At 45.4% G+C, this 62,070-nt stretch overlaps 15 non-coding genes and 1 pseudogene across 15 annotated transcripts; all 16 read left to right on the forward strand.

Annotated features, from left to right (window-relative positions):
• Window positions 1–22,376: 22,376 nt before the first annotated feature.
• Window positions 22,377–22,540, forward strand: LOC134950878 (U1 spliceosomal RNA). Its single transcript, XR_010183719.1, has one exon. It is a non-coding gene; the product is annotated as a U1 spliceosomal RNA (small nuclear RNA).
• Window positions 22,541–22,692: 152 nt separating this feature from the next.
• On the forward strand, window positions 22,693–22,855 carry LOC134952275 (U1 spliceosomal RNA). The gene has a single exon (XR_010184835.1). It is a non-coding gene; the product is annotated as a U1 spliceosomal RNA (small nuclear RNA).
• Window positions 22,856–23,525: 670 nt separating this feature from the next.
• Window positions 23,526–23,689, forward strand: LOC134951870 (U1 spliceosomal RNA). Its single transcript, XR_010184529.1, has one exon. It is a non-coding gene; the product is annotated as a U1 spliceosomal RNA (small nuclear RNA).
• A 152-nt stretch (window positions 23,690–23,841) lies between these two features.
• Window positions 23,842–24,004, forward strand: LOC134952354 (U1 spliceosomal RNA). The gene has a single exon (XR_010184898.1). It is a non-coding gene; the product is annotated as a U1 spliceosomal RNA (small nuclear RNA).
• A 673-nt stretch (window positions 24,005–24,677) lies between these two features.
• On the forward strand, window positions 24,678–24,841 carry LOC134951713 (U1 spliceosomal RNA). Its single transcript, XR_010184402.1, has one exon. It is a non-coding gene; the product is annotated as a U1 spliceosomal RNA (small nuclear RNA).
• Window positions 24,842–24,993: 152 nt separating this feature from the next.
• On the forward strand, window positions 24,994–25,156 carry LOC134952633 (U1 spliceosomal RNA). The gene has a single exon (XR_010185116.1). It is a non-coding gene; the product is annotated as a U1 spliceosomal RNA (small nuclear RNA).
• Window positions 25,157–25,827: 671 nt separating this feature from the next.
• Window positions 25,828–25,991, forward strand: LOC134951524 (U1 spliceosomal RNA). The gene has a single exon (XR_010184248.1). It is a non-coding gene; the product is annotated as a U1 spliceosomal RNA (small nuclear RNA).
• A 152-nt stretch (window positions 25,992–26,143) lies between these two features.
• LOC134952708 (U1 spliceosomal RNA) lies at window positions 26,144–26,285 on the forward strand (annotated as a pseudogene).
• Window positions 26,286–26,976: 691 nt separating this feature from the next.
• On the forward strand, window positions 26,977–27,140 carry LOC134950794 (U1 spliceosomal RNA). Its single transcript, XR_010183651.1, has one exon. It is a non-coding gene; the product is annotated as a U1 spliceosomal RNA (small nuclear RNA).
• A 152-nt stretch (window positions 27,141–27,292) lies between these two features.
• On the forward strand, window positions 27,293–27,455 carry LOC134952833 (U1 spliceosomal RNA). The gene has a single exon (XR_010185225.1). It is a non-coding gene; the product is annotated as a U1 spliceosomal RNA (small nuclear RNA).
• Window positions 27,456–34,850: 7,395 nt separating this feature from the next.
• LOC134951784 (U1 spliceosomal RNA) lies at window positions 34,851–35,014 on the forward strand. The gene has a single exon (XR_010184460.1). It is a non-coding gene; the product is annotated as a U1 spliceosomal RNA (small nuclear RNA).
• Window positions 35,015–35,155: 141 nt separating this feature from the next.
• LOC134953010 (U1 spliceosomal RNA) lies at window positions 35,156–35,318 on the forward strand. Its single transcript, XR_010185359.1, has one exon. It is a non-coding gene; the product is annotated as a U1 spliceosomal RNA (small nuclear RNA).
• Window positions 35,319–35,989: 671 nt separating this feature from the next.
• On the forward strand, window positions 35,990–36,153 carry LOC134951246 (U1 spliceosomal RNA). Its single transcript, XR_010184022.1, has one exon. It is a non-coding gene; the product is annotated as a U1 spliceosomal RNA (small nuclear RNA).
• A 152-nt stretch (window positions 36,154–36,305) lies between these two features.
• LOC134953550 (U1 spliceosomal RNA) lies at window positions 36,306–36,468 on the forward strand. Its single transcript, XR_010185630.1, has one exon. It is a non-coding gene; the product is annotated as a U1 spliceosomal RNA (small nuclear RNA).
• A 10,045-nt stretch (window positions 36,469–46,513) lies between these two features.
• On the forward strand, window positions 46,514–46,677 carry LOC134950321 (U1 spliceosomal RNA). Its single transcript, XR_010183260.1, has one exon. It is a non-coding gene; the product is annotated as a U1 spliceosomal RNA (small nuclear RNA).
• Window positions 46,678–46,829: 152 nt separating this feature from the next.
• On the forward strand, window positions 46,830–46,992 carry LOC134952852 (U1 spliceosomal RNA). Its single transcript, XR_010185238.1, has one exon. It is a non-coding gene; the product is annotated as a U1 spliceosomal RNA (small nuclear RNA).
• Window positions 46,993–62,070: the final 15,078 nt, after the last annotated feature.

Here is a 62,070-nt window from a genome sequence, read left to right on the forward strand (position 1 = left end):
TCAGGCATACCCAAAGCAAGCTCATGCTTCCAGACCTGCCAAGCCCAGACTGAAGCAAGCCTGGGCTGCCCGTCAGCCTGCTTCCAAAACGGACAAGCCTGCCGCATGACGGGGCGGGCCTCCCTCTGGGGGATCCCAGGGTGGGGGGCCCGACTTCTAGATTTGGCATAGAAAGGTATAATTCTAAGATAGAGAATTCTATTTGGAGCTCACCTTGTACTTTGTGAAGAAATAATCAGCATTGTGGCTGAGCAGATACATGTAGTGTGTGGCTGCAAACTGCATGGATCTGCTGCGTTGCAATGCTGATACTTTTTTTTTTTCAAAGTACCAATAGCTTCATATAATGTTCACAATTTTTATGCAGGATCAAATAGCTCAATGGGTAGGGTGTTTGATTAGAATTCAACAGGTTATAGGTTTGAATCCTGGGTATTGTAGTTTGAGATGTGTTATTTAATAAAGCATGTTATTCTGACTGCCGGCATCCTATCACCTGGGATATCATACTAAATAAATGGAGTTGATCAATTTTTTTTTTTTTTTTTTATTAAACTAGGGACAATTTCCAGATACTTTTATTTATAACTGAGATTGCCCCCTGGAACTTCACATCAGTTGACAACTATGCATGAGTGGGCAGTGCTTGCCCTGGATCTGCCCACCCATTTGTGTGCCATCATAAAAGAAAGCATAACTGACAGTTATCCTGGGCGTACACTACACAATTATCTGTCAGGCTATCTATCCAGTCTGGATAGATGGAATAAAAATCTGGTAATGTATAGGAGCAAATGTCGATTAACCATTTGCTCCCAAACACTAGAAAAGTGGTCAAAAATGGTCATTACACAAATTGGTTAAACCCAAAATTTAACCAATTTGTTTAGGGGACCATTTTTGTCCATTTTCTAGTGTTTGAGAGTAAATCGTTGATGGTCATTTGCTCACATAGATAACCGGATTTCTATTCCAATCAGCCAGTGTTGGAGAGATGGTCTGCCAGATTACATAATGCATACCAGAGCCATAACTAGACTTTTCAGTGCCCTGTGACAGAGAATTATATGCCCCCCCCCCACTATTTTTGCAATATGGACAAAAGGCGCATGCCTCGTGGGGAAGGGGCATAACAAGATTGGTCTCAGAGAAAGCACATGAGATATGAAGATATATCTAGTATACTTGACACTCAATGGTTTGTGGTATTGCCGGGGGGCCCTCCTTAAATGCATATACAGTCACACATGGCTTGCTTGTGCAAATGGCATATCAGCAGTCAGCACTAACTGGTGACATGCCATTTGTACAAGTAAGCCATGTGTGACTAATATATAAACACACTTTATTAAATAACACCTCAAACTACCATACCCAGGATTCAAACCTATAACCTGTTGAATTCTAATCAAACACCCTACCCATTGAGCTACTTGATCCTGCATAAAAATTGTGAACATTATATGAAGCTATTGGTACTTTGCAAAAAAAATATTATTAGCATTGCAACTCAGCAGATCAATGCAGTGTGCAGCCACACACTCCATATATCTGCTCAGCCACAATGCTGATTATTTCTTCACAAAGTACAAGGTGAGCTCCAAATAGAATTCTCTAGCTTAGATTATACCTTTCTATGCAAGGGTAAATAGCTCAATTGTTTGACTGCAATGCCACAGGAAATGGTTTGGATCCAAGACAGTGTGACTGAATAATAAAGAAACCTTAAGATGAGTTCATGAATGTTGTAAAAGTATTAGTGAGAGAAGGGGTCAGGAGCATGCTAGGCTGCAAAAAATAAGGTAGGCTGCAAGTGAAAGTAATGATCTCCTATATATTTTCCCAGATCTGTCACTCTGTGTGGCTAACTCTGGGGGAAGTCACATCAATGGGCGGAGACGGCATCTGCAGGACGATACACCAGTGCCAGCAGCAGACCGTAACAAAGTGACAGATTAGGGAGAATATATAGGAGGTAGGGAGGTGGCCATGGTACATGGCTGACCAAGGGACACTAGCTCATGTACCCCTTTACCACTGAGGCTAGCCACCAAGGATGGACCTGTCACCAGTGCACATGCAATAACCTCTTCTGCTGCCCTCTTTGCAACTCAGATTGCCCAGTGCTCCCCTTCGCTAACAGTCCACAAAGTTTCCCCATCTCACGATCTGCCTCCTCACCGCCACTTTCATCTCTACAGCACACGCGCATATCATACAAGATCCCATCATGCGTACGTAGGTCTGAAATGCCAGAGGGAGGTTGGGGGGAGATTGGCATGCGCCAGCAACACCACACAGCTCACTGTGACCACAGTGGAGAGGCGCTGCAACAGGACAATACACCAACCTCGGAGCAAGGAACTGCGTCGGTCAGGAGGAGAACTATTTCAATAGCATAAAAAGGTTAGTGCGTCCCACCCTATGGACACCAGACTCATCAAGTCACTGTTGCCAGAGTCTCATACAATGACTCTGAACCTCTAAGCACACTATTTGACTGTCCACACCCTGCTGTGCCTATTACCCATCTCCTCCACCACCCTCAACACTGACCCACACATCATTCACCCACAAAGATACAATAAAGGTAGTTTGGATAAATTAGCTAAATGAAATGGATTTAACCAATTTATCTAAAATGACCATTTTTGGATGTTTTCCAGTGTTTGTGAGCAAATGGTCAATTGTCATTTGCTGCCACATATTAGCATAATTTTGTTTCAACTAGAAAAAAAAAAATTGGACAGATAATCTAAGTATGGATCCAGTTTAAAGGTCCGTATTCACGGCCCGATTTTGGGGAGATGTGTGCTGAGCGAACTGCTCAGCACACATATCTCCCCCCGCTCAGCACAGCGTGATGTGTGCTGAGCGTACGGGGGGTGGGGGGGCGCTCATTTCACCCCCTGTGTAGGGCATTCTGTGTGTATCCAGCTTAACAGGTGTGAGCATCATACAACTACTGACTTGCGAGTAACTATACAGCAGCTCCATACCTTGTGACTTGAAGAAACACCAGTTAACCCCGGGAATGCTGCAGTCAAAGCAACAATTCCTCTTCTTACATTCCGCTGCACTTATTGTGGGGTAGCCGCAATCCCTTCTGCTGTACGGTTCCACATTACATTGTTTCTTGTCACTTCCTGTTGATGCAGTAAGGAAACATCCAGGAATTACAGCAGCTTAGTTTTTTTTTTTTTTTTTAACTGGTGCAATTTAGCTAAAACAGCTAACAGGAAATTTCCACTTAAATGGTATTTTCTAATCTTATCTGACCATGACTAAGAATAAAGGATACACAAGATAAACTCTTATAGCTATGGACCTTATCCATGTTTAAGCTCCATCAAATCTGTAATCAATAGCACTACATGCTCCCACTCTACCACTGTACTGTATACTCTACCTGTGTTTTTAAGGTAAAAACACCATTTAACCACAGTGACACTTGAATTAAAGCAGCAGCCTCTATAATAGCATTCTTTAGCATTAATCCCAGGAAATCTGCAATCTTCACGCTCTTTGATAGCCACGCTACATTGCTGTTTACTTGGATGGAGCAGAGAGCACAACATCAGGACATAGGAAATATTACAATGCATGATAAGAAAGGTGTGAGCTCTACAGCAAGGCCTCTAACCCTTTGCCAGTGCCAAATACATAGGGCTTAACTCAGATCTGATCACAGCAGCAAATTTATTAGCTAAAACCATGTACACTGCAGGGGGGGGGGGGGGTGTATAATATGTGCAGAGAGAGTTAGATTTTGGTGCGGTGTGTTCAAACTGAAATCTAAATTGCAGTGTAAAAACAAAACAGCCAGTATTTACCCTGCACACAAACAATATAACCCACCTAAATCTCTCTGCAAATGTTATATCTGCCCCCCCCCCCCCCCCCCCCATCCCTGCAGTGCACATGGTTTTGCCCACTAGCTAACAAATTTGCTGCATCTGGGAATTACAGCATCTTAATATTTCTTTTTACAGAAGGTTCAGCAAATTAAATTATTTAGTGAAATACTGTAATCATAACAGTTACAGGGATATTGTAGGTAGATTTATTGTCAGTGGATAAATGTAAAAATTAAACCCTTAGGCATAGTTCCCAAATGCTGTCATTGCAATCCAGATTTTAAGGATATCATGCTTGAGCACAGGTGACTTAATTAGAACTTCGGTCAATGTGAATTAACCATTGGACTCAACCATGGTTATCCTTAAAACCCAGGGGTCTATTTAAGATCGATCTTAATTGATGTTGGGCTTCCAGGTTGGAAAAAAAACACACATTTACTAACATTTTAAAATTTATATAAAAAATCATCTGTTCGTAAATGCAGTGCACATGGTTTTGCCCAACTGCTAACAAAAATCCTGCTGCGATCAACTCAGAATTACCCCCCATGGCCCTCATTCCGAGTTGTTCGCTCGCAAGCTGCTTTTAGCAGCATTGCACACGCTAAACCGCCGCCTACTGGGAGTGAATCTTAGCATCTTAAAATTGCGAACGAAAGATTTGCAATATTGCGATAAGACATCTCTGTGCAGTTTCTGAGTAGCTCGAGACTTACTCTGCCAGTGCGATCAGTTCAGTGCTTGTCGTTCCTGGTTTGACGTCACAAACACACCCAGCGTTCGCCCAGACACTCCTCCGTTTCTCCAGCCATTACCGCGTTTTTCCCAGAAACGGTAGCATTTTTTCCCACACGCCCCTAAAACGGTCTGTTTCCGCCCAGAAACACCCACTTCCTGTCAATCACATTACGTTTACCAGAACGATGAAAAAACCGTGAGTAATATTCCTAACTGCATAGCAAATTTACTTGGCGCAGTCGCAGTGCGAACATTGCACATGCGCATTAAGCGGAAAATCGCTGCGATGCGAAGAAAATTACCGAGCGAACAACTCGGAATGACCACCTATGTGCACTGCAGGGAAGGCAGATTTAACATGTGCAGAGAGAGTTAGATTTGGGTGTGGTGTGTTCAATCTGCAATCTAATTTGCAGTGTAAAAATAAAGCAGTCAGTATTTACCCTGCACAGAAACAAAATAACTCACCCAAATCTAACTCTTTCTGCACATGTTATATCTGCCTCCCCTGCAGTACACATGGTTTTGCCCAACTGCAAACAAAATTCCTGCTGTGATCAACTTGGAATTACCCCCATCGAATTACCCCCATTTTCATACTGCTCGTGTATATAAGACATAGTTTGGATCGTAATACGCGTTACAACCGCAAAAACTATGAAGAGGATGGGGGCATATACGCAGGGTCCATCCTGTGCGTGTGCCTACATTTTCTCCGGGTGCCCCGGAGAAAATGCGAATGCCTCTGCCTCTCAATCAGTAGAGGGCGTACCTTCGCAGGTATATCGCGATCATGAGCCATGTCTCCCATTTTTGTCATTATAGGTGCTCTGTGAGCTGCTGGCCATGCCCCAGCCCCTCTGTCTCCCGTGAATAGACATTGAGGCTTATTCAGACCAGATCACTTCAATTTATTTTCACCCAGCGGGCAATCAGGTCTGCACTGCACATGCGTATGCGCCACAATGCGTAAGTGCGACGGTCCGGAGATCACAAGAAGATTGACAAGAAGAGGGTGTTTGTGTGGGTGGCAACTGAATGTTTCTAGGGAGTGTCCGGAAAAACACTGGAGGGACCCGGCGTTTTGTGGGAGGATTTGTGACGTCACCTCAATGGCTGAGTAAGTGCTGAGCTGTGCAGCTCTTGTGCACATGTGATCACACACCTGCACAGCAAATTTTCCCTTCCGCTGTAGGCGGCAACTACCTGATTACAGGGATGCAAAAAACACACCCTAGCGATCAGGTCTGAATTACCCACAATGTGCATATTTGCAGAGCAACAAGCTACAGGGAGCCTTCCACCCCCCCCCCCCTTCCCCATGACTATGGGACACTGCGGCCCCCACAGGGGGGGGGGGGGGGGGGTGTTTGGGTTAGCTGGACATTCCCAAAAAAAGTGACTGTCCTGCAAAAATTGGTATAGTTGGGAGGTATGTTCAAATACATTTATTGTTTTGCATGCAGGGTAAATACTGGCTTCTTTGACATTTAGCCACAAATGCTGCACAGCTGAATTACAGTATTACACTGCAATTAACAGTTATGCTAGGACATTCCCCCTCCCAAATCTACCTCTCTCTGCATGTTACATCTGTCCCACAGTGGCGTGCGGTGAGGTCAGTGGCTAGTGAGGCACTACAGCCATAATTTCCGCCGAATCCTGCCGATGACCCTTAGCCAATGCCCGCTACTGCCTCTGAGCCGATACCCGCTGCCACCGCCAATGGCTTACAAACTCTCCCACAATCAACTGACCCAGCCCTCCACCACTAATTTCTATCTCAGTCCGATGCCGCCAATGCCCGCTGCCTGCCTGCTCATTGTTCTTGTTATATATTATACATTTTTAAAGAAAAAAAAATGAGTGTTTGGGACTGGGAAGGGTGAGGGAGGAGGACATGAATGCAATTTTGTTGTCCAGGGCTTCCATTAACTTAAAGGAGAAGGGTCTGAATGGGTTACAAAAAAATGTGTGAGGTCCCCCCTCCTTAGTATAACCAGCCTCGGGCTCTTTGAACCGGTCCTGGTTATTTAAATACTGGGGGAAAAATTGGACAGGGGTTCCCCGTATTTAGACAACCAGCACCGGGCTCTTAGAACGGTCCAGGTTCCAAAAATACGTGGGACAAAAGATGTAGGGGTCCCCCATATTTTTAAAACCAGCACCGGGCTCCACTAGCCAGAGAGATAATGCCACAGCCGGGGGACACTTTTATGTAGGTCCCTGCGGCCCTGGCATTACCCCTCCAACTAGTCACCCCTGGCCGGGGTTCCCTGGAGGAGTGGGGACCCCTTAAATCAAGAGGTTCCTCCCCTCGAGGCACCCAAGGGCCAGAGGTGAAGCCCGAGGCTGTCCCCAGCACCCCTGGGTGGTGGGTGCCGGGCTGATAGCCATGTGTGTAAAAAAAGAATATTTTTGTTGTTGTTGTGGAACTACAAGGCCCAGCAAGCCTCCCCCGCTTGCTGGTACTTGGAGAACCTCAAGTACCAGCAGGCGGGGAAATAACGGGCTTGCTGGTACCTGTAGTTCTACAACAACAAAAAATACCCAAATAAAAACACAAACACACACAGCGTGACAGTAAAATTATTGAGACAGGCTGTAGCATGTGGGTGCATGTAACCCTATAAAAGTGATGGATTGGGTGACTATTACAATACCCACTGTTGCTGTCTGAAAAATTATGGATTTATAGATTGCTCTGCCGAGACATGTTTTTTTCTAAAATGCACCACAGGTATGGATGGATAGTATACTTGACGACACAGAGGTAGGTAGAGCAGTGGCCTACTGTACCGTACTGCTATATATTATATTATTTATTATTATTATTATCCTTTATTTATATGGCGCCACAAGGGTTCCGCAGTGCCCAATTACAGAGTACATAAACAAATAATCAAACAGGAAAACAGCAACTTACAGTTGACGACAATATAGGACAAGTACAGGGTAAATAAACATAGCTACATCAGCAGATGACACTGGAATAAGTATCAGGTGGCAGAAGACTGCTGGATTTGGTGCAGCTGAAGATTATTAAAGTAAGAAAAGAGTAAGCACATGAGGGAAGAGGGCCCTGCTCGTGAGAGCTTACATTCTAAAAGGGAGGGGTAGACAGACAGGGGTGAGACAGATGGGGTACATAGAGAGCGTGGAACAGAGGTTTAGGATGAGATTTGGCTGGGTTTGGTGAAGAAGTGGGTCTTGAGAGCCCATTTGAAGTTTTGTAGAGAGGTGGAGAGTCTGAGGGGGAGAGGTAGGGAATTCCAGAGAAGTGGTGCAGCACGTGAAAAATCTTGGAGGTAGGAGTGGGAGGAAGTAATCCGTAGGCAGGAGTCGGTGTGCATTAGCAGAGCGAAGAGGACGGGTGGGAGTGTAAAGCGAGATAAGATCAGAGATGTAGATGGGAGAGGAGTGGGTGAGGGCTTTGTAAGCAAGTGTGAGAAGCTTGAAATGGATTCTGAAAGGGAAGGGGAGCCAGTGAAGGACTAGTAAGAGAGGAGAGGTGGACGTAGTGCGTTTGGTGAGGAAAATGAGTCAGGAAGCAGCATTGAGGATAGATTGGAGTGGAGAGAGGTATTTGTCAGGAATGCCAGTCAGGAAGAGATTACAGCAGTCCAGTCTGGAGATGACCAGTGAGTGGATAAGAGTCTTAGTAGCATCCTGGGTCAGAAAGGGTCTGATCCTGGAAATATTTTTTAGATGAAAACGGCAGGTTTGTGAGAGGTGCTGAATGTGTGGTTTGAAGGAGAGGGAGGAGTCAAGGATTACTCCAAGACAGCGCACTTGGGGGGTAGAGGAGATAGTAGTGCCATCAATAGATAATGAGATTGTAGGAGGTGAGGTTATGCGGGAGGGAGGGAAGATGATCAGCTCAGTCTTAGACATGTTAAGTTTAAGAAAGAGCTGGGACATCCAGGAAGAGATAGCAGAGAGACAGTTGGAGATACGAGTGAGGAGAGTAGGGGAGAGGTCTGGAGAGGAAAGATAGATTTGAGTGTCATCAGCATAGAGATGATATTGGAAACCAAAAGAACTAATGAGCTTACTTAGTGAGGACGTATAGAGAGAGAAGAGAAGAGGACCAAGGACAGAACCTTGGGGTACCCCTACAGTTAGTGGAAGTGAGGGGGAGGTGGAGTCATGAGAGGAGACAGAGAATGAACGGTCAGAAAGGTAGGACGACAACCAAGAGAGGGCTGTGTTACGCAGACCAATGGAGTGAAGGATTTGCAGTAGGAGAGGATGGTCCACAGTGTCAAAAGCAGCAGAGAGATCAAGTAGAATAAGTAGAGAGTAGTGTCCCTTAGATTTAGCAGCATGGAGGTCATTGCATACTTTTGTAAGGGCAGTTTCAGTGGAGTGGAGAGGACGGAAGCCAGACTGGAATGGGTCAAGCAGTGAGTGTGAGGAAAGAAAGGAAGTAAGGCGGTTGTAGACAATACGCTCAAGGAGTTTGGAGGCAAAAGGGAGGAGAGAGATGGGTCGGTAGTTGGAGAGAGTGTTTGGATCAAGGGTAGGTTTTTTAAGAATAGGAGAGATGAGAGCGTGCTTGAAGGCAGAGGGGACAGTGCCTGATGAGAGGGAGAGATTGAGAAGGTGGGAAAGATGGGAAAAAGCAGAAGAAGAGAGGTGGCAAAGGAGGCGGGAGGGGATTGGGTCAAGTGGGGAGGTGGTGAGGGGACAGGAACGAATGAGGGCCATGACTTCCTCTCCAGATGCATGAGAGAAAGATGACAGAGTTGGTGCGAGGGATGGGGAGGGTTGGTAAGGGTTGGGAGAAGGCTGGTTACTGATAGTCTGGTGTGATGTGATGTCCTGACGTATGGAGTCAATTTTGGATGTGAAGTAAGTGGCAAAGTCAAGAGCAGAGAGTGAGGAAGTGAGACGAGGTGGAGGTGGGCAGAGGAGTGAGTTAAGAGTGGCAAAGAGGCGCCGGGGGTTGGAAGACTGGGAGGAGATGAGGTTCTTGAAGTATGACTGTTTAGCAAGAGAAAGGGCAGCACTGAAGGATGAGAGCATAAGTTTGAAATGGAGGAAGTCTGCCTTAGAGCGTGATTTCCTCCAGTGTCGCTCAGCCGTACGTGAGCATTTTTGCAGATATCTGGTGCATTTGGTGTGCCAGGGTTGAGGTGTTAATTTGTGAGGGTGAATAGTGGTTGGTGGAGCAACAGAGTCAAGAGCAGAAGTAAGGGAAGCATTGTATGTGGAAGTGGCTTGTTCAGGGCATGAGAGAGAGAGAATAGGAGAGAGAAGTGAGTCAAACAGGGAGGAAAGGAATGTGGTGTCAATAGCTTCAATGTTACGCTTAGTGATGGTAGCCTTAGGAGGTAGAGATGGGGAAGTCGAGAGAGATAGGTTGAAGGAGAGCAGGTGGTGGTCAGAGAGGGGAAATGGGGAGTTGGAAAAATCAGAAATATCACAGCGGTGAATGAAGACCAGATCCAGTGAGCTCCCATTCACATGGGAGGGTGAGGAGGTCCACTGGGAGAGACCAAGTGAAGAGGTGAGGTTAAGGAGTTTAGAGGCAGGGGATTGTGTGGGGATGTCAATAGGGATGTTGAAATCGCCTAGGATAATGGTGGGAATGTCAAAAGAGAGGAAGTGAGGAAGCCAGGAAGCAAAGTTGTCGATTAATTTGGAAGCAGTGCCAGGGGGGCGGTAAATGACAGCTACTCTAAGATGGACTGGTTGGAAGAGGCATATGGCGTGGACCTCAAATGTAGAGAATATAAGGGATGGTTCTGGTGGTATGAGTTGGTAGGAGTAACTAGAAGGTAAAAGGACCCCAACACCACCCCCATGGCGACCAACAGGTCGGGGTGTGTGTGTGAATGTAAGGCCCCCAGCAGAGAGAGCAGCAGCAGAAGTAGTGTCAGAGGGCGTAATCCAAGTTTCAGTAATGGCTAGTAGGTGTAGGGAGTTGGAAATGAAAAGGTCATGAGTGGGGACCAGTTTGTTATAAACAGATCTGGCATTCCAGAGAGCACAGGATAGGGGGTATGAGTTTGTGGGAGAGATGTGAATTAGATTTTCAGGGTTGCTGTAGCGATGAGGTGGGATTAAGTTTGAGGGCAGGGATGATGAGAGAGTAGTGATGGTACGGGTGCCTGAGCTAGGAGGGGAAACTGCAGGAGGTGGGCAGGGAGGGAGGTCAGTGTGATGTGGATGGGGGTGTGGGGAGGTGACAGGGAAGGGAGAGAGGGAGCAGGGCTGAGTTGTGGGGTAGCAGGACCATGGGGCAGAGGTGAATGAAAGTGGGGTAACAGGAAAGGTGGGGGAAGGAAACAGAGGGATGGAGGGGAGACAGAGGAGGGGAGAGAGGAGGAGGTGGAGGAGACTAGGGGGGAAGGCTAAAGATACATTATTAGGTAGACACTGAGTGATGTGGGGAGTATAAGAAAACATTGACATAGTGTTAAGTAGGTAAATAGGTTGAGGGAAAGTGGAAGTAGGAGAGGAGACTGTAAGGCAATCCGAGCAGAAGAATTGCAGAAATGCAGGTGAGAAAAGCAGTGTAGGCTCAAGGGGTGTAGATTTAGTATGAAATGAGTCAAAAGCGTAGATAAAGTGGGTGCAGAAAAGTATTTGGAGTGTAAGAAATGAAAGGATTGTGAGAGGTTTAAGAAGCAATGGTAATTATGTTAGATGTTTTAAGTGTTTGCAGGTAAAATTGCATTGGTGCAGCTGTGCTTAAAAAACAAAATTACAATAATACAGATACAGGCATTTGTAGGTGAAATGGATGGTTTATGAAATGTCCAAGTAAGGTAGTTCTGTGCTATGTAATCAGATGCAACAATCAGGAGGTGAGTGATCTGAGGAGTAAGTGACTCACATTTGTTATTAGTTCTTCAGTTTTCTTTGTTTTGTTAGATTGGTGTGCTTCTGTTTTCCTTCTTTTTCACTTCGATTGAACGCTGATTGAACACTGCTGTTATGTGTCAATTTTATCACGCTTTGATAAAAATGCACGCTTAGATCAATAAATGCACAGCCAAATGGCTTTGCACAGCCTACACCATTGGACTTAAGTAGAAGACTATTACAAGTGAAACCAATAATTGAAATCTGTAACCACACCCCACCCCCTCAAATGCCAGGCAATAAATTACCTTAAAAACAACAACCAGGCATTCCACAAAGATTAAACTGGGTCTATATCATTCAAAACTTTAAAAAAGTACTTCAAAATCACATACTATGCAATAATGTTTCAATTTGCATTACCCAGCAGAATTAGCTTTGCATATATAGATATAGTGCAGCAGAATATATTGGTGGTTGTAGTCAATTGTAATTACCTGTAGGTGACAAGAAGAGAAGAAACGTCAATTCACAATCGATATCAGCTGAAGATAAATTAATGCTGATTGAACACTGCTGTTATGTGTCAATTTTATCACGCTTTGATAAAAATGCACGCTTAGATCAATAAATGCACAGCCAAACGGCTTTGCACAGCCTACACCATTGGACTTAAGTAGAAGACTATTACAAGTGAAACCAATAATTGAAATCTGTAACCACACCCCACCCCCTCAAATGCCAGGCAATAAATTACCTTAAAAACAACAACCAGGCATTCCACAAAGATTAAACTGGGTCTATATCATTCAAAACTTTAAAAAAGTACTTCAAAATCACATACTATGCAATAATGTTTCAATTTGCATTACCCAGCAGAATTAGCTTTGCATATATAGATATAGTGCAGCAGAATATATTGGTGGTTGTAGTCAATTGTAATTACTCAGCAGAATTAGCTTTGCATATATAGATATAGTGCAGCAGAATATATTGGTGGTTGTAGTCAATTGTAATTACCCAGCAGAATTAGCTTTGCAAATATAGATATAGTGCAGCAGAATATATTGGTGGTTGTAGTCAGTTGTAATTACCCAGCAGAATTAGCTTTGCATATATATAGTGCAGCAGAATATATTGGTGGTTGTAGTCAATTGTAATTACCCAGCAGCAGCTCTACTGCACTCAACATCACCAGTGCTCACAATATATATAATGCTATATACTATGCCATAGTGGTGCTTACTATATAACACCTCCTACTGCGTTCCCCCTGGCAATGAGCATGACACCCAGAGAGTGAAACCCCTGGCAATGAGCATGACACCCAGCACGTGAAACTCTTGGCATTGAGCAGTTTTTGTAAAAGTAATTAGAAGCTTTACTGTAGGGCATAGTGTATCACAGATATTGTGGTGAGTGACATAATATGTTCCAAAGGGCATTAATGTGTGGGGCTTAACATGGTGGAAATTACTGTACTTTTTTCCCTGTGGTGGCCGAGGTCTGTTGGTGCAGGGTCAAGAACTGGGGTGTAAGGTAGTCTTTGCCTGCAAGGCTACGCCCATTTTATGGAGACCATACCCATTTTTGCGAGGTCACGCCCCCCCATCCCGTCCGGAGCGCTCACGCAAATATAGTTTTTTTTATATATATATATATATGGGGGAGGGGCACAATTTTTAATGCCAATGGTGGCGGGGGGCACGCATTTGAAGCCAAATTGTTTAGAAACACCCCTGCAAGAAAATATCTGCAAATCCAATGTTACCATAAGTGTGGCATATACCTGCGCTTGCTCGCGGGGTGAGAACATCTCCCTAATTGAATTCAGCGATATGAATAGAGGTTGTGCAGCAGCCACAGAAAGGGTTAATCTCTGCAACTTGTCACTAAATTACATTGTTGCAATTTTAGCTGGGAGCTGCAATAATTACTCTAATATATAACACAGCCAACACTTCTATATTCACATAATATACTGCATGGTGAATATAGAAGTGGTGCTTACTAAACAGCACCTCCTACTGCATTCCACATCACCGCTGGTCACACTCATATCAGGCCCATAATGCTGTATCCTCTCTTCTGACATTCCCACCATTATCCTAGGCGATTTCAACATCCCTATTGACATCCCCACACAATCCCCTGCCTCTAAACTCCTTAACCTCACCTCTTCACTTGGTCTCTCCCAGTGGACCTCCTCACCCTCCCATGTGAATGGGAGCTCACTGGATCTGGTCTTCACTCACCGCTGTGATATTTCTGATTTTTCCAACTCCCCATTTCCCCTCTCTGATCACCACCTGCTCTCCTTCAACCTATCTCTCTCGACTTCCCCATCTCTACCTCCTAAGGCTACCATCACTAAGCGTAACATTGAAGCTATTGACACCACATTCCTTTCCTCCCTGTTTGACTCACTTCTCTCTCCTATTCTCTCTCTCTCATGCCCTGAACAAGCCACTTCCACATACAATGCTTCCCTTACTTCTGCTCTTGACTCTGTTGCTCCACCAACCACTATTCACCCTCACAAATTAACACCTCAACCCTGGCACACCAAATGCACCAGATATCTGCAAAAATGCTCACGTACGGCTGAGCGACTCTGGAGGAAATCACGCTCTAAGGCAGACTTCCTCCATTTCAAACTTATGCTCTCATCCTTCAGTGCTGCCCTTTCTCTTGCTAAACAGTCATACTTCAAGAACCTCATCTCCTCCCAGTCTTCCAACCCCCGGCGCCTCATTGCCACTCTCAACTCACTCCTCTGCCCACCTCCACCTCGTCTCCCTTCCTCACTCTCTGCTCTTGACTTTGCCACTTACTTCACATCCAAAATTGACTCCATACGTCAGGACATCACATCACACCAGACTATCAGTAACCAGCCTTCTCCCAACCCTTACGAACCCTCCCCATCCCTCGCACCAACTCTGTCATCTTTCTCCCATGCATCTGGAGAGGAAGTCATGGCCCTCATTCGTTCCTGTCCCCTCACCACCTCCCCACTTGACCCAATCCCCTCCCGCCTCCTTTGCAACCTCTCTTCTTCTGCTTTTTCCCATCTTTCCCACCTTCTCAATCTCTCCCTCTCATCAGGCACTGTCCCCTCTGCCTTCAAGCACGCTCTCATCTCTCCTATTCTTAAAAAACCTACCCTTGATCCAAACACTCTCTCCAACTACCGACCCATCTCTCTCCTCCCTTTTGCCTCCAAACTCCTTGAGCGTATTGTCTACAACCGCCTTACTTCCTTTCTTTCCTCACACTCACTGCTTGACCCATTCCAGTCTGGCTTCCGTCCTCTCCACTCCACTGAAACTGCCCTTACAAAAGTATGCAATGACCTCCATGCTGCTAAATCTAAGGGACACTACTCTCTACTTATTCTACTTGATCTCTCTGCTGCTTTTGACACTGTGGACCATCCTCTCCTACTGCAAATCCTTCACTCCATTGGTCTGCGTAACACAGCCCTCTCTTGGTTGTCGTCCTACCTTTCTGACCGTTCATTCTCTGTCTCCTCTCATGACTCCACCTCCCCCTCACTTCCACTAACTGTAGGGGTACCCCAAGGTTCTGTCCTTGGTCCTCTTCTCTTCTCTCTCTATACGTCCTCACTAAGTAAGCTCATTAGTTCTTTTGGTTTCCAATATCATCTCTATGCTGATGACACTCAAATCTATCTTTCCTCTCCAGACCTCTCCCCTACTCTCCTCACTCGTATCTCCAACTGTCTCTCTGCTATCTCTTCCTGGATGTCCCAGCTCTTTCTTAAACTTAACATGTCTAAGACCGAGCTGATCATCTTCCCTCCCTCCCGCATAACCTCACCTCTTACAATCTCATTATCTATTGATGGCACTACTATCTCCTCTACCCCCCAAGTGCGCTGTCTTGGAGTAATCCTTGACTCCTCCCTCTCCTTCAAACCACACATTCAGCACCTCTCACAAACCTGCCGTTTTCATCTAAAAAATATTTCCAGGATCAGACCCTTTCTGACCCAGGATGCTACTAAGACTCTTATCCACTCACTGGTCATCTCCAGACTGGACTGCTGTAATCTCTTCCTGACTGGCATTCCTGACAAATACCTCTCTCCACTCCAATCTATCTTCAATGCTGCTTCCCGGCTCATTTTCCTCACCAAACGCACTACGTCCACCTCTCCTCTCTTACTAGTCCTTCACTGGCTCCCCTTCCCTTTCAGAATCCATTTCAAGCTTCTCACACTTGCTTACAAAGCCCTCACCCACTCCTCTCCCATCTACATCTCTGATCTTATCTCGCTTTACACTCCCACCCGTCCTCTTCGCTCTGCTAATGCACACCGACTCCTGCCTACGGATTACTTCCTCCCACTCCTACCTCCAAGATTTTCCACGTGCTGCACCACTTCTCTGGAATTCCCTACCTCTCCCCCGCAGACTCTCCACCTCTCTACAAAACTTCAAACGGGCTCTCAAGACCCAATTCTTCACCAAACCCAGCCAAATCTCATCCTAAACCTCTGTTCCACGCTCTCTATGTACCCCATCTGTCTCACCCCTGTCTGTCTACCCCTCCCTTTTAGAATGTAAGCTCTCACGAGCAGGGCCCTCTTCCCTCATGTGCTTACTCTTTTCTTACTTTAATAATCTTCAGCTGCACCAAATCCAGCAGTCTTCTGCCACCTGATACTTATTCCAGTGTCATCTGCTGATGTAGCTATGTTTATTTACCCTGTACTTGTCCTATATTGTCGTCAACTGTAAGTTGCTGTTTTCCTGTTTGATTATTTGTTTATGTACTCTGTAATTGGGCACTGCGGAACCCTTGTGGCGCCATATAAATAAAGGATAATAATAATAATAAATAATATAATATATAGCAGTACGGTACAGTAGGCCACTGCTCTACCTACCTCTGTGTCGTCAAGTATACTATCCATCCATACCTGTGGTGCATTTTAGAAAAAAACATGTCTCGGCAGAGCAATCTATAAATCCATAATTTTTCAGACAGCAACAGTGGGTATTGTAATAGTCACCCAATCCATCACTTTTATAGGGTTACATGCACCCACATGCTACAGCCTGTCTCAATAATTTTACTGTCACGCTGTGTGTGTTTGTGTTTTTATTTGGATTAAAAGACTGCTTTTTCAATCCAATATCTGAAAACAATCAATGTTTATCTTTGATGGCAATAGAAGTGGTATGATATTTGCTGCTTTTGAAAGGCAATATCTGATATGTCCCCTATCTGGGAACCATATATTAAATGGCTTTTCAGAAAAGGAAGATGGTAGAAGAGCTTTCAGTACTTGTTGGACCGATGCACATTTCCTATTCTAGCCTCCAAAAACAGATTCAGTTGCATTTTCCAGTGTGTTTTAAATGCGCCTTTGCAAATGTCTTACATCGACAAACTTATTTAGTACTTTTTTGCAAATAGGGTTACATTGTTGCAACATTGTGTTCCCTAATTGCTTGATTTTTTAAATGCAACAATTGATAAAGACACCTGATAACTGCTCTGTGGAGTCTTATTTTGCGTCTACTTCTTATCTACATTTAATTCCCTACCTCTAATCAAGGCATTTTTAAATGCTGGGGGCTGCCAGGACGTGAGGCCTACCTAGACTTTAGATCTGAATTTGAATGTACTTGTGAACTAACTTAATTTCCTTCTTCTAAATTCATTCCTAAATTCACTACTTACATGAATCCTGTAGTTGGGCATTTTGGGACTTCGATTGTGGGCATTGTTTTGTGTCCAGACCAGCAGCAGGTGGTGTGCATTTGCTGGAAAGGCATCGAAGACCTCCGATATGCTGCATCTCCTGATGTGTGTCTACCTCAAGTGTCTGTCAGCAAATGCCTGCTAGACACCCCATTCCAAGCTGATTGTGACATCACGGTACATGCATCATAGAACAGGCATGCTAGAACATGGGTCTTCAACCTGCGACCCTCCAGCTGCTGTGGAACTACACATCCCAGCATGCCCTGCCTCAGTTTTAGCATACCTTAATAGCAAAACTGTGGCAGGGCATGCTGGGATGTGTAGTTTCACAGCAGCTGGAGGGCCACAGGATGAAGACCCATGTGCTAGAGCCAAGCCGCAGGTACATTGAATGCTAGCAAGCTGAATGTTTAAATCCTTTTTGTTCCGCAGCATTCCAATGCGGAAGATTCCATGGAACCAGAGATCCTTCCATTGAGAAGGACATGCTGCCTGGATGACTACACTGTGCAAATTAAATCACGGAGCCAGTTGGTTTGTGGGTGGCTCTGGTGACTGGGTGGTTGGGTGGGTGGTGTGTCGGAGGTGGAGCACATGCAAATGATTGTGTATCATCCAGCTAGTGAGAGAGAAAACTCATGCAGGAGTGTGCCTGCCTGTCAGTGGGTTATGCACCTTGCCAGACGTCAAATCTACATAGAGCAGCTGGAGGGGACAAGAGCAGGTTTGCAAAATATAGATAGAAGAGCATATATGCTGGCACATTCTCCATGATTGTGTCAGCTTATGTTTTGGTGCACTGCACTTTCCTCCAATAAGTTTTAGCCATTTTTTTTAAGCTCAAGTGTAGTTGCTTCTCGGCCTTTTGGCTGTGATCTTGTATCGTGGTTGAAGGGTCTGCTGGAGGGAGGGATTGTTTTCTTCATTGGCGAAAGACCAAAGATATTCCAGGATGGAAGGCTTGGGAACACTATCCGTTTTTCAGTTGTGGAAGAGCACAGAGGTCGGATTGGACTACATTCTATAGTAAAGGATACCTTTCTATTTATTGCCCCTCCCCTTATATGTGTCTGTGTTAAAATAAAGCTTCGGTCTTGTGATTCCCTCACCCTCTTACACTCCACACACATAGCCTTATTAACTGTTGTATTATTGTATAGTTTAAATGTATAGTGCAGTTCATGATTTATAGTGTAGGCTGGCCTGTGCTGTAGTTCTTGAACTGTACTATACCGACAGCATTTGTATTGTGTTTTGGCTGTGCTGCAACACAGTACTTATGTGTGTAATGTTTATGTATGTTTTTTTGCTTCTTTATGTCAATAAAGACTGCTTTTTCAATCCAATATCTGAAAACAATCAATGTTTATCTTTGATGGCAATAGAAGTGGTATGATATTTGCTGCTTTTGAAAGGCAATATCTGATATGTCCCCTATCTGGGAACCATATATTAAATGGCTTTTCAGAAAAGGATGATGGTAGAAGAGCTTTCAGTACTTGTTGGACCGATGCACATTTCCTATTCTAGCCTCCAAAAACAGATTCAGTTGCATTTTCCAGTGTGTTTTAAATGCGCCTTTGCAAATGTCTTACATCGACAAACTTATTTAGTACTATTTTGCAAATAGGGTTACATTGTTGCAACATTGTGTTCCCTAATTGCTTGATTTTTTAAATGCAACAATTGATAAAGACACCTGATAACTGCTCTGTGGAGTCTTATTTTGCGTCTACTTCTTATCTACATTTAATTCCCTACCTCTAATCAAGGCATTTTTAAATGCTGGGGGCTGCCAGGACGTGAGGCCTACCTAGACTTTAGATCTGAATTTGAATGTACTTGTGAACTAACTTAATTTCCTACTTCTAAATTCATTCCTAAATTCACTACTTACATGAATCCTGTAGTTGGGCATTTTGGGACTTCGATTGTGGGCATTGTTTTGTGTCTAGACCAGCAGCAGGTGGTGTGCATTTGCTGGAAAGGCATCGAAGACCTCCGATATGCTGCATCTCCTGATGTGTGTCTACCTCAAGTGGCTGTCAGCAAATGCCTGCTAGATACCCCATTCCAAGCTGATTGTGACATCACGGAACATGCATCATAGAACAGGCATGCTAGAACATGGGTCTTCAACCTGCGACCCTCCAGCTGCTGTGGAACTACACATCCCAGCATGCCCTGCCTCAGTTTTAGCATACCTTAATAGCAAAACTGTAGCAGGGCATGCTGGGATGTGTAGTTTCACAGCAGCTGGAGGGCCACAGGATGAAGACCCATGTGCTAGAGCCAAGCCGCAGGTACATTGAATGCTAGCAAGATGAATGTTTAAATCCTTTTTGTTCCGCAGCATTCCAATGCGGAAGATTCCATGGAACCAGAGATTATTCCATTGAGAAGGACATGCTGCCTGGATGACTGCACTGTGCAAATTAAGTCACGGAGCCAGTTGGCTTGTGGGTGGCTCTGGTGACTGGGTGGTTGGGTGGGCGGTGTGTCGGAGGTGGAGCACATGCAAATGAATGTGTATCATCCAGCTAGTGAGAGGGAAAACTCATGCAGGAGTGTGCCTGCTTGTCAGTGGGTTATGCACCTTGCCAGACGTCAAATCTACATGGAGCAGCTGGAGGGGACAAGAGCAGGTTTGCAAAATATAGATAGAAGAGCATATATGCTGGCGCATTCTCCATGATTGTGTCAGCTTATGTTTTGGTGCACTGCACTTTCCTCCACTAAGTTTTAGCTATTTTGGTTAAACGCAAGTGTAGTTGCTTCTCGCCCTTTTGGCTGTGATCTTGTATCGTGGTTGAAGAGTCTGCTGGAGGGATTGTTTTCTTCATTGGCGAGAGACTGAAGATATTCCAGGATGGAAGGCTTGGAAACACTATCCGTTTTTAAGTTGTGGAAGAGTTGAAAGACCGGATTGAATTACATTCTATAGTAAAGGATATCTTTGTATTTATTAATCCTCCCTTTATATGTGTCTGTCTTTCAATAAAGCTTCGGGCTTGTGATTCCCTCACCCTCTTACACTCCACACCCATAGCCTTATTAACTGTTGTATTATTGTATTGTTTAAATGTATAGTGCAGTTCATGATTTATAGTGTAGGCTGGCCTGTGCTGTAGTTCTTGAACTGTACTATACCGACAGCATTTGTATTGTGTTTTATCTGTGCTGCAACACAGTACTTATGTGTGTAATGTTTATGTATGTTTTTTTGCTTCTTTATGTCAATAAAGACTGCTTTTTCAATCCAATATCTGAAAACAATCAATGTTTATCTTTGATGGCAATAGAAGTGGTATGATATTTGCTGCTTTTGAAAGGCAATATCTGATATGTCCCCTATCTGGAAACCATATATTAAATGGCTTTTCAGAAAAGGGAGATGGTAGAAGAGCTTTCAGTACTTGTAGGACCGATGCACATTTCCTATTCTAGCCTCCAAAAACAGATTCAGTTGCATTTTCCAGCGTGTTTTGGATGCGCCTTTGCAAATGTCTTACATCGACAAACTTATTTAGTACTATTTTGCAAATAGGGTTACATTGTTGCAACATTGTGTTCCCTAATTGCTTGATTTTTTAAATGCAACAATTGATAAAGACACCTGATAACTGCTCTGTGGAGTCTTATTTTGTGTCTACTTTTTATCTACATTTAATTCTCTACCTCTAATCAAGGCATTTTTAAGTGCTGGGGGCTGCCAGGACGTGAGGCCTACCTAGACTTTAGATCTGAATTTGAATGTACTTGTGAACTAACTTAATTTCCTACTTCTAAATTCATTCCTAAATTCACTACTTACATGAATCCTGTAGTTGGGCATTTTGGGACTTCGATTGTGGGCATTGTTTTGTGTCCAGACCAGCAGCAGGTGGTGTGCATTTGCTGGAAAGGCATCGAAGACCTCCGATATGCTGCATCTCCCTCAAGTGGCTGTCGGCAAATGCCTGCTAGACACCCCATTTCAAGCTGATTGTGACATCACGGTACATGCATCATAGAACAGGCATGCTAGAACATGGGTCTTCAACCTGCGACCCTCCAGCTGCTGTGGAACTACACATCCCAGCATGCCCTGCCTCAGTTTTAACATACCTTAATAGCAAAACTGTGGCAGGGCATGCTGGGATGTGTAGTTTCACAGCAGCTGGAGGGCCACAGGATGAAGACCCATGTGCTAAAGCCAAGCCGCAGGTACATTGAATGCTAGCAAGCTGAATATTTAAATACTTTTTATTCCGCAGCATTCCAATGTGGAAGATTCCATGGAACCAGAGATCCTTCCATTGAGAAGGACATGCTGCCTGGATGACTACACTGTGCAAATTAAATCACGGAGCCAGTTGGCTTGTGGGTGGCTCTGGTCACTGGGTGGTTGGGTGGGTGGTGTGTCGGAGGTGGAGCACATGCAAATGATTGTGTATCATCCAGCTAGTGAGAGAGAAAACTCATGCAGGAGTGTGCCTGCTTGTCAGTGGGTTATGCACCTTTCCAGACGTCAAATCTACATGGAGCAGCTGGAGAGGACAAGAGCAGGTTTGCAAAATATAGACAGAAGAGCTCTCCAGCCTAGTTTGCTGTCTGTTTCCACTTCTCTTTTCTTGAGCCGCTCCCTTCTATGCCCTAGCGCACTATCCTGACTTCTCCCATCTGCTTACTTTGTGCCTTCCAACGCACAATGCGAACTACAGGTAGTGCTGCAGGGCCCACACCCTTTTACTTGCCATACAGAGCAGCTCTGGAGCTGTTACAGTGCCCAGCTTCTGCAAGAAATCAGCTTGAATGCTTCAGGGGCTGGGGCATAGCCAACATGAGCCCCACACCGAAGGAGGGTGGAGGTGTTTAATGCGAACTAGGGGTCATCCAAGCACCGCAAAAGGCCGCCATGCCCTGCACGCCCCTTTTCTCTTTTCATATGCAGACGAGGGTTGAAGCCAACTTTGACCCACTGCTTGGATGACATCACCATATGCAAATCCATCTGCTGCAGGCCTTCCCCCAGGAATGCTTGCACTAGTTGTTGCATTTGGTTTGTTGTTTGGGGGTGCTTCAGTATTAGGCAGCCTTCTGCCCTCCCATGTTCATCTGAAAATATGTGTTCTCCCTGCAGTTGTTGTCCCCAGATGAGAGTTCCCTTGTGCTGCCTCAGTTGAATCTTCTTTACTTGACAGAGATGTGCCTGAGCAGCGGCCCTCCCCAGCCCTATCCTAAATCATACTTATTTTGCATAGGAGATACCATGGTCATGAAGATTGTTCTCCCAGGGTGAGGTTCATTCATTGCATTCTGGGTATGCTGACCCCTGTGATTTCCCCAAATGTGGGAAACTTGACTGCATTATTTGTGGTAGTGGGGGACTGTGTCTGTGCTTTCCTCTGGTCAGCTCTGGTAAAAGTCAGATTTCTTTGTCTCAGATCTTCCTCTAGCCTTGTTCTTCTTTCGAGAGTTCCCTTGTGCTGACTCAGTTGGATCTCCTTCACTTGACAGAGAAGTGCCCGAGCAGCGACCCTACCCAGCTCTAGCCCAACTCCTACTTACCTGCCAGGTGAGATACTATGATCATGAAGGTGCTTCTCCCAGGGCAAGGCTCACCCATTGCACTCTGGGTGTGCTGCTCTTGCGATTTCCCCAAATGTGGGAAACTTGACTGCATAATTTGTGTTTCCCCTGGTCGGCTCTCGTATAATTCAGATCTCTTTGTCTCAGGTCTCTCTCCAGCCTAGTTTGCTGTCTGTTTCCACTTCTCTTTTCTTGAGCCGCTCCCTTCTATGCCCTTGCGCACTATTATGACCTCTCCTGTTCGCTTACTTTGTGCCTTCCAACGTCAATGCAAACTACAGGTAGTGCTGCAGGGCCCACACCCTTTTACATGCTTTACAGAGCAGCTCTGGAGCTGTTACAGTGCCCAGCTGCTGCAAGAAATCAGCTTGAATGCTTCAGGGGCTGGGGCATAGCCAACATGAGCCCCACACCGAAGGAGGGTGGAGGTGTTTAATGTGAATTAGGGGTCATCCAAGCGCCGCAAAAGGCCGCCATGCCCTGCACATCCCTTTTTTCTTTTCATATGCAGACGAGGGTTGAAGCCAACTTTGACCCACTGCTTGGATGACATCACCATATGCAAATCCATCTGCTGCAGGCCTTTCCCCAGGAATGCTTGCACTAGTTGTTGCATTTGGTTTGTTGTTTGGGGGTGCTTCAGTATTAGGCAGCCTTCTGCCCTCCCATGTTCATCTGAAAATATGTGTTCTCCCTGCAGTTGTTGTCCCCAGATGAGAGTTCCCTTGTGCTGCCTCAGTTGAATCTCCTTTACTTGACAGAGATGTGCCTGAGCAGCGGCCCTCCCCAGCCCTATCCCAAATCATACTTATTTTGCATAGGAGATATCATGGTAATGAAGACTGTTATCCCAGGGTGAGGTTCATTCATTGCATTCTGGGTATGCTGACCCCTGTGATTTCCCCAAATGTGGGAAACTCGACTTCATTATTTGTGGTAGTGGGGGACTGTGTTTGTGCTTTCCTCTGGTCAGCTCTGGTAAAAGTCAGATTTATTTGTCTCAGATCTTCCTCTAGCCTTGTTCTTCTTTCGAGAGTTCCCTTGTGCTGACTCAGTTGGATCTCCTTCACTTGACAGAGAAGTGCCCGAGCAGCGACCCTACCCAGCTCTAGCCCAACTCCTACTTACCTGCCAGGTGAGATACTATGATCATGAAGGTGCTTCTCCCAGGGCAAGGCTCACCCATTGCACTCTGGGTGTGCTGCTCTTGCGATTTCCCCAAATGTGGGAAACTTGACTGCATAATTTGTGTTTCCACTGGTCGGCTTTCATATAATTCAGATCTCTTTGTCTCAGGTCTTTCTCCAGCCTAGTTTGCAGTCTGTTTTCACTTCTTTTTTTTAAGCCCCTCCCTTCTATACCCTTGTGCACTATCCTGACTTCTCCTCCTGTCTGCTTACTTTGTGCCTTCCAATGCACAATGCAAACTACAGGTAGTGCTGCAGGGCCCACAAACTTTTACTTGCATTACAGAGCAGCTCTGGAGCTGTTACAGTGCCAAGTTGCTGCAAGAAATCAGCTTGAATGCTTCAGGGGCTGGGGCATTGCCAACATGAGCCCCACACCGAAGGAGGGTGGGGGTGTTTAATGCGAACTAAGGGTCATCCAAGCGCCGCAAAAGGCCGCCATTCCCTGCATACCCCTTTTCTCTTTTCATATGCAGATGAGGGTTCCAGCCAACTTTGGCCCACTGCTTGGATGACATCACTGTATGCAAATCCGTCTTCTGCAGACCTTCCCCCAGGAATGCTTGTACTAGTTGTTGCATTTGGTTTGTTGTTTGGGGGTGCTTCAGTATTAGGCAGCCTTCTGCCCTCCCATGTTCATCTGAAAATATGTGTTCTCCCTGCAGTTGTTGTCCCCAGATGAGAGTTCCCTTGTGCTGCCTCAGTTGAATCTCCTTTACTTGACAGAGATGTGCCTGAGCAGCGGCCCTCCCCAGCCCTATCCCAAATCATACTTATTTTGCATAGGAGATATCATGGTCATGAAGATTGTTCTCCCAGGGTGAGGTTCATTCATTGCATTCTGGGTATGCTGACCCCTGTGATTTCCCCAAATGTTGGAAACTCGACTTCATTATTTGTGGTAGTGGGGGACTGTGTTTGTGCTTTCCTCTGGTCAGCTCTGGTAAAAGTCAGATTTCTTTGTCTCAGATCTTCCTCTAGCCTTGTTCTTCTTTCGAGAGTTCCCTTGTGCTGCCTCAGTTGGATCTCCTTCACTTGACAGGGGGGTGCCCGAGCTGCGACCCTCCCCAGCTCTAGCCCAACTCCTACTTACCTGCCAGGTGAGATACTATGATCATGTAGGTGCTTCTCCCAGGGCAAGGCTCACCCATTGCACTCTGGGTGTGCTGCCCCTGTGATTTCCCCAAATGTGGGAAACTTGACTGCATAATTTGTGTTTCCCCTGGTTGGCTCTCGTATAATTCAGATCTCTTTGTCTCAGGTCTCTCTCCAGCCTAGTTTGCTGTCTGTTTCCACTTCTCTTTTCTTGAGCCGCTCCCTTCTATGCCCTTGCGCACTATTCTGACCTCTCCTGTCTGCTTACTTTGTGCCTTCCAACGCACAATGCAAACTACAGGTAGTGCTGCAGGGCCCACACCCTTTTACATGCTTTACAGAGCAGCTCTGGAGCTGTTACAGTGCCCAGCTGCTGCAAGAAATCAGCTTGAATGCTTCAGGGGCTGGGGCATAGCCAACATGAGCCCCACACCGAAGGAGGGTGGAGATGTTTAATGCGAATTAGGGGTCATCCAAGCGCCGCAAAAGGCCGCCATTCCCTGCACATCCCTTTTTTCTTTTCATATGCAGACGAGGGTTGAATCCAACTTTGACCCACTGCTTGGATGACATCACCATATGCAAATCCATCTGCTGCAGGCCTTCCCCCAGGAATGCTTGCACTAGTTGTTGCATTTGGTTTGTTGTTTGGGGGTGCTTCAGTATTAGGCAGCCTTCTGCCCTCCCATGTTCATCTGAAAATATGTGTTCTCCCTGCAGTTGTTGTCCCAAGATGAGAGTTCCCTTGTGCTGCCTCAGTTGAATCTCCTTTACTTGACAGAGATGTGCCTGAGCAGCGGCCCTCCCCAGCTCTATCCCAAATCATACTTATTTTGCATAGGAGATACCATGGTCATGAAGATTGTTCTCCCAGGTTGAGGATCATTCATTGCATTCTGGGTATGCTGACCCCTGTGATTTCCCCAAATGTGGGAAACTTGACTGCATTATTTGTGGTAGTGGGGGACTGTGTTTGTGCTTTCCTCTGGTCAGCTCTGGTAAAAGTCAGATTTCTTTGTCTCAGATCTTCCTCTAGCCTTGTTCTTCTTTCGAGAGTTCGCTTGTGCTGCCTCAGTTGGATCTCCTTCACTTGACAGGGGGGTGCCCGAGCTGCGACCCTCCCCAGCTCTAGCCAAACTCCTACTTACCTGCCAGGTGAGATACTATGATCATGTAGGTGCTTCTCCCAGGGCAAGGCTCACCCATTGCACTCTGGGTGTGCTGCCCCTGTGATTTCCCCAAATGTGGGAAACTTGACTGCATAATTTGTGTTTCCCCTGGTCGGCTCTCATATAATTCAGATCTCTTTGTCTCAGGTCTCTCTCCAGCCTAGTTTGCTGTCTGTTTCCACTTCTCTTTTCTTGAGCCGCTCCCTTCTATGCCCTTGCGCACTATTCTGACCTCTCCTGTCTGCTTACTTTGTGCCTTCCAACGCACAATGCAAACTACAGGTAGTGCTGCAGGGCCCACACCCTTTTACATGCTTTACAGAGCAGCTCTGGAGCTGTTACAGTGCCCAGCTGCTGCAAGAAATCAGCTTGAATGCTTCAGGGGCTGGGGCATAGCCAACATGAGCCCCACACCGAAGGAGGGTGGAGATGTTTAATGCGAATTAGGGGTCATCCAAGCGCCGCAAAAGGCCGCCATTCCCTGCACATCCCTTTTTTCTTTTCATATGCAGACGAGGGTTGAAGCCAACTTTGACCCACTGCTTGGATGACATCACCATATGCAAATCCATCTGCTGCAGGCCTTCCCCAGGAATGCTTGCACTAGTTGTTGCATTTGGTTTGTTGTTTGGGGGTGCTTCAGTATTAGGCAGCCTTCTGCCCTCCCATGTTCTTCTGAAAATATGTGTTCTCCCTGCAGTTGTTGTCCCAAGATGAGAGTTCCCTTGTGCTGCCTCAGTTGAATCGCCTTTACTTGACAGAGATGTGCCTGAGCAGCGGCCCTCCCCAGCCCTATCCCAAATCATACTTATTTTGCATAGGAGATACCATGGTCATGAAGATTGTTCTCCCAGGGTGAGGTTCATTCATTGCATTCTGGGTATGCTGACCCCTGTGATTTCCCCAAATGTTGGAAACTCGACTGCATTATTTGTGGTAGTGGGGGACTGTGTTTGTGCTTTCCTCTGGTCAGCTCTGGTAAAAGTCAGATTTCTTTGTCTCAGATCTTCCTCTAGCCTTGTTCTTCTTTCGAGAGTTCCCTTGTGCTGCCTCAGTTGGATCTCCTTTACTTGACAGGGGGATGCCCGAGCAGCGACCCTCCCCAGCTCTAGCCCAACTCCTACTTACCTGCCAGGTGAGATACTATGATCATGTAGGTGCTTCTCCCAGGGCAAGGCTCACCCATCGCACTCTGGGTGTGCTGCCCCTGTGATTTCCCCAAATGTGGGAAACTTGACTGCATAATTTGTGTTTCCCCTGGTCGGCTCTCGTATAATTCAGATGTCTTTGTCTCAGGTCTCTCTCCAGCCTAGTTTGCTGTCTGTTTCCACTTTTCTTTTCTTGAGCCGCTCCCTTCTATGCCCTTGCGCACTATCCTGACTTCTCCCGTCTGCTTACTTTGTGCCTTCCAACGCTAGAGATGAGCGGCGGAAATTTTTCGGGTTTTGGGTTCGGTTCCGCGGCCGTGTTTTGGGTTCGACCGCGTTTTGGCAAAACCTCACCGAATTTTTTTTGTCGGATTCGGGTGTGTTTTGGATTCGGGTGTTTTTTTCAAAAAACCCTAAAAAACAGCTTAAATCATAGAATTTGGGGGTCATTTTGATCCCAAAGTATTATTAACCTCAAAAACCATAATTTACACTCATTTTCAGTCTATTCTGAATACCTCACACCTCACAATATTATTTTTAGTCCTAAAATTTGCACCGAGGTCGCTGTGTGAGTAAGATAAGCGACCCTAGTGGCCGACACAAACACCGGGCCCATCTAGGAGTGGCACTGCAGTGTCACGCAGGATGTCCCTTCCAAAAAACCCTCCCCAAACAGCACATGACGCAAAGAAAAAAAGAGGCGCAATGAGGTAGCTGACTGTGTGAGTAAGATAAGCGACCCTAGTGGCCGACACAAACACCGGGCCCATCTAGGAGTGGCACTGCAGTGTCACGCAGGATGGCCCTTCCAAAAAACCCTCCCCAAACAGCACATGACGCAAAGAAAAAAAGAGGCGCAATGAGGTAGCTGACTGTGTGAGTAAGATAAGCGACCCTAGTGGCCGACACAAACACCGGGCCCATCTAGGAGTGGCACTGCAGTGTCACGCAGGATGGCCCTTCCATAAAACCCTCCCCAAACAGCACATGACGCAAAGAAAAAAAGAGGCGCAATGAGGTAGCTGACTGTGTGAGTAAGATAAGCGACCCTAGTGGCCGACACAAACACCGGGCCCATCTAGGAGTGGCACTGCAGTGTCACGCAGGATGGCCCTTCCAAAAAACCCTCCCCAAACAGCACATGACGCAAAGAAAAATAAAAGAAAAAAGAGGTGCAAGATGGAATTGTCCTTGGGCCCTCCCACCCACCCTTATGTTGTATAAACAGGACATGCACACTTTAACCAACCCATCATTTCAGTGACAGGGTCTGCCACACGACTGTGACTGATATGACGGGTTGGTTTGGACCCCCCCCAAAAAAGAAGCAATTAATCTCTCCTTGCACAAACTGGCTCTACAGAGGCAAGATGTCCACCTCATCATCATCCTCCGATATATCACCGTGTACATCCCCCTCCTCACAGATTATCAATTCGTCCCCACTGGAATCCACCATCTCAGCTCCCTGTGTACTTTGTGGAGGCAATTGCTGCTGGTCAATGTCTCCACGGAGGAATTGATTATAATTCATTTTAATGAACATCATCTTCTCCACATTTTCTGGATGTAACCTCGTACGCCGATTGCTGACAAGGTGAGCGGCGGCACTAAACACTCTTTCGGAGTACACACTTGTGGGAGGGCAACTTAGGTAGAATAAAGCCAGTTTGTGCAAGGGCCTCCAAATTGCCTCTTTTTCCTGCCAGTATAAGTACGGACTGTGTGACGTGCCTACTTGGATGCGGTCACTCATATAATCCTCCACCATTCTTTCAATGTTGAGAGAATCATATGCAGTGACAGTAGACGACATGTCCGTAATCGTTGTCAGGTCCTTCAGTCCGGACCAGATGTCAGCATCAGCAGTCGCTCCAGACTGCCCTGCATCACCGCCAGCGGGTGGGCTCGGAATTCTGAGCCTTTTCCTCGCACCCCCAGTTGCGGGAGAATGTGAAGGAGGAGATGTTGACAGGTCGCGTTCCGCTTGACTTGACAATTTTCTCACCAGCAGGTCTTTCAACCCCAGCAGACTTGTGTCTGCCGGAAAGAGAGATCCAAGGTAGGCTTTAAATCTAGGATCGAGCACGGTGGCCAAAATATAGTGCTCTGATTTCAACAGATTGACCACCCGTGAATCCTTGTTAAGCGAATTAAGGGCTCCATCCACAAGTCCCACATGCCTAGCGGAATCGCTCCGTGTTAGCTCCTCCTTCAATGTCTCCAGATTCTTCTGCAAAAGCCTGATGAGGGGAATGACCTGACTCAGGCTGGGAGTGTCTGAACTGACTTCACGTGTGGCAAGTTCAAAGGGCATCAGAACCTTGCACAACGTTGAAATCATTCTCCACTGCGCTTGAGACAGGTGCATTCCACCTCCTATATCGTGCTCAATTGTATAGGCTTGAATGGCCTTTTGCTGCTCCTCCAACCTCTGAAGCATATAGAGGGTTGAATTCCACCTCGTTACCACTTCTTGCTTCAGATGATGGCAGGGCAGGTTCAGTAGTTTTTGGTGGTGCTCCAGTCTTCTGTACGTGGTGCCTGTACGCCGAAAGTGTCCCGCAATTCTTCTGACCACCGACAGCATCTCTTGCACGCCCCTGTCGTTTTTTAAAAAATTCTGCACCACCAAATTCAAGGTATGTGCAAAACATGGGACGTGCTGGAATTTGCCCATATTTAATGCACACACAATATTGCTGGCGTTGTCCGATGCCACAAATCCACAGGAGAGTCCAATTGGGGTAAGCCATTCCGCGATGATCTTCCTCAGTTGCCGTAAGAGGTTTTCAGCTGTGTGCGTATTCTGGAAAGCGGTGATACAAAGCGTAGCCTGCCTAGGAAAGAGTTGGCGTTTGCGAGATGCTGCTACTGGTGCCGCCGCTGCTGTTCTTGCGGCGGGAGTCCATACATCTACCCAGTGGGCTGTCACAGTCATATAGTCCTGACCCTGCCCTGCTCCACTTGTCCACATGTCCGTGGTTAAGTGGACATTGGGTACAACTGCATTTTTTAGGACACTGGTGAGTCTTTTTCTGACGTCCGTGTACATTCTCGGTATCGCCTGCCTAGAGAAGTGGAACCTAGATGGTATTTGGTAACGGGGGCACACTGCCTCAATAAATTGTCTAGTTCCCTGTGAACTAACGGCGGATACCGGACGCACGTCTAACACCAACATAGTTGTCAAGGCCTCAGTTATCCGCTTTGCAGCAGGATGACTGCTGTGATATTTCATCTTCCTCGCAAAGGACTGTTGAACAGTCAATTGCTTACTGGAAGTAGTACAAGTGGGCTTACGACTTCCCCTCTGGGATGACCATCGACTCCCAGCAGCAACAACAGCAGCGCCAGCAGCAGTAGGCGTTACATGCAAGGATGCATCGGAGGAATCCCAGGCAGGAGAGGACTCGTCAGAATTGCCAGTGACATGGCCTGCAGGACTATTGGCATTCCTGGGGAAGGAGGAAATTGACACTGAGGGAGTTGGTGGGGTGGTTTGCGTGAGCTTGGTTACAAGAGGAAGGGATTTACTGGTCAGTGGACTGCTTCCGCTGTCGCCCCAAAGTTTTTGAACTTGTCACTGACTTATTATGAATGCGCTGCAGGTGACGTATAAGGGAGGATGTTCCGAGGTGGTTAACGTCCTTACCCCTACTTATTACAGCTTGACAAAGGCAACACACGGCTTGACACCTGTTGTCCGCATTTCTGTTGAAATACTTCCACACCGAAGAGCTGATTTTTTTGGTATTTTCACCAGGCATGTCAGTGGCCATATTCCTCCCACGGACAACAGGTGTCTCCCCTGGTGCCTGACTTAAACAAACCACCTCACCATCAGAATCCTCCTGGTCAATTTCCTCCCCAGCGCCAGCAACACCCATATCCTCCTCATCCTGGTGTACTTCAACACTGACATCTTCAATCTGACTATCAGGAACTGGACTGCGGGTGCTCCTTCCAGCACTTGCAGGGGGCGTGCAAATGGTGGAAGGCGCATGCTCTTCACGTCCAGTGTTGGGAAGGTCAGGCATCGCAACCGACACAATTGGACTCTCCTTGTGGATTTGGGATTTCGAAGAACGCACAGTTCTTTGCGGTGCTTTTGCCAGCTTGAGTCTTTTCAGTTTTCTAGCGAGAGGCTGAGTGCTTCCATCCTCATGTGAAGCTGAACCACTAGCCATGAACATAGGCCAGGGCCTCAGCCGTTCCTTGCCACTCCGTGTGGTAAATGGCATATTGGCAAGTTTACGCTTCTCCTCCGACAATTTTATTTTAGGTTTTGGAGTCCTTTTTTTACTGATATTTGGTGTTTTGGATTTGACATGCTCTGTACTATGACATTGGGCATCGGCCTTGGCAGACGACGTTGCTGGCATTTCATCGTCTCGGCCATGACTAGTGGCAGCAGCTTCAGCACGAGGTGGAAGTGGATCTTGATCTTTCCCTAATTTTGGAACCTCAACATTTTTGTTCTCCATATTTTAATAGGCACAACTAAAAGGCACCTCAGGTAAACAATGGAGATGGATGGATACTAGTATACAATTATGGATGGACTGCCGAGTGCCGACACAGAGGTAGCTACAGCCGTGGACTACCGTACTGTGTCTGCTGCTAATATAGACTGGTTGATAATGAGATGTAGTATGTATAAAGAAGAAAGAAAAAAAAAACCACGGGCAGGTGGTATACAATTATGGACGGACTGCCGAGTGCCGACACAGAGGTAGCTACAGCCGTGGACTACCGTACTGTACTGTGTCTGCTGCTAATATAGACTGGATGATAATGAGATGTAGTATGTATAAAGAAGAAAGAAAAAAAAACCACGGGTAGGTGGTATACAATTATGGACGGACTGCCGAGTGCCGACACAGAGGTAGCTACAGCCATGGACTACCGTACTGTACTGTGTCTGCTGCTAATATAGACTGGATGATAATGAGATGTAGTATGTATAAAGAAGAAAGAAAAAAAAAACCACGGGTAGGTGGTATACAATTATGGACGGACTGCCGAGTGCCGACACAGAGGTAGCTACAGCCGTGGACTACCGTACTGTACTGTGTCTGCTGCTAATATAGACTGGATGATAATGAGATGTAGTATGTATAAAGAAGAAAGAAAAAAAAACCACGGGTAGGTGGTATACAATTATGGACGGACTGCCGAGTGCCGACACAGAGGTAGCTACAGCCGAGGACTACCGTACTGTACTGTGTCTGCTGCTAATATAGACTGGATGATAATGAGATGTAGTATGTATAAAGAAGAAAGAAAAAAAAAACACGGGTAGGTGGTATACAATTATGGATGGACTGCCGAGTGCCGACACAGAGGTAGCTACAGCCGTGGACTACCGTACTGTGTCTGCTGCTAATATAGACTGGTTGATAATGAGATGTAGTATGTATAAAGAAGAAAGAAAAAAAAAACCACGGGTAGGTGGTATACAATTATGGACGGACTGCCGAGTGCCGACACAGAGGTAGCTACAGCCGTGGACTACCGTACTGTACTGTGTCTGCTGCTAATATAGACTGGATGATAATGAGATGTAGTATGTATAAAGAAGAAAGAAAAAAAAACCACGGGTAGGTGGTATACAATTATGGATGGACTGCCGAGTGCCGACACAGAGGTAGCTACAGCCGTGGAATACCGTACTGTGTCTGCTGCTAATATAGACTGGTTGATAATGAGATGTAGTATGTATAAAGAAGAAAGAAAAAAAAAACCACGGATAGGTGGTATACAATTATGGACGGACTGCCGAGTGCCGACACAGAGGTAGCTACAGCCGTGGACTACCGTACTGTACTGTGTCTGCTGCTAATATAGACTGGATGATAATGAGTTGTAGTATGTATAAAGAAGAAAGAAAAAAAAAACCACGGGTAGGTGGTATACAATTATGGATGGACTGCCGAGTGCCGACACAGAGGTAGCTACAGCCGTGAACTACCGTACTGTGTCTGCTGCGACTGGATGATAAATAATGATATAAAAAATATATATATATCACTACTGCAGCCGGACAGGTATATATTATATAATGACGGACCTGCTGGACACTGTCTGTCAGCAGAATGAGTTTTTTATTTTATAGAATAAAAAAACACCACACAAGTCACACGACGTGTGTTTAACTTTTACAGGCAGACATTCACAATACAATATAGTATACTATATACTGGTGGTCAGGTCACTGGTCAGTCACACTGGCAGTGGCACTCCTGCAGAAAAAAAGTGTGCACTGTTTAATTTTAATATGTACTCCTGGCTCCTGCTATAACCTAACTGCTCCCCAGTCTCCCCCACAATTAAGCTGTGTGAGCACAGTCAGATATTATACATAGATGATGCAGCAGCACACTGGGCTGAGCACAGATATGGTATGTGACTGAGTCACTGTGTATCGTTTTTTCAGGCAGAGAACGGATTATATTAAATAATATAAAACTGCACTGGTGGTCACTGGTCAGTCACTAGTATAACTAACTAATACTATCAGCAAAATTCTGCACTCTCTGTCTGAGTACTCCTCCTAAGCTCCAGTAAATGAAGTGTCACTGTCTCACTCTGTCACTAGTATAACTAACTAATACTATCAGCAAAATTCTGCACTCTCTGTCTGAGTACTCCTCCTAAGCTCCAGTAAATGAAGTGTCACTGTCTCACTCTCACTCTCCTATCTATTTCTTCTCTAAACGGAGAGGACGCCAGCCACGTCCTCTCACTATCAATCTCAATGCACGTGTAAAATGGCGGCGACGCGCGGCTACTTATATAGAATCCGAGTCTCGCGATAGAATCCGAGCCTCGCGAGAATCCGACAGCGTCATGATGACGTTCGGGCGCGCTCGGGTTAACCGAGCAAGGCGGGAAGATCCGAGTCGCTCGGATCCGTGTAAAAAAAGCTGAAGTTAGGGCGGGTTCGGATTCCGAGGAACCGAACCCGCTCATCTCTATCCAACGCACAATGCGAACTACAGGTAGTGCTGCAGGGCCCACACCCTTTTACTTGCCTTACAGAGAAGCTCTGGAGCTGTTACAGTGCCCAGCTGCTGCAAGAAATCAGCTTGAATGCTTCAGGGGCTGGGGCATAGCCAACATGAGCCCCACACCGAAGGAGGGTGGAGGTGTTTAATGCGAACTAGGGGTCATCAAAGCGCCGCAAAAGGCCGCCATGCCCTGCACGCCCCTCTTCTCTATTCATATGCAGATGAGTGTTGAAGCCAACTTTGACCCACTGCTTGGATGACATCACCATATGCAAATCCATCTGCTGCAGGCCTTCCCCCAGGAATGCTTGCACTAGTTGTTGCATTTGGTTTGTTGTTTGGGGGTGCTTCAGTATTAGGCAGCCTTCTGCCCTCCCATGTTCATCTGAAAATATGTGTTCTCCCTGCAGTTGTTGTCCCCAGATGAGAGTTCCCTTGTGCTGCCTCAGTTGAATCTCCTTTACTTGACAGAGATGTGCCTGAGCAGCGGCCCTCCCCAGCTCTATCCCAAATCATACTTATTTTGCATAGGAGATACCATGGTCATGAAGATTGTTTTCCCAGGGTGAGGTTCATTCATTGCATTCTGGGTATGCTGACCCCTGTGATTTCCCCAAATGTGGGAAACTGGACTGCATTATTTGTGGTAGTGAGAGACTGTGTTTGTGCTTTCCTCTGGTCAGCTCTGGTAAAAGTCAGATTTCTTTGTCTCAGATCTTCCTCTAGCCTTGTTCTTCTTTCGAGAGTTCCCTTGTGCTGCCTCAGTTGGATCTCCTTCACTTAACAGGGGGGTGCCCGAGCAGCGACCCTCCCCAGCTCCTACTTACCTGCCAGGTGAGATACTATGATCATGAAGGTGCTTCTCCCAGGGCAAGGCTCACCCATTGCACTCTGGGTGTGCTACTCCTGCGGTTTCCCCAAATGTTGGACACTTGACTGCATAATTTGTGTTTCACCTGGTCGGCTCTCGTATAATTCAGATCTCTTTGTCTCAGGTCTCTCTCCAGCCTAATTTGCAGTCTGTTTCCACTTCTCTTTTCTTGAGTTGCTCCCTTCTATGCCCTTGCGCACTATCCTGACTTCTCCCGTCTGCTTACTTTGTGCCTTCCAACGCACAATGCAAACTACAGGTAGTGCTGCAGGGCCCACACCCTTTTACTTGCCTTACAGAGCAGCTCTGGAGCTGTTACAGTGCCCAGCTGCTGCAAGAAATCAGCTTGAATGCTTCAGGGGCTGGGGCATAGCCATCATGAGCCCCACACCGAAGGAGGGTGGAGGTGTTTAATGCGAACTAGGGGTCATCCAAGCACCGCAAAAGGCCGCCATGCCCTGCATGCCAATTTTATCTTTTCATATGCAGACGAGGGTTGAAGCCAACTTTGACCCACTGCTTGGATGACATCACCATATGCAAATCCATCTGCTGCAGGCCTTCCCCCAGGAATGCTTGCACTAGTTGTTGCATTTGGTTTGTTGTTTGGGGGTGCTTCAGTATTAGGCAGCCTTCTGCCCTCCCATGTTCATCTGAAAATATGTGTACCTCCTGCAGTTGTTGTCCCCAGATGAGAGTTCCCTTGTGCTGCCTCAGTTGAATCTCCTTTACTTGACAGAGATGTGCCTGAGCAGCGGCCCTCTCCAGCCCTATCCCAAATCATACTTATTTTGCATAGGAGATACCATGGTCATGAAGATTGTTCTCCCAGGGTGAGGTTCATTCATTGCATTCTGGGTATGCTGACCCCTGTTATTTCCCCAAATGTGGTAAACTTGACAGCATTATTTGTGGTAGTGGGGGACTGTGTTTGTGCTTTCCTCTGGTCAGCTCTGGTAAAAGTCAGATTTCTTTGTCTCAGATCTTCCTCTAGCCTTGTTCTTCTTTCGAGAGTTCCCTTGTGCTGCCTCAGTTGGATCTCCTTCACTTGACAGGGGGGTGCCCGAGCAGCGACCCTCCCCAGCTCTAGCCCAACTCCTACTTACCTGCCATTTGAGATACTATGATCATGAAGGTGCTTCTCCCAGGGCAAGGCTCACCAATTGCACTCTGGGTGTGCTGCTCCTGCGATATCCCCAAATGTGGGAAACTTGACTGCATAATTTGTGTTTCCCCTGGTCGGCTCTCGTATAATTCAGATCTCTTTGTCTCATGTCTCTCTCCAGCCTAGTTTGCTGTCTGTTTACACTTCTCTTTTCTTGAGCCACTACCTTCTATGCCCTTGCGCACTATCTTGACTTCTCCCGTCTGCTTACTTTGTGCCTTCCAACGCACAATGCGAACTACAGGTAGTGCTGCAGGGCCCACACCCTTTTAGTTGCCTTACAGAGCAGCTCTGGAGCTATTACAGTGCCCAGCTGCTGCAAGTAATCAGCTTGAATGCTTCAGGGGCTGGGGCATAGCCAACATGAGCCCCACACCGAAGTAGGGTGGAGGTGTTTAATGCGAACTAGGGGTCATCCAAGCGCCGCAAAAGGCCGCCATGCCCTGCACGCCCCTTTTCTCTCTTCATATGCAGACGAGGGTTGAAGCCAACTTTGACCCACTGCTTGGATGACATCACCATATGCAAATCCATCTGCTGCAGGCCTTCCCCCAGGAATGCTTGTACTAGTTGTTGCATTTGGTTTGTTGTTTGGGGGTGCTTCAGTATTAGGCAGCCTTCTGCCCTCCCATGTTCATCTGAAAATATGTGTTCTCCCTGCAGTTGTTGTCCCCAGATGAGAGTTCCCTTGTGCTGCCTCAGTTGAATCTCCTTTACTTGACAAGGGAGGCATTTTGGATTTTTTCTTTGGGTACTCTTACACCTGATGGTCTGAATGAGAGCATCGAACTGAACAACATTGGCAGTCTCTGAAGATTTTATCTATTGATTTACCTAATATATTATTTAATGAATATCCATTTATTGTATGTTTAATAAATAAACAAAATTATTAGAAGTAGCTATTTTGGAAACAGCTTTCCTCTTAGGATGAAACTGTATAATCCTGTTGTGTGTGTTCCTTTAAAGTTCTTTAGTAAAATCCACTAGTAATGATGAACATCAGATTTCTTCCTCCATCCTCTTTTTACACTTTCTCTTGGTTCTATATATATATATATTTTTTCTATTTTTTTTCCCTCCTTCTCCCAAAAGGCCCCCCTCCCCCCCCCCCCTCCCTGTTTTAAATTTTAAATTCTTTAAATATTTAAATCTTCGAATCCTTAAATTGTCTGTTTAATATTTATTTTTTCTTCATTTCTTTTTGTTGTTTAAACAGCAATGTAATTATTCCAGGGGTTAAAATAATGAAATATAGAAATAATATTAACAAAAATTAAAGGTAAAAATGAATTGATAGAATGATCCCATTAAAAGTAAATAAATAATATGGATGTTAAGCTGAGCGGGTTGGATTCGAACATGGGATTAGCTGCATAGAGTGCATTTGATGTTTCCCCTGCGCCATAAGAACTGCTTTAGTAGTGGCATGGATTTATGTTACCCTAAAAGGTTTTATATAAGTAAATGGGGATCCTTAGTGCTGAGTCTCTGAATTATGTATATGTGATTATAGATATGAGGTATTGATTGAAAGATTATAGGTTAATCTGTATATAGATTATATATTTTCTGTTATTTTTTAAACCACCTTGTTGCTTATTTTATTATTATTTTTAATCACCATGTTGCTTATTTTTATATTATGAAATGCCTTTATATGTGCAATTGCAATTAGAAAGTTGTTCCATATGTGGGTCATTACATGTATGCATCCAATTAGTACATGTATGTATCCAATCAACTAATTAGTAATGCTATTGGTCCGGTGTATTTTAAAAAGAGCCTGCTAGGCTGCTGATGTATCCTCTGACGAAACCGCTCTTGGATAACAGCGGAGAAAGTGATTACCGGACACTCTGATTGCTGAGATATAAGCCCGTTCATGAACGAGCTACATCACGGCGGACGTCTGATGTAAAGACAGCGGTGAAGGGGAAAAAGCAATTTGAGACCGAGCAAAAGGAGGTCTCTACCCCACGGCAGGGAGAAATATCCCGACCGCGAGTGCCAATAAGATCCAGCCACGGTTAACGGGGGTCGTAGCATACCGCTGTGTTTCACCAACCATCACAGCGCTCTCCCCCTGTTTTCTTTCATTACTCACGTGAGTTACATATGAACTTTAACTGCAGTAAATAAGAGGCGTTGGTTACAACTGTTGCTGTTCATCCACAAGAAGGAATTTAATGTATCAATTACAATTGGAAAGTAACGATTAAATTACAACAGCTGTATCCAGGAGGATTTTTTGGACACTTTAATAAACATTCCGTTGTCATCAAGGGCAATATGAAATAGATCCTGATTACATTTAGATATGGATAGTGGTGCCTATATATGTTGACTCCATTGTATTTTATTGAATGTGGGTTTCTTCTGTCTATATATATTTTTTTTTAAAAAAGAGCTTGTATATTTTATTTTTTGCGCTCCCTTGATAACAAGTGTGATTATCTTTAAAATTTGGTTTATTATTGGTAGAACAGTACTACCTATGGGAGCAGCATTTTATAATATATGGTGAAAATTAATAGATGTATAAAGTAGAGATGAGCGGGTTCGGTTTCTCTGAATCCGAACCCGCCAGAACTTCATGTTTTTTTTCACGGATCCGAGCGACTCGGATCTTCCCGCCTTGCTCGGTTAACCCGAGCGCGCCCGAACGTCATCATGACGCTGTCGGATTCTCGCGAGGCTCGGATTCTATCGCGAGACTCGGATTCTATATAAGGAGCCGCGCGTCGCCGCCATTTTCACACGTGCATTGAGATTGATAGGGAGAGGACGTGGCTGGCGTCCTCTCCGTTTAGAATTAGAATAGATTAGAGAGACACTTGATTTACTAATTTTGGGGAGCATTAGGAGTACTCAGTAGTGTACAGTGCAGAGTTTTGCTGATAGTGACCAGTGACCACCACTTTTATTTATAATCCGTTCTCTGCCTGAAAAAAGCGATACACAGCACACAGTGACTCAGTCACATACCATATCTGTGTGCACTGCTCAGGCTCAGGCCAGTGTGCTGCATCATCTATTATCTATATATAATATTATATATATCTGTCTGACTGCTCAGCTCACACAGCTTATAATTGTGGGGGAGACTGGGGAGCACTACTGCAGTGCCAGTTATAGGTTATAGCAGGAGCCAGGAGTACATAATATAATCCGTTCTCTGCCTGAAAAAAGCGATACACAGCACACAGTGACTCAGTCACATACCATATCTGTGTGCACTGCTCAGGCTCAGGCCAGTGTGCTGCATCATCTATTATCTATATATAATATTATATATATCTGTCTGACTGCTCAGCTCACACAGCTTATAATTGTGGGGGAGACTGGGGAGCACTACTGCAGTGCCAGTTATAGGTTATAGCAGGAGCCAGGAGTACATAATATATTATATAGTGAGTGACCACCAGACACACAGTGCAGTTTATTTAATATATCCGTTCTCTGCCTGAAAAAAGCGATACACACAGTAACTCAGTCAGTCACATACCATATCTGTGTGCACTGCTCAGGCTCAGGCCAGTGTGCTGCATCATCTATATATATTATATATCTGTCTGACTGCTCAGCTCACACAGCTTATAATTGTGGGGGAGACTGGGGAGCACTACTGCAGTGCCAGTTATAGGTTATAGCAGGAGCCAGGAGTACATAATATTATATTAAAATTAAACAGTGCACACTTTTGCTGCAGGAGTGCCACTGCCAGTGTGACTAGTGACCAGTGACCTGACCACCAGTATATAATATTAGTAGTATACTATCTCTTTATCAACCAGTCTATATTAGCAGCAGACACAGTACAGTGCGGTAGTTCACGGCTGTGGCTACCTCTGTGTCGGCACTCGGCAGCCCGTCCATAATTGTATATACCACCTAACCGTGGTTTTTTTTTCTTTCTTTATACATACATACTAGTTACGAGTATACTATCTCTTTATCAACCAGTCTATATATTAGCAGCAGACACAGTACAGTGCGGTAGTTCACGGCTGTGGCTACCTCTGTGTCGGCACTCGGCAGCCCGTCCATAATTGTATATACCACCTAACCGTGGTTTTTTTTTCTTTCTTTATACATACATACTAGTTACGAGTATACTATCTCTTTATCAACCAGTCTATATATTAGCAGCAGACACAGTACAGTGCGGTAGTTCACGGCTGTGGCTACCTCTGTGTCGGCACTCGGCAGCCCGTCCATAATTGTATATACCACCTAACCGTGGTTTTTTTTTCATTCTTTATACATACATACTAGTTACGAGTATACTATCTCTTTATCAACCAGTCTATATTAGCAGCAGACACAGTACAGTGCGGTAGTTCACGGCTGTGGCTACCTCTGTGTCGGCACTCGGCAGCCCGTCCATAATTGTATATACCACCTAACCGTGGTTTTTTTTTCTTTCTTTATACATACATACTAGTTACGAGTATACTATCTCTTTATCAACCAGTCTATATATTAGCAGCAGACACAGTACAGTGCGGTAGTTCACGGCTGTGGCTACCTCTGTGTCGGCACTCGGCAGCCCGTCCATAATTGTATATACCACCTAACCGTGGTTTTTTTTTCTTTCTTTATACATACATACTAGTTACGAGTATACTATCTCTTTATCAACCAGTCTATATATTAGCAGCAGACACAGTACAGTGCGGTAGTTCACGGCTGTGGCTACCTCTGTGTCGGCACTCGGCAGCCCGTCCATAATTGTATATACCACCTAACCGTGGTTTTTTTTTCTTTCTTTATACATACATACTAGTTACGAGTATACTATCTCTTTATCAACCAGTCTATATTAGCAGCAGACACAGTACAGTGCGGTAGTTTACGGCTGTGGCTACCTCTGTGTCGGCACTCGGCAGCCCGTCCATAATTGTATACTAGTATCCAATCCATCCATCTCCATTGTTTACCTGAGGTGCCTTTTAGTTGTGCCTATTAAAATATGGAGAACAAAAATGTTGAGGTTCCAAAATTAGGGAAAGATCAAGATCCACTTCCACCTCGTGCTGAAGCTGCTGCCACTAGTCATGGCCGAGACGATGAAATGCCAGCAACGTCGTCTGCCAAGGCCGATGCCCAATGGCATAGTACAGAGCATGTCAAAACCAAAACACCAAATATCAGTAAAAAAAGGACTCCAAAACCTAAAATAAAATTGTCGGAGGAGAAGCGTAAACTTGCCAATATGCCATTTACCACACGGAGTGGCAAGGAACGGCTGAGGCCCTGGCCTATGTTCATGGCTAGTGGTTCAGCTTCACATGAGGATGGAAGCACTCAGCCTCTCGCTAGAAAACTGAAAAGACTCAAGCTGGCAAAAGGCAAAGCACCGCAAAGAACTGTGCGTTCTTTGAAATCCCAAATCCACAAGGAGAGTCCAATTGTGTCGGTTGCGATGCCTGACCTTCCCAACACTGGACGTGAAGAGCATGCGCCTTCCACCATTTGCACGCCCCCTGCAAGTGCTGGAAGGAGCACCCGCAGTCCAGTTCCTGATAGTCAGATTGAAGATGTCAGTGTTGAAGTACACCAGGATGAGGAGGATATGGGTGTTGCTGGCGCTGGGGAGGAAATTGACCAGGAGGATTCTGATGGTGAGGTGGTTTGTTTAAGTCAGGCACCCGGGGAGACACCTGTTGTCCGTGGGAGGAATATGGCCGTTGACATGCCAGGTGAAAATACCAAAAAAATCAGCTCTTCGGTGTGGAGGTATTTCACCAGAAATGCGGACAACAGGTGTCAAGCCGTGTGTTCCCTTTGTCAAGCTGTAATAAGTAGGGGTAAGGACGTTAACCACCTCGGAACATCCTCCCTTATACGTCACCTGCAGCGCATTCATAATAAGTCAGTGACAAGTTCAAAAACTTTGGGTGACAGTGGAAGCAGTCCACTGACCAGTAAATCCCTTCCTCTTGTAACCAAGCTCACGCAAACCACCCCACCAACTCCCTCAGTGTCAATTTCCTCCTTCCCCAGGAATGCCAATAGTCCTGCAGGCCATGTCACTGGCAATTCTGACGAGTCCTCTCCTGCCTGGGATTCCTCCGATGCATCCTTGCGTGTAACGCCTACTGCTGCTGGCGCTGCTGTTGTTGCCGCTGGGAGTCGATGGTCATCCCAGAGGGGAAGTCGTAAGCCCACTTGTACTACTTCCAGTAAGCAATTGACTGTTCAACAGTCCTTTGCGAGGAAGATGAAATATCACAGCAGTCATCCTACTGCAAAGCGGATAACTGAGGCCTTGGCATCCTGGGTGGTGAGAAACGTGGTTCCGGTATCCATCATTACTGCAGAGCCAACTAGAGACTTGTTGGAGGTACTGTGTCCCCGGTACCAAATACCATCTAGGTTCCATTTCTCTAGGCAGGCGATACCGAAAATGTACACAGACCTCAGAAAAAGAGTCACCAGTGTCCTAAAAAATGCTGCTGTACCCAATGTCCACTTAACCACGGACATGTGGACAAGTGGAGCAGGGCAGGGTCAGGACTATATGACTGTGACAGCCCACTGGGTAGATGTATGGACTCCCGCCGCAAGAACAGCAGCGGCGGCACCAGTAGCAGCATCTCGCAAACGCCAACTCTTTCCTAGGCAGGCTACGCTTTGTATCACCGCTTTCCAGAATACGCACACAGCTGAAAACCTCTTACGGCAACTGAGGAAGATCATCGCGGAATGGCTTACCCCAATTGGACTCTCCTGTGGATTTGTGGCATCGGACAACGCCAGCAATATTGTGTGTGCATTAAATCTGGGCCAATTCCAGCACGTCCCATGTTTTGCACATACCTTGAATTTGGTGGTGCAGAATTTTTTAAAAAACGACAGGGGCGTGCAAGAGATGCTGTCGGTGGCCAGAAGAATTGCGGGACACTTTCGGCGTACAGGCACCACGTACAGAAAACTGGAGCACCACCAAAAACTACTGAACCTGCCCTGCCATCATCTGAAGCAAGAAGTGGTAACGAGGTGGAATTCAACCCTCTATATGCTTCAGAGGTTGGAGGAGCAGCAAAAGGCCATTCAAGCCTATACAATTGAGCACGATATAGTAGGTGGAATGCACCTGTCTCAAGTGCAGTGGAGAATGATTTCAACGTTGTGCAAGGTTCTGATGCCCTTTGAACTTGCCACACGTGAAGTCAGTTCAGACACTGCCAGCCTGAGTCAGGTCATTCCCCTCATCAGGCTTTTGCAGAAGAAGCTGGAGGCATTGAAGAAGGAGCTAAAAGGGAGCGATTCCGCTAGGCATGTGGGACTTGTGGATGCAGCCCTTAATTCGCTTAACAAGGATTCACGGGTGGTCAATCTGTTGAAATCAGAGCACTACATTTTGGCCACCGTGCTCGATCCTAGATTTAAAGCCTACCTTGGATCTCTCTTTCCGGCAGACACAGGTCTGCTGGGGTTGAAAGACCTGCTGGTGACAAAATTGTCAAGTCAAGCGGAACGCGACCTGTCAACATCTCCTCCTTCACATTCTCCCGCAACTGGGGGTGCGAGGAAAAGGCTCAGAATTCCGAGCCCACCCGCTGGCGGTGATGCAGGGCAGTCTGGAGCGACTGCTGATGCTGACATCTGGTCCGGACTGAAGGACCTGACAACGATTACGGACATGTCGTCTACTGTCACTGCATATGATTCTCTCAACATTGATAGAATGGTGGAGGATTATATGAGTGACCGCATCCAAGTAGGCACGTCACACAGTCCGTACTTATACTGGCAGGAAAAAGAGGCAATTTGGAGGCCCTTGCACAAACTGGCTTTATTCTACCTAAGTTGCCCTCCCACAAGTGTGTACTCCGAAAGAGTGTTTAGTGCCGCCGCTCACCTTGTCAGCAATCGGTGTACGAGGTTACATCCAGAAAATGTGGAGAAGATGATGTTCATTAAAATGAATTATAATCAATTCCTCCGCGGAGACATTGACCAGCAGCAATTGCCTCCACAAAGTACACAGGGAGCTGAGATGGTGGATTCCAGTGGGGACGAATTGATAATCTGTGAGGAGGGGGATGTACACGGTGATATATCGGAGGGTGAAGATGAGGTGGACATCTTGCCTCTGTAGAGCCAGTTTGTGCAAGGAGAGATTAATTGCTTCTTTTTGGGGGGGGGTCCAAACCAACCCGTCATATCAGTCACAGTCGTGTGGCAGACCCTGTCACTGAAATGATGGGTTGGTTAAAGTGTGCATGTCCTGTTTTGTTTATACAACATAAGGGTGGGTGGGAGGGCCCAAGGACAATTCCATCTTGCACCTCTTTTTTCTTTTCTTTTTCTTTGCATCATGTGCTGATTGGGGAGGGTTTTTTGGAAGGGACATCCTGCGTGACACTGCAGTGCCACTCCTAGATGGGCCCGGTGTTTGTGTCGGCCACTAGGGTCGCTAATCTTACTCACACAGTCAGCTACCTCATTGCGCCTCTTTTTTTCTTTGCGTCATGTGCTGTTTGGGGAGGGTTTTTTGGAAGGGACATCCTGCGTGACACTGCAGTGCCACTCCTAGATGGGCCCGGTGTTTGTGTCGGCCACTAGGGTCGCTAATCTTACTCACACAGTCAGCTACCTCATTGCGCCTCTTTTTTTCTTTGCGTCATGTGCTGTTTGGGGAGGGTTTTTTGGAAGGGACATCCTGCGTGACACTGCAGTGCCACTCCTAGATGGGCCCGGTGTTTGTGTCGGCCACTAGGGTCGCTAATCTTACTCACACAGCTACCTCATTGCGCCTCTTTTTTTCTTTGCGTCATGTGCTGTTTGGGGAGGGTTTTTTGGAAGGGACATCCTGCGTGACACTGCAGTGCCACTCCTAGATGGGCCCGGTGTTTGTGTCGGCCACTAGGGTCGCTAATCTTACTCACACAGTCAGCTACCTCATTGCGCCTCTTTTTTTCTTTGCGTCATGTGCTGTTTGGGGAGGGTTTTTTGGAAGGGACATCCTGCGTGACACTGCAGTGCCACTCCTAGATGGGCCCGGTGTTTGTGTCGGCCACTAGGGTCGCTAATCTTACTCACACAGCTACCTCATTGCGCCTCTTTTTTTCTTTGCGTCATGTGCTGTTTGGGGAGGGTTTTTTGGAAGGGACATCCTGCGTGACACTGCAGTGCCACTCCTAGATGGGCCCGGTGTTTGTGTCGGCCACTAGGGTCGCTAATCTTACTCACACAGTCAGCTACCTCATTGCGCCTCTTTTTTTCTTTGCGTCATGTGCTGTTTGGGGAGGGTTTTTTGGAAGGGACATCCTGCGTGACACTGCAGTGCCACTCCTAGATGGGCCCGGTGTTTGTGTCGGCCACTAGGGTCGCTAATCTTACTCACACAGCTACCTCATTGCGCCTCTTTTTTTCTTTGCGTCATGTGCTGTTTGGGGAGGGTTTTTTGGAAGGGCCATCCTGCGTGACACTGCAGTGCCACTCCTAGATGGGCCCGGTGTTTGTGTCGGCCACTAGGGTCGCTAATCTTACTCACACAGCTACCTCATTGCGCCTCTTTTTTTCTTTGCGTCATGTGCTGTTTGGGGAGGGTTTTTTGGAAGGGACATCCTGCGTGACACTGCAGTGCCACTCCTAGATGGGCCCGGTGTTTGTGTCGGCCACTAGGGTCGCTTATCTTACTCACACAGCGACCTCGGTGCAAATTTTAGGACTAAAAATAATATTGTGAGGTGTGAGGTATTCAGAATAGACTGAAAATGAGTGTAAATTATGGTTTTTGAGGTTAATAATACTTTGGGATCAAAATGACCCCCAAATTCTATGATTTAAGCTGTTTTTTAGTGTTTTTGGAAAAAAACACCCGAATCCAAAACACACCCGAATCCGACAAAAAAAATTCGGTGAGGTTTTGCCAAAACGCGTTCGAACCCAAAACACGGCCGCGGAACCGAACCCAAAACCAAAACACAAAACCCGAAAAATTTCAGGCGCTCATCTCTAGTATAAAGATTAAATAAGCAACAAATTGGTGAAATAGATACGTTTTGATAGGAGCGCTGGGTTCTATATATATATATTGACATTTGGTTATATATATGTATAGACTTTATAAATTCTTGACAGAAATGTGCCTGAGCAGCGGCCCTCCCCAGCCCTATCCCAAATCATACTTATTTTGCATAGGAGATACCATGGTCATGAAGATTGTTCTCCCAGGGTGAGGTTCATTCATTGCATTCTGGGTATGCTGACCCCTGTGATTTCCCCAAATGTGGGAAACTCGACTGCATTATTTGTGGTAGTGGGGGACTGTGTTTGTGCTTTCCTCTGGTCAGCTCTGGTAAAAGTCAGATTTATTTGTCTCAGATCTTCCTCTAGCCTTGTTCTTCTTTCGAGAGTTTCCATGTGCTGCCTCAGTTGGATCTCCTTCACTTGACAGGGGGGTGCCCGAGCAGCGACCCTCCCCAGCTCTAGCCCAACTCCTACTTACCTGCCAGGTGAGATACTATGATCATGAAGGTGCTTCTCCCAGGGCAAGGCTCACCCATTGCACTCCGGGTGTGCTGCTCCTGCGGTTTCCCCAAATGTTGGACACTTGACTGCATAATTTGTGTTTCCCCTGGTCGGCTCTCGTATAATTCAGATCTCTTTGTCTCAGGTCTCTCTCCAGCCTAGTTTGCTGTCTGTTTCCACTTCTCTTTTCTTGAGTTGCTCCCTTCTATGCCCTTGCGCACTATCCTGACTTCTCCCGTCTGCTTACTTTGTGCCTTCCAACGCACAATGCAAACTACAGGTAGTGCTGCAGGGCCCACACCCTTTTACTTGCCTTACAGAGCAGCTCTGGAGCTGTTACAGTGCCCAGCTGCTGCAAGAAATCAGCTTGAATGCTTCAGGGGCTGGGGCATAGCCCCACACCGAAGGAGGGTGGAGGTGTTTAATGCGAACTAGGGGTCATCCAAGCGCCGCAAAAGGCCGCCATGCCCTGCACGCCCCTTTTCTCTTTTCATATGCAGACGAGGGTTGAAGCCAACTTTGACCCACTGCTTGGATGACATCACCATATGCAAATCCATCTGCTGCAGGCCTTCCCCCAGGAATGCTTGCACTAGTTGTTGCATTTGGTTTGTTGTTTGGGGGTGCTTCAGTATTAGGCAGCCTTCTGCCCTCCCATGTTCATCTGAAAATATGTGTTCTCCCTGCAGTTGTTGTCCCCAGATGAGAGTTCTCTTGTGCTGCCTCAGTTGAATCTCCTTTACTTGACAGAGATGTGCCTGAGCAGCGGCCCTCCCCAGCTCTATCCCAAGTCATACTTATTTTGCATAGGAGATACCATGCATCTATACATACATGCGCTAACACCTGGGCATACACTGATGTACCCACACCTAATATCCATACATACACGCCCTGACACCTGGACATACACCAACATTCCCACACCTGCATCTATACATACACATGCTGACACCTGGACATACACCAACATACAAGCACCTGCATCTATATATACACGCGCTGACAAATGGACATACACCGACGTACCCACACTTGCATCTATACATACATGCACTGACATCTGGACATACAAGCACCTGCATCTATATATACACGCGCTGACACCTGAACCTACACTGACGTTCCCACACCTGCATCTATACATACACATTCTGACACCTGGACATACACAGACGTACCCACACCTGCATCTATACATACACGCGTTGACACCTGGACGTACACTGACGTACACACACCTACATCTATATATGCATGGATGCAAATGTGGGTACGTCTGTATACGTCCAGTTGTTAGCATGTGTATGTATAGATGTTAGGTGTGGGTACATCAGTGTATGTCCAGGTGTCAGCACATGTATGTATAGATTCACATGTGGGTACGTTGGTGTACGTTTAGGGGTCAGCGTGTTTATGTATAGATGTTGGTGTGTGTATGTCAGTGTACGTACAGATATAGGTGTGTGTATGTATGTATGTATGTATGTATATGTATAGAGGAAGGTGTGATACATACATATAACACATACATGATAGATACATACATATATCACACACACGATAGATAGATAGATAGAACACATACATACAAGATAGATACATACATACATACATACATGATAGATAGATACATATATACACACACATACGATAGATAGATAGATAGATAGATATATATATATATATATATCTATCACAAACATATATGATTCATACATATATCACACACACATACATGATACATACATGAGAAAGACCTGGGATGGTGATGAGGCCCGGGCCCCCTGCTGATGTTGCGTTGAGGAAGGCAGTGTTCCAGGGCGGATGCCAGTCGGGGAGAGCGCCGCGCAGCCCGGGAAAAATACTGCTGAGGAGCTACATCTGGAAGAGCCCCAGGGAGGGAGAGTGTCACATGCCCCATCCTGCGCGGCACACTCTGCAGGCCTGCACATGGGAAGGGAGGTCTCTGGCCACACATACTCACCCTGCTGCTGAAGCCCCGCTGCTGTCCCCATCAGCGCTCTCCAGCGGGGAGCGGGGCCAGGATGAACCTCAACCTGTGAGAACTATCTTCATGATCAAGAGATCTCATATGCAAGATAAGTATGTGTTGGGAAAGGGCTGGGGAGGGCGGCTGCTCGGGCACACCCTCGTCAAGTTAAGGAGATTTAACTGAGGAAGCACAAGGGAACTCTCGTCTGGGGACAACAACTGCAGGGAGACCACATCTTTTCAGATGAACATGGGAGGGCGGAAGGCTGCCTAATACTGAAGCACCCTCAGACATTAAACCATATGCAACAACTATTGCAAGCATTCCTGGGGGAAGGTCTGCAGCAGACGGATTTGCATTCGGTGATGTCATCCAAGCAGTGGGCCAAAGTTGGCTGGAACCCTCATCTGTATATGAAAAGAGAAAAGGGGCATGCGGGGCATGGCGGTCTTTTGCGGCGCTTGGATAACCCCAAGTTTGCATTAAACACCCCCACCCTCCTTCGGTGTGGGGCTCATGTTGGCCATGCCCAAGCCCCTGAAGCATTCAAGCTGATTTCTTGCAGCAGCTGGGCACTGTAACAGCTTCAGAGCTGCTCTACAAGACAAGTAAAAGGGTGTGGGCCCTGCAGCACCACCGGTAGTTTGCATACACACATATATAGGACAGCATCTCTTATATGCCCCAGGGTCAATAAAATAGTATCCTTGTCTAGGCTATCCATCCCCTCAGATAAGGCATTTGTCCATGCCGCTACAGCACTACACACCCAGGTCGACGCAATTGCCGGTCTGAGTAAGGTACCTGAATGTGTATAAATGGACTTCAGGGTAATCTCCTGTTTGCGGTCAGCACACTCTTTGAGGGTAGCCGTATCCTGGGACGGGAGGGCTACCTTCTTGGATAAGCGTGTTAATGCTTTGTCCACCCTAGGGGAGGATTCCCATCGTAACCTATCCGTTGATGGGAAAGGATACGCCATAAGAATCCTTTTGGAAATCTGCAGTCTTTTATCTGGAGATTTCCAAGCTTTTTCACATAACTCGTTCAGCTCGTGTGAGGGGGGAAAGGTTACCTCAGGCTTCTTTCCCTTGTACATATGTACCCTCTTGTCAGCGACAGGGGGTTACTCTGTGATGTGCAAAACATTTTTTATTGCCATAATCATAAATCGAATGGATTTTGCCAATTTTGGCTGTAACTTTGCATCATCGTAATCGACACTGGAGTCAGAATCCGTGTCGGTATCTGTGTCAACAAACTGGGATAGTGGGCGCTTATGAGACTCTGACAGTCCCTGCAACATAGGATCAGGCATGGGTTGAGACCCTGACTGTCCCAAAGCTTCTGCCTTGTCTAATCTTTTGTGCAATGAGTTTACACTAGCATTTAAAACATTCCACATATCCATCCAATCAGCTGTCAGCGGAGACACCACATTCATTTGCTCCCGCTCCTCTCTAATATAGCCTTCTTCCTCAGACATGTCGACACACGTGTACCGACACACCACACACACAGGGAATGCTTTTTCTGAAGACAGTTTCCCCACAAGGCCCTTTGGAGAGACAGAGAGGGAGTATGCCAGCACACACCCCAGCGCTATATAACCCAGGAATAAAACAGTAACTTAATGTTTGCCCAGTAGTGCTGCTGTATGTAATTTGCGAATTATGTGCCCCCCCCCCCCTCTTTTCAACCCTCTTGTCTAACGTGGTATAAGCAGGGTAGAGTCCGGGGAGCTTCCTCTCAGCGGTGCTGTGGAGAAAAAATGGCGCTGGTGAGTGCTGAGGGAGAAGCCCCGCCCCCTCGGAGGCGGGCTTCTGTCCCGCTTAAACTGTAAAATTGGTGGGGGCTCATACATATATACAGTGCCCAGCTGTATATATGTTATATTTTTGCGAAAGAGGTTTATATTGCTGCCCAGGGCGCCCCCCCTGCGCCCTGCACCCTTACAGTGACCGGAGTATGTGAGGTGTATGGGAGCAAAGGCACACAGCTGCAGTGCTGTGCGTTACCTCAGTGAAGATCATGAAGTCTTCTGCCGCCTCTGAAGTCTTCTTTTCTTCTCATACTCACCCGGCTTCTATCTTCCGGCTCTGCGAGGGGGACGGAGGCGCGGCTCTGGGACGGACGGCGAGGGTGAGATCCTGCGTACCAATCCCTCTGGAGCTAATGGTGTCCAGTAGCCTAAGAAGCAGGACCTTGCAACTCAGAGAGTAGGGCTGCTTCTCTCCCCTCAGTCCCTCGATGAGGGAGTCTGTTGCCAGCAGTGCTCCCTGAAAATTAAAAACCTAACAAAATACTTTCTGTCAGAAAGCTCAGGAGAGCTCCTGAAAAGCACCCAGTCTCCACTGGGCACAGTATCAAACTGAGGTCTGGAGGAGGGGCATAGAGGGAGGAGCCAGTGCACACCCAGAACTAAAGTCTTTCTTAAAGTGCCCATGTCTACTGTGGAGCCAGTCTATCCCCATGGTCCTTACGGAGTCCCCAGCATCCTCTAGGACTTTAGAGAAAATATGATTTTAATACCTACTGGTAAATCCTTTTCTCTTAGTCCGTAGAGGATGCTGGGCACCCGTCCCAGTGCGTACTGTGTCTGCAGTTATTAAATGGCCCTTAACTCCAGAACATTTATGTGGAGACAACTTTCCTGACTTGACCATCTTCCTTGGATGTTTTCCCCCTGTGTGACTGCTCCCCAGCCTCGGAGGGTTGCATCCGTGGTCCCTAGGATCCCGTCCTGGATCCCAAACCATCGCCCCTCTAGGTGGTGAGAACTGTGCAGCCACCAATGGAGTGAGATTCTGGTCTTGGAAGACAGGATTATCCTCCGGTGCATGTGTAGGTGGGATCCGGACCACTTGTCCAACAGGTCCCACTGGAACACTCTGGCATGGAGCCTGCCAAACTGAATGGCCTCGTAGGCCGCAACCATCTTCCCCAGCAACCGAATGCATTGATGGATTAACACTCTTGCTGGTTTCAGAATTTGTTTGACCAGACTCTGGATCTCCAGAGCCATTCCACTAGAAGAAAACCTCTTCTGTGTCCAGTATCACTCCCAAAAACAACAACCGCGTCATTAGGACCAACTGCGATTTTGGCAAGTTTAGGAGCCAACCATGTTGTTAAAGAACTGTCAGGGAGAGTAGATGTTTTGCACCAACTGGTACCTGGATCTCGCCTTTATCAGGAGATCATCCAAGTACGGGATAATTGTGACTCCTTGCTTGCGAAGGAGAACCATCATTTCCGCCATCACCCTGGTGAAAATCCTCGGAGCCGTGGACAGACCAAACGGCAACGTCTGAAATTGGTAATGACAATCCTGAATTGCAAACCTCAGGTAGCTTGATGCAGTGGCTAAATGGGAACATGTAAGTAGGCATCCTTTATGTCTACCAAAACCAGGAAATCTCCTTTATCCCCCGGACTGCAGATCACTACCCTGAGAGATTCCATCTTGAAATTGAATTTCTTTAGGTAGAAATTAAGGGATTTCAGATTTAAGATTGGTCTGACTGAGCCGTCCGGCTTCGGGACCACTAAGAGGCTTGAATAAAAACCTTCTCCCTGCTGACTAAGGCTGATTTGAACAATCAGTGAGGGGGAACTTCTTGAAACCCCAGTTTGTACCCTTGGGACACTATTTGTAAAACCCACGAGTCCAGGTCCGAATGAATCCAGAACTGACTGAAGAGTTTTAGACGTGCCCCCCAGTGGCGGAACTAGCGAGCAGTGGGCCCATGTGCGACAAAATGGCTTGGGCCCCCCCCCATCCCTTCCCATCCAAGTCCACCCCCTCACCCCTGGAGAGGATCTGGTGAGGGGGGCCTGCTCAGGGAAGTGGATACCTAGCAACAGTGCCGTAACTAGACATTTTAGCAGTGTGTGCAAGAAACGGCATTGGAGCCCCACCCCTGCATGCAAAAATGGTACCAGAAGAGTCCTTTGTAAATTCCATGGACCGCTAGAGGATTTTAAAAGATGTAAATGTCCCAAAGTTTGTGGGTACCTCATGCAATGCGGTGTTTGGATGGTGCCTCTCTGGAGTTCCTCTGGGTAGCTGGAAATTGTTGTGGGCTGGTTCAGATCCGGTTGAAGATAGTCGTGCTCAAAGCATGCAGTATCCAGATAACCTGACGCGTTTCGCTGCATATGCCTTGCAGCTTTTTCAAAGGAATTTACAAAGGACTCTTCTGGTACCATTTGAATGGGACTTATATAGTGGAAAATTACTGGTTATAAACCGTCTTTGGGCAATATTTGGAACAGATCCTCCAGAGTCTTATGATACATGTCCGGAATAACACCTGGGTAAAATTTACAACTCCATAGCATGCATATGGTATAATGTAATTGCACATAATATCACAGTTTTTTAAGTAAATATATGTTTTTAATAAATTGTTATTAATTGAGTACATTTAGTGGATATTGCTCATTTCCTCTCAAGCGCAGCCTTCCTTTCTAGAGACCCTTTTACACCTTACGGCGGACAGATTCCTCTTTTTACACATTACAGCAGACAGCGTCCTCTTTTTACACATTACAGCAGACAGCGTCCCCTTTTTACACATTACGGCAGACAGCATCCCCCTTTTTTACACAACGGCAGACAGCGTGCCCTTGTTACACATAGCGGCAGACAGCGTACATTTTTTTCACATAACGGCAGACAGCCTGCCCTTGTTAAACATAGCGGCAGACAGCGTACACTTTTTACACATAACGGCAGACAGCCTGCCCTTGTTAAACATAGCGGCAGACAGCGTACACTTTTTTCACATAACAGCAGTCAGCCTGCCCTTGTTACACATAATGGCAGACATCGTACACTTTTTACACATTACAGCAGACAGCTTGCCCTTGTTACACATTACAGCAGACAGCTTGCCCTTGTTACACATTATGGCAGACAGCGTGCCCTTGTTACACATTACGGCAGACAGCATCCCCCTTGTTACACATTACGGCAGGCAGATTCCCCCTTGTTACACATTGCGGCAAGCAGATTCCCCCTTTTTACACATTGCGGCAAGCAGCTTCCCCCTTTTTACACATTGCGGCAGGCAGATTCCCCCTTTTTACACATTGCGGCAGGCAGTCCCCCTTTTTACACATAGCTGCAGGCAGATTCCCCCTTTTTACACATAGCGGCAGGCAGATTCCCCCTTTTTACACATTGCGGCAGGCAGTCCCCCTTTTTACACATAGCTGCAGGCAGATTCCCCCTTTTAACACATAGCTGCAGGCAGATTCCCCCCTTTTACACATAGCTGCAGGCAGATTCCCCCTTTTTACACATAGCGGCAGGCAGATTCCCCCTTTATACACATAGCGGCAGGCAGATTCCCCCTTTTTACACATAGCGGCAGGCAGATTCCCCCTTTTTACACATAGCGGCAGGCAGTCCCAACAAAGAAAGAAAGAGACGAAAGAAAGAAAGAAAGAAAGAAAGAAAGAAAGAAAGAAGAATTATACTTACCCTCTCCGCTGGCTCAGGCTCCTCGTGCAGCTTGACGATTCCCGGGCAGTAGAGAAGGAGGAGGAGGGAGGTGGAGGAGGGAGCCGCAGCAGCGCTGTGTTATTGGTGGAGGCGCTGCTGCTGCTGCCCCTCTGCTTCACTATAGGCTGTTCTCGGAAGACAGCCTATAGTGAAGCAGAGGGGCAGCAGCAGCAGCGCCTCCACCAGTAACAAAGCGCTGCTGCGGCTCCTTCCTTCACCTCCCTCCTCCTCCTCCTCCCCCCCGTGCCGCTGCTCCTCTCATCTCCAAGCGACCCTCCTCCCTCTTCGTGTGTTACAGAGGCGGCAGCCTGTCTGGTGCTGCGACTGCTGCCCGTAGTGCCCTGGCCTGATCTGTTCGTTACGACGGGCGGCGGGAGTCGCAGGACGCAGACCCGACGGGAGTGCTGGTGTGCGGCTGCGGCATGATACAATGAGTCATTGTGACTCATTGTAATGCCGGCGGCTGTGGGCCCTTGAGTGCGGCGGGGCCCCAGTGCAATGCATTGCCTGCCCTGCCAGTAGTTCCACCCCTGGTGCCCCCCACTGGTGTGGGCTCCTGCAAGAGAGCCCCAGCGTCATGCAGTGGATTTGGCAGAAGCAGAGGACTCTGCTCCTGCGATCTTGAAGAGGCTTCTTGGAGTCAGCATCAGCATTCCCTTGATGAATCCACAATGCCCTCCTATCCGAGACTGCCATGAAATTGGCCCGTGAGCACTTGTGCCAGGTGTAGGATTTTTAAATATGTGTAGTTTACTGTATGCAAGGGTTTAAAACCTTTTAGGAACTGAGATCTAAGGTGTATTACATGTAGTTTAAAAAAAACAAAAAAGGTTTATTTTATGGCAGTAGTTTCCAAACTGGGGTTCTTGCACTGGTAGCAAAGTTTGGTGGTCCAGGACCAATTAAAATTATTTATACTTTATTAAATTGGCAAAACCATTCCCTCACAACATAACTGAACCTGAGGATGACATGCTATAAACACAATTTACTTAATTTTATATTTTTTTCTGAATTTCTCAATAAAAAAAACTTTGGCCTAGGGGTGCCGTGAAACAAATTTTGATACTATTTATTTATATAGTGCTCTTTCTCCAACAGGACTCAAGGCGCTTGAGATATGGCTTCTGGAACTGAACACAGGATTCTAAATGTGGCTGTACCAAGGACCTATACAGTGGCATTACAGGTTGAGTATCCCTTATCCAAAATGCTTGGGACCAGAGGAATTTTGGATATCGGATTTTTCTGTATTTTGGAATAATTGCATACCATAACGAGATATTATGGTGATGGGACCTAAATCTAAGCACAGAATGCATTTATGTTTCATATATACCATATACACACAGCCTGAAGGTCATTTTAGCCAATATTTTTTATAACTTTGTGCATTAAACAAAGTGTGTGTACATTCACAGAATTCATTTATGTGTCATATACACCTTATACACACAGTCTGAAGTTCATTTAATACAATATTTTTAATAACTTTGAGTATTAAACAAAGTTTGTGTACACTGAGCCATCAAAAAACAAAGGTTTCACTATCTCAGTCTCACTCAAAAAAGTCCGTATTTCGGAATATTCCGTATTTCGGAATATTTGGATATGGGATACTCAACCTGTATTACTTTTTTCTGCTACTGGTTCTTTACCTATGCAAACAAGCATCTGACTTGCCTTTCCTATTGCTTTGTTACATTGCTCACCTGAAATAGTAATACTTAGATAGCTTTCCTCTTGCCATTATAATGCCCTTAATATTATAGTTAGCCTTTGTATTTTTGAGACGTGTATGATTTTGCATTTTTTGGCATTAAATGTTGCCATGTTCTTGACCATTCCTCTAGTCCAGGGGCGGAACTGCCAGAGACAACGGAGTCAGTTGCCGCCGGGCTCCAGCCCTAAAGGGGCTTCCTCCATTGCCCTCCGGCTGTTACGTGCCCTTCCTACTAAATAGACAAAGGCGCTACCAGCAGGGTCTCGCAGTTTGTACATTCCATGCCGTAACACCCTTCTTTCCACCTTTTTCAAGACCCAGCCCAGCAGCCTCGCCGCTGCCACCACCGCTAGCTGCAGCACTGCAAGCGGTGGGGTGCCCCTGCTTCTTCTCACACCACAGATAGCTGGGCAGCACTGCAACTGCCTGCCTGATTGCTCCGCCCCCTTCTGGCTCCCAAGCACCTCTGCTGCCCAGTGATCCAGGAGCCTGCTGCTAGGAAGAAGTGGCCGAGCTTCAGCAAGCGAGTCTGGACACTGGCGGAGGAAGCCATGATAACCAGATAATGGGGAGTGGAGAGCCAGTTCCAAGGTAATACTTTATACAGCTGGTTGAGATCCTGGTCGGTGGATATGGATTCCAAGAAAACCCTGGAGGTGCTTCCTTTCAAGGGAGACACTCTCTTTGGAGAAGACCTCAATAAGATTGTAGCTGATCTGGCTACTGCTAAAACAGCTTGCCTACCTAGTATGACTCCTACCACGCAGAAGGCTAAAAGTACTTTCCCTTGGCCCTTTCATCCTCAAGGTAAAGCGTACCCAAGGTCAGGAGTAGTATAGTGAACCACTTTCCGTCAAACTCATTTTTGACAGGTGGGAACGCCTCTAATTATGCAAACCACACCCAGATCCTCCCCTAACCCCGCCCAGATACACCATTAACCACGCCCCTAACCACGCCTCCTGATACGCCCACTTTTCATTCCCTTCTGCTGGTATTTTATATGAAATAAGCCTACAAAATCAGTTATAAGCGCTTTTTATACATTGTGTATTATCACTGATGATGCAACGATGTATATTATTTCAAAATGATTTATAAAATAAGTATTAACTCTTAATATTAATAATATTATATGAAGAAATCATTGTGTGTTTAAAGTATTTTTTTCTTCATACATTCACTGTGGTTCTGGGATCCTCTTACACGCTGAAAGTCCGGAGGGGGGATGATGAGTGGCCTGTTGTTTAAGATAAATGCTAATAATGAGGGCTACCAGCACCCAACATGACTTGTGTAATTAGATAAGAAATTGCTAACTTTAAAAAAAAAAAAATGCATATTACAAATACTCAGCAAAACACAGTACACATTTTTTTTTTGATCAGAGTGCTGATGCTAATAATAAAAATACAATGTTTTACATGTCTATTTATAATATGCTGGTGCTTCATCTTTTTGACTTCGCCCTTGATATTTTAGGAACAATAGTATATATTGTATATGAATCAATGTTTTGGCTCATAGGACCGTTATCATGAGGTATACTGCAAATATGGCTTGTTTATAATCATTCTGATGTATAAGTGTATACTATTCCCAATTGATTTATCACTGATGATGGAGCGTTGTATATTATTACCAATTGATTTATAAAATAAACGTGCTGATTCGATCATGATATAATTTTGCATTTTAAAATGATTTTTAAAATGAGTCATTGCTGGAGGACGTATTTTTTTTTCTTCATACAGTCACTGATCTAAATATCTCACAGAAAATGGGGTGTATGATCTAACCATCATTTCAAAAATATATATACTTTATTCATGCTGGACATGCTCAGACATGTATATACATGTATTATTTAAAAAAAATATTTGCGTTATTTTTGCAAACATATGTAGAAACAGCATATTTGTGCTTAAGTCGTAGAATTTTTTTTTAAATATGTGCATTTTTGTTACATCAATAAAGTTTATTAAATGTTAATTATATATTAAAGAAGCCTTGTTATCCATCACAAGAAGCAAATCAAAAGAAAATTCACTGATTCCGTAATTTTAACCAATTTAAATAAAGGTTGTATTTTATTTTAACTCAGTGTTTAAAATACCTTTTTTTCCCACCAAGTAATTGCTGGTGGGTTGCTCTAATGAAAGACCCTTACAAGACATGTACTGTGCCAGATAAGACTTTACTTACAATTCTGTTACAGGACATCTCTATTCTACAAAGTGATAACAACTGTTTAATATCACATTCATATCTTTCCTTGAAATGTAAGTGTACATTGTACTTATTGTATCCTCTTTTCATTTTCTGAACATGCTCTGCAAAATGATCTTTCACAGATTGCTGCAAGTACTGTTCACTAATTGTATACTGCAACTCTAGTAGTAGTATGACATCTTGTTCACTGGTGGTTAATACAGTATGTGCATTTTCGTAATAAAAAAAGTATATTTGCATTTTTGTTACATCAACAATACAAGTTTATTAAAGGTTTATGATATATTAAAGAAGCCTCCTTGTTATTCATCACAAGAAGCAAATCAAATAAGTTATTTACACATATATTATATTACATTTTTCTTATGCCAGCACTGCTATTATATATTTGGTGCCACAGTAACTAAACAGGAAGGGAGAACAGTGTTATTGTGAGGCTGGACATGACAGGACAGGAAGCAGGCAGTGGTGATACAGTATGAAGTAGAGATGGTTCAATCTGCTGAAAAGCTCTTTGAGGTATGAATTTCGGAAGGCTGTGTATTTGGAATGGATGCATGTTTTTATGTAAAATGTGTGGTGTTATTGAGTGTAGATTGTGTTAGAAAGTGTTCAGTGAATGTACATGAACATTAATGTATCCACAGCAAGAAATCCACAGTTTCTAACATGTTGCTGCTTTGATGTAGCATATGGATAATCATTGATATATTTTTGTTACAGTACATATGATATAAAAAAATACTAAAAAAAATTCTAAAGTAAAAAATTAGGCTCCATTCAGAAATAGTAAAATGTAAAAATAAACAGTATGTAGGTTTGGTGCTTCCATTTTTGTAGATGTTGAATTGCCAGAAATAGGTGAACTTTTCTCAGTTGTCTGTTCATTGTAACATGTTTAACTTTTTTGAGTGGAGTCTATTTTATAAATATAGTACAATATTCTTGTATTAGAAAATAGCAGAACAGTGAACAAGGAGCAGCTAAGTTGTAAAAACAAAAGATTTCACTTTTGCATCTTTAAATGCTGCAAAAACAATTAGTATAATTCCACTTAATTCAGGAACAAATCATATTTTGCAGTTCTCTTTAAGGATACGTAAAAAAGACCAAAGCACATGCAACAGGACAACACCGTGTGACCAAGTATACGGAAACCTACTCACATGTATTAAATCCATTTAAAACATAATATAATAAGCCACCATACAGCAAGTTACCCCCCTTTTTGTGTAAGATTTCTACTTGATGTAAAGATGGCAATGAGCACTTCAAACCGACAATGCCCCAATCAAATTAGGTGCAGCTGGAAAATCCTACAGTCAGCAAAAATGACAAATACTTCTGATCCAAGGGAGCTGGTGCCGGTAGTAAACGTGATGTGTAAACAACTCTGCTAATTATCTAAAATATATGTGGAGTTTTCAGAAAACCAGAAGTAACATGGCCGCCAAACCAGTACTGCAAGTATTCCAGTAAGCGTTCCAAGTGCTCCAAACAGAAAGTAATGTGCCCATTCTTACACTGTATTCTAAAGACTTAAACAGGAAGTATATGCGTCCATTCATGCGGTCCACACCATCACTAGTGCAGGAGTTGCAGAGCACACGATATGATAATCATTAGGTATCTTCATTTTAAAGCTTTGAGTTCCATTGGCATCATAAGTTTTTCAAAGGATATTTGTTGCATTCAAAAAAATATTTAAAAATATACAGTACATTAAAATAAACATAATACATAAATAGGTTTTTTTTCTCCAAGTCATAGGGCGATCACAAAAGTCTCTTACACGACATGTGTTGTTTTAGATAAGAGCTTAGATACAACACCACACCTTTGTGCAAAATTAACCCTTAGATGGTGCAACTTAGAGGAAGATTGATAAAGTCTCCATTTACATTATCCCAATATGGTATATTACTACTCTATACCAATATTCTTTACAAGCCAGCATACAACTAATATGGAATGGATCATGTTGTGCAGTAACTTAGAGGAAGAATTATGTATTTTATACCCAGAGAGGCACTGGTTACAGATACTCAATGCAGAGGAATGGCACATTAGGTGTAAAATGTCATATTTGTTTCTACACAGGGCAGTGGTATCTACAGCTCCCACACACCGCTGTGATTTAGTCTTCTGGGATATTACATGTTGATAGACCCATTTGAATTTGCTACCAGTATTAGCATTGGAAGACCTGAAAAAATACCAATTGTCACAGTAACAGGCTTATCTATAAATCTGGCATTGGAAAGGTATAGCGGATGAAATGTAGTTCAAAGGGGTTGTATTCTAATTCTACCTTTTCAGATTTTATACAGCATTAGTGGTTTATCTGAATGGGCATAACAATTTTTCTCCTTGTTATACAAGGCCTTGGGACTGTATAAGAGTTAAAATGACTCCAAGAAAAAATGGATTGATACTGCGTCCCACTGAGTGCCATCAGAAACAGCATTGCTGTAACAATTCCTGTCATTTGTAATAGTGGTTAAATAGACTTTAATCTGTGCTACCCATGGATATTTACATATGTATACATATGTATGGTTAATATTATTTATAGCACATTAATTGCCAGTTATTGATTTATAATTATTTGTATCTCTACATCTACTGTAATTTATATATGATAAATCCATGTTATCCATCTGGAAATAGTAAACTTTTCTTACAGTTGTTATCAAAGGATATATAATGTAAACTTCCTATCAAATTTTCCCTTAATATTTGCTTTTAGTAATAATACTGGACTTTGCTGTGGCAGTTTGCTAATATATCACCCCTAGACTATGAAAGCGGTGTTGAAACATTTATAAAATTAGATTACTTACATTTAAGAAGAAATAATTTGTGAATTAATCCTCTCAATCATGGACATATTGTGTTTAATTTTTGCATAATGTTATTTTACAGATTTTTCCAGTGAAACTTAATGTTAGTATTGTAAACGTGTGCTGTCCAATAGGCACACAGACATTTGCCCTCAAGGTTTACAGTCCCTGAGGCCCTCCACAGAGGGTTGTATGACTTTTTTTCATTATGCTGTGTGTATTTAGTACTTATTTTGTGCTTGTATAAATGAAATCCACATATGGAAATCCCTAAAACCTGGACTGTAGGGTGCCTTGAGGCCCGCGTTTGGGTACCACTTTACTAGTGAGTACAATTCAGACAAAACCAACTACAGAGGAGCAATGAAATTGTGCATGCAATCATCGTTTCCAGGGATCTGCCAGTTTTTAATACAGAGTCACATGTGACAGTCATGCTCATTCTAATGGAAGCTGGAATCCAAGGGCGTAGCTACCATAGGTGCAGGCAGTGCAGCTGCTATGGGGACCAGAGCTGAGAGGGGCTCAACTTCCCTGTCACAGTTACATGTGTTATAACCATTTTTCGCCATTGGATGATACATAGGGGCTTTACAAACTTTTGCCTTGGGGCCTACAATATATCTAGTTATGCCCCAGTACCTGCTCATCATAATGTTGCTTAAAATAAACTGGAGGGCATTAGAATGTTACATAACATGAACCAGGGAACTGCAATGTGGCACAATATGAAGTGAAGGCACTATAATGTAGCATAATAGGTAGTATGTGCACTGTAATGTGGCATAATATGAACTGGGGACTCTATATGTCATAATGTGAATTGGGGATACTGTGTTATATAATATGAATTGGCAGCCCTACAAAGTGACATAATATGAACCACCAGAGCACTACTAATCAT

Source organism: Pseudophryne corroboree, chromosome 8, assembly GCF_028390025.1.
Source record: "Pseudophryne corroboree isolate aPseCor3 chromosome 8, aPseCor3.hap2, whole genome shotgun sequence".
Taxonomy (NCBI): Eukaryota; Metazoa; Chordata; class Amphibia; order Anura; family Myobatrachidae; genus Pseudophryne; species Pseudophryne corroboree.